Source organism: Numenius arquata, chromosome Z, assembly GCF_964106895.1.
Source record: "Numenius arquata chromosome Z, bNumArq3.hap1.1, whole genome shotgun sequence".
In the NCBI taxonomy this organism is placed as follows: Eukaryota; Metazoa; Chordata; class Aves; order Charadriiformes; family Scolopacidae; genus Numenius; species Numenius arquata.
The window spans coordinates 42,500,117-42,572,205 of record NC_133616.1 but is presented as its reverse complement, the minus strand read 5'-3'; positions in this window follow the sequence as shown (position 1 = coordinate 42,572,205).

Sequence of the window (72,089 nt, the reverse complement as noted above, 5' to 3'; positions counted from 1 at the left end):
GCCATCTAATTATAGCCTGTAATACTCGAGAATGCTGACAGTGCTGAGCTATTGACTCTTGACACTCTCTAAAGCACTTAATTATCTTTTCACACAAGCCCCTTTCAGACCTGTCAACTTCTTTGTATTGTTTATGAAAAAAGTTGCATATTAAGATTTCAGCGTTACGTACCTGAAGTCAAACTTGCGTATACACATGGACCATTAAAAAGAGAACTTAATAAATGACAGGAGTAAAGATGAAAGAATTTGACCTAATAAGACTTCTCAAATAAGTAAAGGAAGAAAGAATTGGCCCTTTTCAAAGATTCTTGGGATAAATGGAAAGAATATGAGGCTTTTGATCAATTTTACTAAATAATGAAAGTAAAACCACCAACAGGTAAGTGCTTTGTATTATTTATTCTTATTCCATGAGATTTTAGACTTGGAACTTTGTCTCTTTCTAATGAAAACTGTGTTTAAGCATCCCAGGTGAAAAAAAAAAAAAAAAGGAAAAAGAAGTTAATTTTTCAAGCTAAATTTTTCAAATCTCACATGTTCTCTGGAACCCTACCAACTACTACTAAAAGCTATAGAAAGATTCCTTAGTTGAATGAAATACTTGTGGGTAATATATTTTAAATTATATAAGTGATATAGGTGACTTGAAGCATTTTGGAAGCTTTTCTATCTAAATCGACATTATTTCTTAAATGTCATTGGGAAACAAGGTGTCAATCATGGTGTCTAAATTCATGTGAAACGCTAATTTTCCCCATAAATTGTGGTCACTTACACTGTATTTAAAGTAAGACAGCCTTCAGCTACAATGGCTTCATGACTGGATACATGGAAGACAGATCTTGCAACACTTGTGATTCCCTAAAAAAATCTGAAGATTTAAACTCATACATGTGATCTAGCGTGTTTCTACATGAATATGTAGAACTGGCTTTACGTGTGTGTTGCCTTTGTATAGTATGTTATCTTGAGGAGAGTTACACGCATATCACATTTAGTAAGTCATGTACCAACAAGCTGGTGAGTTAATTAATCTAGTAGAGACAAGACTCTGAGTCTGAACACCAGTTATGTCTACAACACTTCTTAACTATCATTTGTTATCTTATAGTAAAATGATTTTGAATAGTCAGCATACTTGTAAAACAGCAACTAGTTCAGGAGCATTTTCCAAATGACAAAACCAAAAATATTCCTAAACAATCACATTTCTAGATACAGGGAGTTCTTTTGGAACATAAACACTAATAAGGAATACAAAAACATAATTTTGTGTTTAAAAAGAAGAAAAATCTGTGCCAGTGATTCTGTAAGACATATTAATATTTTCTTAGGTGTAAATGAACAACCTATCTATTGGAAATATAACATCCCTGGAGAAGCTTTGGCCTATCATACCATGCACATATCAGCTTCCTTTCTTTATCACAAGACTTACTAATCATGCTAATTATGTATGTGTGAAATATTGTCTTATGACTGAATGTGGGGCACTTAGAAGTTGGCATTGAGAAGATTAACAGAAATAGCAGCTGCATACCTCACATGTAGGAGGTGTCAGGGCAGCAAGGTTATCCTGTGGTAGTGAAGTGACTAAATGTGGGTGCAGACAATCAGGGGGTTAAGCAAATTAGGATTAAAAGGATTTGTTTGGGTTTTTTTACACTGGCTTAAATTCTGTATGTGTCAAGTGACCCCTTCTTTTAAGTACATTTGGAAAGCAAGGCACATAAAAATAAGTAAAGTTTTACTTTCAAATACTGATCCCCAGAAAGGCAGAAACCAATGAACTTGAAACTTCAGTGTAACTATTTCTAAGCCAAATGTTTCTCCATATGCTTCATGCTCCTCAATTTATTTGCACTAAACATGAGGCAAAAAGTCAGATAAGGATATAGGACGTAATTTTATTAGCAGTTCTAATTATACAACAAAATAGAATACGATGTCTACAGCACCATCAGTAATTACAGTTTCTGCCTTTATAGGTATGTTAATTATGTTTTGATGTCATGATTTAATGGAGTCATATGTGCTCCATAAAACTTATTCCATCTCTACATCTCACAGCTGCCTCATTCTTGAGCATGAACTCTAACAGAAGCTTTCTGCCTTTCCAGTCTACTTTTCGCTCACATTTTCTGCAATCACTTCTTAAACTGCTTTGGTGACTTGGAAGGCTACTCCTCTTACTGCTCTAATGATTGCTCTTTTACACTGTTTCAGAGGTTTACTGTGCTGCTTCAGTGACTTTTTTTCCACTTTAGCCTCACTACTGTGGCTTTACCTTTTGCTCTAGCATCAGTGATTGCTTGAAACGTGTGCAGTAGCACACCACTGAACTATAAGATTTGCTTTACCTGGCTTGTCAGGCAGTGAGTGATATTTTGTCAATCAGAGGACTTGAATTTCTAGATGTTCCAGGTTATAACAAGGACCAGCCTGTACAGGGCATGGATATGTGTATTATATGGAATGGACATGCTCATTGCTTTCTTCAAACCTTTATCTTGTCCAGCTGAAACTTGTTTACCTGCCCAAGTAAATAGAGAAATTAAGAGGGAGAGAAGGGGTTGGGAAGACTTCATCCAGTGTACCGGGAGAGGTTTTCTCTGCAAAAATTTCATTGTAGTGTAATTATATGGTTCCCAGAGTTCCTTATAATTAAATTATAAGATGTCTTTTATTTGTAGTCAAGTTGGGGGGGTTGGGAGGTGGGGGGGATGGGAAGTTCAGCTTTGTTTTATGGTTTGCTAGCCATTCACTAGGGCTTATATATCATAATTCAATTATAAGCAAGAACCACAGAATTACATATCACAAACATTTATTTTAGAGGGTTATGCATTCTCCATAAATATTTGCTGTGGGTCAAACTTAGAATGTTCTATTTAATTATTTTTCTTCAGTAATTGCCACGTAAATTCATCTTGAATGTGAGCCTTAGGGAAAAAAGAAAATGGTTACCTCTTTTCCTGTATTTTGAAAAGACATTTAAGATAGCTTTCCTCTATAATTAAATTATCCCCTTTTTACTTTTCCATACTCTGTAAGTCCCTCTAATCCTATTCGTAGAGTAAGCTGAAAAAGCAGTTAGTGACAATGTTCTTCCTCTTTGAGAGAGAAGCAGATTGCATTTGAGGCTATTCTGGTTTTTGGTAGTCCAAATTAGACTTCTCAGTCTTCCATGAAAGAACAAAAAGCTCTTTTCAACAGCATTTCACATAAAATGTGTTGATTTTCTTCTTGTGGTCATTTCAAAACAAAGACTCTGAATGCAATAAGTGTTGCCCAAGCCTGAAAGATTCGCTAATGCATTATAGTTATTTCAGTAAGAATATTACTATGCATTTAGTAAAATGAAGGCAGAAGACACAAATTCTCATCAGTATTTCTAATGTTAATTCATAAAGAGAAATACATTCTTAGGGACAAAAATCTTATCCTGTGCTGTGTAGCAGAAACGAGACAAAGGAGAAAGAATACGGAATGAAAATTGTCTGCACATCTGTATAAATATTACATAAGTTTAAGGGCAGAATTATATTAGAACAGCAACAACAAATCATCAGCTTTACCAATTTTTCCTAAAATTTGAAAGACTCTCACTTACTTCGAAGTGATTTCTGTCATTATAGACAAAGTAAATAGATAGAAAAAGGACCACCTTGCCCTTACACCCAGCTGAGATTTAACCAAAGCATTCACAAGGAGGCACTTGTGTTCCCTATGGTTGTCTACAAGCAGCACTTTATCCTACAGCATGCTTACTCTCACTTTTCTGCTTTCTGATACTTTTTCTCCACAGCTGCAACCCATCTGGTGTAAAATAAGAAACACCGCACTCTCGTCAATCTTAAAGCCTCAATGTGATCTGTATGTTACGAGATGTCCAGCTTTTTCATGGATTAACACACTGTCTTGTTGTCTTCTGGTAGCCTGTTGAGATGCTCATACTTAAAAAAAACAACCCAACAACAACAAAAAGCAAACAAAAAAACAAACAAAAACAAACCCAAAAAGCACCCAAAGAAAAAACAAACATAACCAAACGTGTTGCCAAACTGGAAAGAATTAAAAGAAGTACATGATAGGAATGAATTTAGGAACATCTGCCTCACAGTAAAAGACTAGAGTAGCTCAATCATTTTAAGCTCATTAGAAGCAGAAGTGACAATTCAGCTTTAAAGAATCAATGAGAAAAAATATTAATTTTTTTAAAAAACATAACTGTCAAAGGCATCGCATGGAACCTAAACCTACTATAAAGATAGCATTTCTATAGCGGAGGTAATTGAACTGCAGAATGTTTTACATTCTCTGTCAGCTGAGATCTTTATACTAAGCCTCGATGTCTCTTCTAAAAGTCATGCTCTGGTCCAATAGAAAATTATAAATTTGAAACAGAAAGCCCTTAAGAAAATCTGCAATTTGTCACTGTAGCATCTTCTGGCCTTGAAATCTATTACTTTACTTCCCATCTACTTTCATTAACTATATTATGTTGCTATGCTTGGGACAGTTGAACAATACCTTTCATGAAAACATAATATTAGCAATGTATTAGATGCATTACACATAGTTTGATATAACCATGGGGAAAAGGAAAGGACTTAGCACAGTTTGAACAAATACCTCATGGAGCATAAACAGGATACCTTCAGGTATTATAATAGTTCACATGAAGTGAGTATAACAGTGTAGTGGAGTTTAGGAGAAATGACACAGGATATACATAGAGATGCTCAAGATCTGTATTTAGACCATCTAATATTCATGATTAATACACAGAGGCATGTGGCCCTCAGGAGTTTCAGCAGTACATTTATCTCACAAATAGAAGACAAACGTCATGAGAAACTTTAGGTTTCCCAAATTAGATTTCGTTTGACCACTGACAATGAGGATCTATTTTCACATAAATTTAAAAAAAAAGAAATGATAAATCCCTTCATATTCTTGCATGAACAATAACTCCGTATTTGTATTTGTATTTCTCTTCCTGGTATAACGTTCTTCCTTTGATTCCCTTAAGCATTCAAAGCAGCCCAAGAAAAACAAACAAAAATGAATACTAAAAGAAAGAAGACAAAGACCAGACTCCAAGCATGGCCTTGGTTTGTGGTTTAATGAACTTAGGAAGAGGATAATTATCTATTTCATCTGGGATCTGTTGCTTTTATGTTATATTTAAATTAATTACATATGGAAATATTGGTACTCCAAGACACAACTGTGATTTTTGTAGAGCAAGGAAACCCAAGCGTTATTAGTACAGACATGGGGACAAATATTTTGCAACTTTTCCTCATTTTTACTCCAAATATTGGCCACAGAAATAATTAATTAAATCAAATTACAATGAAGGAAAGCTAGGATTTGTAAGGGATGTTCCCATCCCAATTCCAAACAGAAAAGTTTGCATAAACCCACCTTTCCTTCTTTGAAATTGATTTTTCTTTAATAAAAGTGTGTATAAGATACTTTCCATTTTACCTATTGTTACTCTTCGAATGAGTACATTAACATTACAAGATATGGAAGTAGATTTCAAAAAATTGGGAGAGAGGCATTTCCAATAAAAATGGAATACAGATTAGGACATGCATCAGGTAGTATATTTAATACATAGTTTTGTGGCTATAGTTTTTGAAGATTAGGTTGAGGGGTGGTGTAAGCTTTAACAGGGTAGTCATGCATTCTGAGTGTAAAAAAAGAACAACCAAAAATTGTCCCTGTCTTTGAGCTGATTGCTAATTCTAGAATTGACATAATTCAAGGTGAAATACCTGGAGAGTGTTAACTGCTTTTAATACCAGTATGTGTTAATTCACTAAAACGTCATACTTCAAGTGGAATTTACAAAAGAAGGGAAAGTTAGAATTCATATAATATTTTTTTTCCTTCTCTAGAAACAGGACATTCTAGAAGTACTCCAAAAAAAGGCCAGTCCTGGCAAGAATTTCTCCTCTGTGCAAAAAGCTATCACTACACTTTAATGAAGCCTTAAAAATAGACTGCAAGCACAGAGAAGCACTGTGACCTGCTTTGTGCAAGCAAGTCAAATTCTTAAGTACGTGTGTGCACATGTATGGTTTTTTAAGGGTTTGATTTTCCTTATTTTTTTGTCTAATCAATCTCAATTTTTTGGAAGGAAAATGAACTCACCTTGTTTTCTAGAATTAACTTTTTTTCGGTCTTTTAACTAGGTAGTGACACCTCATAAGTGTGTCTTTGATCGTACTACAGAAAGACCAAAGTTTTTGGTTTAGTATGGACTAAGCAAGAATTCTTAGCATAGAGATATGAGAAAAGAATGAAATTATTGGATAGTGTTACATGCAATAGCAATTTTCAAGGGGATTAAATATATATGCTGATAACATGCGAGCAAGTGAAGACATTGTTATGTATCTTTTCTGTCAGTATATATATGTTTATGTTACTTCAGTGAAACTGGTTGAAAAACGGAGAGGAGAAGTGTATTAACTGGAGAGGATGCTTACTATTCTATGATATACTAGGATATTTTGGCATTTTCAGTTAGGTTAATTCTTTATAGCAAATACTCATATGTTATTTCTCTCTTTGCCCTAAATTTGATATTTGATTATTTGATAATTTGATAAAAATTTGAAAGATTCTGTGCTTTTCCATCAAAATAAGGTCTTCAAAGGGTTGAGAACAAACAAAGCAAGATATTCCTAAAATCTCACCATTTGTTTAAGACATAAAAAGCCTCATTTTCCAAAAATTACCTCACATTTTGAGGTCTATTCTTAATAAAATATTCTCAACAGAGTAAGTGCAATAAATTGGAAGGTAGAATGTTATGGATACCATTGTAGTCGCTATTAATAATTACAACTCATATAGTCTTTTTAATACCATGACCCATCAAAAATAAATGAAAACCTCTATACATAAATAATTTTGTTACAAATCACCACAAATATGTCAATTTAGGACCGTCTGCTATTGCAACCATTTTACATTAAATGTAAAATATGTATTGCCTAAAAATGCTGTATTTAAGTTCAAACAATTCAGAAATATAAATCTATAGATTGTAAAGCCATCTTGTATGGTCACTTTCTACACAAAAACTAAGAACTACATTCACAGGCAACATTTTTCTCATAATATATATAGCGCAATATGATGGAATATATGCCATACAAAATAAGATGATTTTTTAAATAGTGTTCTTTTACTTACATTTATTGCTGTAGTATATATTAATATACAATGCTATAAGAATCGGTTTCACTTTATTCTAGCTGGAATAAAAAGGAAGAACATTTTTTAATCAGAAATTTTGCAACACTGGTGAAAACTGCTGCAGCAAATTAGTATTACCTTTAAGAAGGCCTGATTCTTATTTATGGCATTAGTAATTAACTAGTATTTCATAATTTCAAATTAAAACGTATACATAGAAACCCAATGTAAGTAAACCTCTTCAGCAACTTTGAGATGAATTGCTATAACTTCACTGACCTGAAGCAGTTACATCATCTTGCACTTGAGGAGCTGTCCATTTCCTTTTTCAAAATATGAAACTGCAATGTTTTGCATGTTTCACTTTGCCATCTTGCACACTCAGATGACAAAGACTTTCTTTCTCTTCATCACACAATGACAATCCACAGCTAATATTAATCTTGGCTTATGCATTTGAAAGTATGTAATTGCTGTGTGAGCATTTGATTATAACTACTGTCGACTGAAAAACATTTTTCTAAAATATTTGCCATAGAATATCATGAATTATTTGCTCAACTATGCCTTCCACCCTATTGTTCCCAAAAGCCATGTTGTTTCCAGTTTTTATGGCCTTGTTACATTTAAAGCACAAAGAAAGAGGCACAAAATACTCCTACTTCTCCATCTATGTTCAGTGGATATATACTGCTACTATGAGAAATATGCTGCTTTATTTCAAAGTGCAAGCCATGTAGTATGAATTAAATAGTTCCTGAAAATGGTGATCCATAAGCAGAACATATAATAGGCTGGCTTTTGATATGTAATTTATGCTCACTTGTTCCAAATGACCTTCGTAACTCAATCATTTTGCCACTCATGAATTATGGAGTCATTAAAGCTTATGTAAATAAGATATTTTACATGCTACAGTTATATATGGATTCAAATGGCAACATTGGATTTAAATAGCAAGGTCTGGATTCAAATTTCAACACTTCAATTGCTCATGAATTTTCTTGACCATGATTTTTGCAAGGGAAACTTTTGAATTTCAGATCACAGTCTGTAACTTAACCAACACTCCTTCACACCTTGCCTGATCACTCAAGATTTTAGAAATTAGGATCTATCAACATGTACATGCTTAGATGTGTGGAAAGATGCATTCATATGAGTGTAAATTTACTTAATTCAGAAAAAAAAAAGCTTTCAAGCCTTTGGACTGCATCATTTTTGTCTCCCCAGAATGTGCAATCCTGACACTAGGAGTTCCATGAGACCTCTGTAAGGCATAGAGAGATGTTTCTTTCTTGATCTCTCCTTAGAGCTTTTGACTTTCAAGATTATGGTGCTCAAGACCTAATACATCACATTTCAGCTACTAGAAACATATCTATATTGTTTAATTTCTGGGTTTGGTTTTTTTTGTTTTGGTGTGGGTTTTTTTGTTTTTTAATCTTAAAGAAACAGTAGGCTTGGTGTTTTTTCCTTTGACTTCTAGCTTGTATGTGTTCATGGAAATAATCACAGAATCACTGAATCACAGAATCTTCTTGGTTGGAAGGGACCTTTGAGATCACCGAGTCCAAACAACAAAAAAACAAACAAAAACAAAACAAAACAAACAAACAAAACAACAACAACAAAAAAAACCACACAACACCAAACACCAAAACCAAAACAAAACAAACACCCACAACCACACACCACACCCACCCACAAACAGACAGAAACCAACAATCTCGGGCACTAGAGCATGCCCTGAAGTGCCATGTCTACACATTTCTTAAATACCTCCAGGGTTGGTGACTCCACCACCTTCCTGGGCAGGCTGTTCCAGGGCCTGACCACTCTCTCAGTAAAGTAATTCTTCCTAATATCTAATCTAAACCTCCCCTGCCGCAACTTCAGACCATTTCCTCTGGTCCTGTCATTATTCACTTGGGAGAAGAGGCCAACACCCACCTCTCTACAACCTCCTGTCAGGTAGTTGTAGAGGGCAATGAGGTCCCCCCTCAGCCTCCTCTTCTCCAAACTAAACATGCCCAGATCCCTCAGCCTCTTCTCATATGACTTGTTCTCTAGACCCCTCACCGGCTTGGTGGCTCTCCTCTGGAGACACTCCAGCAGCTCAATGTCCTTCCTGTAGTGAGGGGCCCAGAACTGAACACAGCACTCGAGGTGAGGCCTCACCAGCGCCGAGTACAGAGGCACCATCACTTCCCTACTCCTGCTGGCCACGCTATTCCTGATACAGGGCAGGATGCTGTTGGCCTTCTTGGCCACCTGGGCACACTGCTGGCTCATGTTAAGCCAGCTGTCCACCAACACCCCCAGGTCCTTTTCTGCTGGGCAGCTTTCCAGCCACTCTTCCCCAAGCCTGTAGCGTTGCCTGGGGTTGTTGTGACCGAAATGCAGGACCCGGCGTTTGGCCTTATTAAACCTCATCCCATTGGCCTTGGCCCATTGATCCAACCTGTCCAGGTCCCTCTGTAGATCCTGCCGACCCTTAAGCAGATCAACACTCCCACCTAGCTTGGTGTCATCTGCAAACTTACTGAGGGTTCACTCATTCCCCTTATCTAGATCACCAATAAAGATATTAAACAAGAGTGGCCCCAAAACTGAGCCCTGAGGGACACCACTGGTGACCGGCCGCCAACTGAATTTCACCCCATTAATTACAACTCTCTGGGCATGGCCATCCAGCCAGTTTTTTACCCAGTGAAGAGTACACTAGTCTATGCCATGATTTACCAGCTTCTCCAGGAGAACGCTGTGGGGGATCATTTATACTGCAGTGAGGTACAGCAGAAAGTAAACACTTAGAAATCCATTTGCTTAGCTGAATTACTTCCAGATTGGCTGAGAAATAGTAAAAGGACTTCTTCTTTGTATTTATGATCCCATTTCCTGTTATTGTGCACATGCATCTAGATGGTACCACGATGATTGAAGAAAAGGACCTTGAACAGTTTGTACTGATTATATTATGTGAGAGAAGCAATTTATTATAACAAGAGTCCTTCAAGAGTTCCTCTAGGTCTTGTTTTATTGATCAATATATGAATAAGCTTGATTTATATGGAGAGGGCATGTCTTTTTAAAGCTAACCCTCAAAGATCATTCCATTGCTATCCCTAAGATGATATACAAGGTCACGCAGTTGGGTACTACAAAACTAATTTACAATACAAAATACTATTTTGCTGTGCGTTTCATTTCATTTGTATTATTTTACCTCCCAGTTCTATAACAGCAGCAGACCAAAAAGTACATATGTTGTTTTTGCATATGTGTCTTTAATTTGTATGGCTTTAAGTCCATGGATCCTTTTCACTTTAAATCAAAATTTAATAAAACATGTCAGCAAGAAGCAGGTAATTATCCATTGAAACACATCTTTAGTTGTTTCTGCTTTGATTTTGGACAAAAAAACCCCAAAACCACTCTAGAAATCATGTAACTGTAAGGCTGCTGGCAAAAGTTTCTTGGTATATAGAGCCATATAACTAGACGGAAAGGTTGAAAGGCATCGAATATGGACTTCTTTGGGCATTTTTGAGGAAGGAGCCCTGGGTACATTTAATTTTAAAAAAAAAAAAAAAAGAAGAGAGAAAACAAAACCACCAAACACCAAAGGAGGAAATCTCATGCAAATTAATGCTCTGAGGAGATTTGAGACCTTATTTATAGGAGCTGGTCTTTTTGAGTGAGCACAGAAAAACAAAAATATCCTATTTTCTCTAGATATTTTCAGTATAGTTTTGAAGTATAAGGTTAGTATCTTACTATCTTTGTTTCCTTTGGCAGGTGAAAAGCAGTTTACTGCAGCTGCCAAAAGTTACATTTCTTCTGGGACTTCAAAAAAAAAACCAAAAATATGTAACACTCTTCATTAAATTCATACTGGAGTAAATTCTGTTTTAAAAATAGCTTGTCTCCAAACATATTTTTTTTTTTGCCAAATTATGGCAATATCCCATTTAAAACCTGTCTGAAGAATTATTTTCTAATGCAACTATGTCATAAAATCGTTATAAAGAAGGCAGAATTGCTGGAAGCTTCTCAGACTTAAGTATTTACATGTCACATTGAGCATGCTAGACATTTTATATCCTTTACAAAATACAGATGTGTTCAGGATGACTTCTGGATTGTTATTACTAGGTAGTTAGCAAAAGAAAACTTCACTGCTATAAACCCAATTTTATATGATAACTATGAGAAAATATTTTCAGTGGAAAAAATTTGGAAAGGCTCTCTAAGCCAAATTTATTTATACAGAGAATGTGTCTCCTTTGTTTAAAGCATGTGTCCATATTAAGCACTGGAATGGGCTGCCCAGGGAAGTGGTTGAGGCACCATCCCTGGAAGTTTTCAAAAGATGGGTTGACATAGTGCTTAAAGACATAGTTTAGTAATGGGGGGTGGGGGAGTCTTTGTATGGTTTTCTTTTGGTTTTTTATCAGTTAGGTTGATGGTTGGACTAGATGATCTTAAAGGTCCTTTCCATCCTAGACGATTCTATGATTCTATACCTGATAAATAGCATGGGATAAGCACAGTAGTCCAGTCCTGTACACTCAAAGGCACGTTCCTTTGATTCAACTCTTGTTTTTGGTAGAAAGAAAAGCGTATCTGAAAAATCAAATGCAAAAGCCAGCCTCATTTCTAACCTTCTCAAATCCATGAAGTTTTCTTATTTGACCAGAAGAAAACAAGTGATCACTATTGATTCATTGCAATTGAAATGGATTTTGAGAATGCCACCTGAGAAGTGAAATTGCTGGTACATATTGTTGTCCAACATAGAAGTTGAGTACATATAATTTATGCAACTACTGCTACAGTGAGATTAGCTTCAAAAGGGTAAAATTCCCTGATCGTTTCTTTCCTAGATGAGAATAGTTCGAGGAATTGTAAGAGCTATCTTAGTAAGAAGAAAGGTGGAGTAACATTGATTACACAAAACTGCTATATAGAAACAGTGTTATGTGACCTATCCCTTATGAAAAGCAAATCTTGCTTTAAAGAGAAAGCAATAAAACTGCATTGGTTCAAACTACAGAATGCAATTCTTTACAGAAAAAAATATGCAGGTGTGATAACTTTCAGCTCAGTATAGTTGACATATCTTACTCTTTCTGCCAGGACCTCATGGTCAACTTCCTGATTTATCATCAAGTGCTCTGATTTGAAGAGCCAAGCAGAAGTAGTTAGCTGGGACTGCTATGAAGTGGTCACTCAAGATTGTCATGTATAAAGAGCAAGTAGCTCATAAGAAACAGTGGGACAGTATGGACGTTATATGTATGTGATTATGAACGGACTTTTGCTAAATGCAGGGATCTAGGTTGTGATTTTACAGATGAGAGGAAAATAGAGCTTTTAAAATGTTTATTCAATGAGAATTTTTAAATTTTTAAGTGTGAGAGCCTCTCAAAGACCATTGATGAATGCTGGCAACAGACACAATGGAAAGAAATCGCAACGAGTAACCTTAATTAAGCCTTCTATCAGCTTGAAACAGTGGCATGCTTAGAGACCTTCTTCCTGCTTTAATATTTTATTATTGCTCAAGCAGATAAATAATATTATATCATAAATACATATAATACAAATTACATAATAAACAATGTGTGAGAGCTTGCTTACCAAGATTTTCCCATCTCTCACAACTTTTTTTGTTAGGCTTCATACTGACATGTTGGATAAGCCAATTAATTTCAGCACAATGTTTGCAAATCCCCTTCCTGCAATCATAGTCTTGAGATGTCTTTTAAAAACAAGCAGGAATAGACATTTCTGTCTTACAATTTTTCACTAAGATTCTTCTTTAACAAACCTTCAGTAATTTTTCATAATGTAGTTGAATCCTCTCTTTCAGTATTCATGTATAGCAGTGGGACCTCCAGCCCACCAAAGAGCACTTGTGACTGTAAATGGCACCTTGTTTAGGAGGCTCAATTAACAATCAGGAATCCAGACACCTGCAGCCATACTCACTAGATTTCTAAGAACCACCCAGCACAGTCAGCATGCAGTCCTATCCCTCCACCCTTCTGCTACCATGTCCAAGATTTTGAATCAATTACAAATAACTCTGAAACAGATACAAGAGGTAATAAATTTCAAAGAGTAAAAGAGGTGCAGAAGAAAAGCAGTCCTCCTATGTCATGAAAGTGAAACAAAGCTATGTGGTTCCCCCCTTTTCTGAATAGATTGCATGGAGAAGTGAGCAACTAGGACCCTTTTGTCCAGGGAAAAATTATTGAGCAATTTCAGGTCTAACTAGAACTTCTATTTCAGATAACAAGTAACATTTTTGTAAGTTACTTGAGAAAAATTACACCCTTCTCTTGATTTCTATTAAACATCTATCTCTATTCTCTCATTGATATGTCTGTGTATGGAGAATAGATGTCTGCACATCTCTGTGAGGAAAACTTGTTTAACAGCTTCCTAAAAATGTTGTGTGTATGCCAAATTGCCATTAAATGAGTTAACAGATTGTTATGAATTAACGACCTTGTTCTTAATCCATTACCTTTGCTTTGTTGTTTTACACAGTAAAGAATAAAACTCCAAAGAAAGTAGTATCAATGATGGAAAGTGGTAAACCAGAGTTACTGTAAGTGCCTAAACTCCTTCCTTAACATGAATCAAGGGATTTTCACTGGGCTAGCTCTTCAGCTAAGACTCCATGTGCAGAATGCTTGTGTAAGTCCTACAGACACATATGCTTCACCTAGTTGGGTCAGCACACTGGATTGCCAAGCATACTGATTGAGTTTTTAACTTTCTTGTCAATTTAAGATTCAAAATCCCCCATAATGAGTGTTAATACAAATCTGTGCGAAATAATCTCAACTTCACAGCATGATGAGTTAATTTCAATTTGCTTATTTAACTACTTTGAATGTTTTGATTTACTGATTCAATTTTTAATTGTGGCTTTTCATTCTATAGATTAATCATATGTATGTTTAATCGTCTATGTGCTCTTTAATAAATTCCTGGAAAACACACACACTGGCTTATTCCACCAAACTGCAACACGGGTTAGGAACTCTGAAGGCCCAAGTTCAATTAGATATTCGTATTCTTTCAAGTCCTGTTTCCAAATCAATACCAAAGCACAACTCTAACTAATTTAAGGCAAACTCAGGGAAAAGCACTGCTGAATGAACTGGAAAGCCATCATCACTTTTTCCTTCCTTTACTAGTTTAAGAGCTGCTAATTTTTTAGATACTCATATCAACTCTGGGCAACCTGAGATGACTTCTCTTCCTAGAGAAAGACATGTGAGACTAGATTTACACTTAGAGACCTTAAATCTACTTTTATAACACTGAGAGTGTTATAATGACTCTTTCCAGGGGTCTGACTGTTGAACTTGGCATAGTCCTAAGAAAAAGTACTAGGTCAGATTTGTTTTGAGGTATAGTTATCTCTGCTTGTCACTATGATTTCAGGTGGACGGTGGAAGAAATAGTCATGGGTCCACTCAGTTTCTCATCTCAGAGCACCAGCTGACTTTGATGCCAGAAAAGAATGAATAATTTGCAAATTTTTAGAGATATTTAGAGATTTTTATGTCAAACAAGACAGTCCCAGTACTCCTCAATCCTACACTTCTCTTCCCAAAGCTGCCCAGCTATTTGTGTTTAAGGAGGAAAGTAGCAATTCTGAATCCCATCGGCAGCTGCTGCCTGTGACAAGTGCCAGCCTGGGGTGGCAAGAACCTCTGCCACCTTCACAGAGCCAGCCCAGCATCAGCCTTTGTCTCTGGCCAACACTGCTAGAGAGAGGGCTCTTTGATTTTAAATCCTGTCACCAAATGTTGCCTCTGGCATGTTTTGACTCTGAGCAATTGGATTACAGAGCAAGGACCAGCTCCATCCTTTGCTCCCATGCCATTTATTTAAACAGATTGAACCTGAGATAGAAAGGTAGGAGAGAACCTTATAAAATCTCATGACCTTGGAAATGATTTCTTCTCTCCCTCCTTCCTCTTACTTATAAAGTCAAGAAGGCACACCAAAAAAAACCAAACCAAACCAAACCAAAACAAAACAAAACAAAAAACCCAAACCAAACCAAAACAAAAAACCACCAAAGAAAAAAAGAAGATTTAAACAAGTCAGGCTCTGTTCTTAAAAGATAAAAAGGAGCAGCAGAATTTCTGAGCACTACAGTAAGTTCTGGGACCGGAGGAGAGCAAAGGGCTTGAATGCGATCAAAGGTATTACAGAATTGCTGGTTGTAGCCGCAGGTAGCAAAAGCTTTGTCTTTTTCCCTTTGCCATCTGTTCCTGGTCCAGGGGAGGGCTGGCTGCTCTTCAGCTATGCCAGGGAGGAAGGCTATGTTGCAAAGTGCTGCCTGTGGCGTATTCTGCGATATGGCAGTCATTTCTGCTAAGCTAAGTCCATCAATATCATGGCTGATGGCAAGTCCGAGGCAGGCTATGCCAAACATCTTTGGCCACAGTGGAGCTTTGGACAAGATGCCTTTTGGCTCAAGTTCCCTCTTTTTAATGTTTCTTTGTCCATTTTGAGAGCTGATAGAAAACTGTGTAAAAACAGACAAGTCTATGAAGAAAGGTTGATCTGCAACCTGGTGACACTAAACTCAAAATGGCACTGAAAGGGAGATAGTCTGTGTCTTGGTTATATAAAGCCACTAGAAGGAACCAAAATCCGGCACAATTATTGACAATACCAACAACTGCTGCCTTCCTAAATGATCTGTAAGAAAATTTTATTCAAATTTAAAGCTGAATAAGGTTAGCAAAATGGGAAAGTAAGAAGGAAAGTAAGAACTAAAGAAGTACAATATTTATTGTAAGTTTGTGTTTTACCATATCTGGAAGTTAAAGTTGGATTTTTGAAGTAGAGTGTGTCTTCAGGATTCCCTTCAGAGCAGAGGAGACTAGACATTGAGGACCTCTTAATTTTATTTAAGTATTTATGTGTAAAGTATGGGAAATCCTGCCTGATTTTTAATAGACTCCAACTACCCTCCATTTGCAACAAGTGCAAAATTTCTCAGCAAGTTTTCAGGTTGGAAACATATTGAAGGGTTGGGAGATGACATTTCTGAGACTGGAAAGCTCCTATGAACCTAAGTATTAAGACTCATTATGTTAGGTATTTACAGACTGAAAGAAATACCTAAGAGATTTCGTCTTTCCACACCTACACGTATCTTTAAAAAACTTACCTGTACTCTATTGGTGCAAAAGTCTGTTTGCAGATTTTCTTATACATCTTCCTAAACTTATGCACGTTAAAAAATAAGCATTTAAATGTACTAACAACATTTACTAGGGCTTCTATTTTTCTTTTTTCCTTGAAGTGGATCTCTATCAGCTCATTAACATCCTTCAGAATACAGGAATCAAATCTTTTAATGAAGTATTTGTGTTGCTCTTAATTTTTAACTTCTCAACATGTTATTTCTGTTAGATTTCAAGATGTAAATTCATGTGACCAAGCTAAGATATGATTAAACTAGGAAGTTTTCCAACAAACAGCTATGGTACCCTTACACTCTCAGCTGTGACAATTGAGGATGACTGTATGATTTGGATCTTGTGGTAATGATGATGTTAGGTTTATTTTGCATAATTGCTTATACTCATTATTGCCCAAACAATGGTAATTCATATTTCTTGTCTAGATCTATTTATGTACTTTAATTTTCATAATTTTTCTTTGGAGAGTTTGGTCTTGAATAGAAAAACTCTATATTCTATTAATTCGTTTCCACTTTGTGTTCTTCTTTTCAAAATTCTCTTTTGGCATTAAATGGCTATTGCATTCTTTAGTATGTAATTAACTAGATTGTTAACACAAAAATTGGGATGTGCTAATAACTCAAAGCAATGGAATAATCAAAGTGTTTAAAAGTGCTTTATTTTTAGAGAGAAATTAAAAGGCCAGTCCATTCGTTCTTGCACAACAATTACAGCAAAAGTGTTTAAAGTGAACTGTTGAGTCAAATAAATTCTGAAGACTAATGACACATTAGGATCTGAATTTGCAGTAAATCTCTGTGGTCCTCTTTCCAAACTACATAAAAAATCATTCTTCTTTACTCTCATTTTTCCACATTTGTTTGTGCATATGTTTACACACCGAGACCAGTCTCTCTGCAACAATGAAAATCTAAAACAGAGAAGGCACACAAAAGAAGTTATAGGGTCAAGAGTTTCCAGATCAGAGCTGCCATCTGTTGGATCAAAGCTCCACCTAGCCTAGCATCCTTTCTCTGTTGGTAACCAGGAGCAGACATAGAGGGGAAAATAAAACAAAGAAAATATGTGTAATGTGATCCTTTTCCCTGGCACATCTTCAAGACATCGGGTGACTATGGTTTACAGATTTGCTGGTTCCTGAGTTTGATAGCTGTGTTGGACTTATCCTCCATGAATTTCTCTAATCTTTTTTGATAAGCATATATGTTCGTAGCCTCGATCATAATCTGGTGTTGAATTCCACAGAATATTCCTTATCTCCATGATTTTAATCATTATTTAGTTAAAGCCTTCCAATTCATATTTTTCAGAAGTTCTATTTGCTAACCAGAGTGGATTAAAATGTTTTACATGTGTTCTTGTATGTCATTACTTTGTCATAAAATTATTCCTCTAACACCACCCACAAACTCATTATTTTATTGTATAGATTTCTGGGACAAAGTTAAAACCAGAGACAATATTTAGACTCAGAGACAAGTAGACCCAACAATTTTCATTTTCGGCAATGTCAGGACTTTCACTTAGACCCATCTTTGCTTAGTGCATTACTGTATTATTTACTTAGTGTATTATACGTGCAATCATTGCTTAGTGTATTACTGAGCAATGATGTCATCCGAAGTACTGGACTAATATCTCATTCTAAAATAAGCTGGTATCTCCCATCACACAGAGACACAGGAACTTCCTAAAGTGTTGCCCTTGCTTTGATTTCTTTGTACCAAGAAGTAGTGTCATCACAGTGTCTTAAGAAGAAATGATGACTCAGCACCTAGAGTTATAGTATCTACTGCTTCAACTAAGATTGAAGTAAGAATAGCTAAGGGTTAAACCATGAGACAATCAGCGTTGCTGGCCTAATTTGGAACCTTCTGAAGCATCAAATATATACTTAGCAATGCAATATGAGTCATAATTAAGATTTTCTGAAGGGACAAAAGAGAAAGAATACTCCAAACCATGTATTTAACAAATTGGTTCCGGTAACTTTTTCTTTTATGAATTACGAACAACTACCAAAACTAACAGTTTTAGAGACATTATTTTGTCTGTAAACTTAGCAGGAAATGTGAAAAGAAAACCCACACCTTTAGAACCACAGAAATAAGAATATGTACAAAAATATGTTATTTACTTATTACTTCTGAGCAGTATCTTCAGAGACCTTTCAGACTATTGAATTATTAATTGCACAGGCACTGCAAAGAATCCGTTTTATTATTCTTTCAAAAGTCCATAACAACTCTTACTAAGACATTTCAGCTCACTGGGTCAAGGCTTGTACTGAGAATCTTTAGCTTATGGATCACTGATTTGGCAGACTGTAATAGCTTCAGCCTGACAGGTTAAAGTCAATGTATCATGCCTCTTTATATCGACCTCTAGGAAAAAAAACCCAAACATACCACTATGCCCAGGAACAGAAACACTGAGTTTAGCTGGCTATGTCCTTCAAGCATTTAAGACTTATTTCAGCCTGGAGTTGTATTATCTCAGTTCATTAGGTGACGGTTCACCAGTAAGATGTTTTATAAAAGGAAAAGTCAAATATGGCATTACAGTGTCATTATACTAATACTAATACAAGGACCACAATTTTTTTATAGAGGCAAAGCCGAACAAGTATGTTGCCTTTAAAAGAAAAGATACAAGGCTCTGCTTACTTGAAGTCATACAAAGTTGTCCTGTTTATTTTGGTACTTACTGATACAAGTAACAAAATATGATTTGGCCTTATAAATTACATGGTGATAGTAGTCAAGGAATGCATTTCCCACTCTCCACTATAGACATACTTGGTGTTCCCATTTGCTAAAAGCAACAGTAATACAGCCCTTCCTCTAGGGTCAAGGCAAAGATTTGCCCACATGGACACTTTGTAGTGCTGTACCAGGACAGTTAACTAATGCAGTTAGCAGCTATGACGCCTTTGCATAGCTTTCTCCTCCCTCTCTCTTGGGATGTCACAAATTACTGGGGGCAAAACATGGTTTTTAGAAGAACCTCTTATCCTTTTTGCCAGCTAAATCTGACTAGAAGAGAATCATCTTTGCAGAGCGCAGCTTGCTCTTCAGTCCTACAAATATCAGGACAGCTTTCAGCCCCTTGTTAAACATTTTACAAATGAACTGGCCTAGAAAACACACATGCATACCCATTATATATTTGCCCTCTAAGCACAAATATATACATAGATGCATCTTCTGTGGATTCCATTGCTTTGTATTTAAGAAATGATGCCTGTATTTCTTTCTGATTTCCCTACTTGCATGAGATCATTTCTCAATACCAGTATGTATTTAAAGAAAAAAAAAATAAAATTAAACAGCATCATAAATCATTCAGCAAACACCCCAAGTCTATTCATAGCCATACATATGTTGCCAGTAATACAGATAAATATAGTCATAGCAATATACACACAGACTTTGAGAAAATATGCCTCTAGACAGAAACATATTGTGCATATGCAAATAACTGTCTGGCACTGAAGCTTTGCCCTTTAGTATTCACTTATCTGTATCTCTTTCCTACGCCTGCTCCCTCCCGTTTTTCCATCTGCTTATTTTTTCAAACCTTCACTTAAGAATACGATACAACCTCTCAAAAATCAAGAAATATGGTCCTGCAAATATAACTGCCAGGTATAACATACAATAGTGCTTGCGGGAGGGAAAAAAAGATATAGAGGAGGCTACATTGAAATTTTCCTACAAAGGTTACAGGAAATGGGTTTTATCCATTTCATCCAAAGAATGTTCATTCCTGGTTAGATTTCAGGTCTGGTTGCTATACTTTAAAGAAATTGTATAATCCAGGCCTTGCGATCAGCTTTCTTAATTTATTTCCCTGAAATGACAGGCCTGGAAAAGGCAGGCTGGCCTCTCAGATGTCTGGATTACACTGTAGCTATGGAAACAGGTGTTAAAGTGCTATGAATTTCAAGTTACACTGATATTCTGCACATCACGTTCTGTACTGATGACAGGTTATTTTACATGCGGACCAATACAACGGCATCAATCTTTCTGATTTATAGGACACCATCAGGGAAGAGAGTCTCCATGATGAACTTGGGGAGTTTTCCCCAGGTTTTATGCTTGGTGTGTTCCTGTCCACAGACTAACACATGCAGTTGCTGGAACAGTACCGGCTACTATGCTGTTTCCAAAGTCTTCAGGCCAAAAGGTACAGGTGTCTGAAGTTGATTTGCAACAGCCCTTCCAGCTTAATAAGTATTTACGTTTTTTTTTCTTTCTCAAAGGAAACCAGCCTGTAGCCCATCTTCACATGGAGCACTAACTCAGGGCTGGAGCTCTGCAGTCCCTTCCATGGGAACATAATCAAATAAATACCTTTTGCTTTGGTACAAAATTTCCTGTGCTAACAGCGATCACCCTCCTTACCTCCCTCTGTGACTTCTACAGCAGCAGCAGCATGAGGGAACAGGCAAGAGCCCACTGCCACTTCCCACTGCCCTGCAGAAAATTCAACTAAAAAAAGCAGGATATTGCATTTCTACCCTTCCTCAGCACAAGTGGTGAAGTCAATAAATAGTTTCTGTATAATTTTGCATCCAGACAAATAGCCATAGAAGTCACAAGTTTTCAAAGAAACATGCCTGGTCTCCCCCAGGCCTGATCTCACTGTCTTTTATTTTGATACACCCTGTGCTGTCATTTAGCTTCTCCCTCACAGTCATGTTGCTTTGGTGAGAGATTTATGCTGTTCATGTGTATGGACATTCCCCAAGCAGCTCAACTCTTGCTTCCTCCTTTGTGCCACACAGTCAGTCCAATCCCTCCTGAACCTGCCTTCACTGTCAGCAGGGTCTTTTTTCTTTCCTAGTATTTATCATCTTTTTGATATCTGTTATTCATAGCAACGCAAACAGTGATGAAGTCAGATTTGGTGTCAGACTGTATCTTTCCTCCTTGAGGTTTTGTAAACTGAAAAGCTTTTTCTTCTTGTAAGAGCCGGAAAACCTCTTTAAAACTAAGATTAGGTACATTGAAAACGTACACTGTATTTTGCATATAAAGTGATCTTGTCAAACTTTAGTCTTAGATTATTTTCTAAAGCATGATGAAGCAATAAACACCCTGAATAATTTAAGAAATGTGAAGAGTTTGCTATACAGTTATAAAATTCCTATATAAAAATATAAGTGAAATTGGTTCAAAAGAAATAAAGCATATCAGAAATAAAGTAGCAAAACACGTAAACTACATTACCTATAATGAGATGAGCTGCTGTCTGAAATCCTCTGTCCAAAAAGCCAAACAAAATACATGGCCTGTAGAACTGTGAATGGCCATACCACTTCATATCAGTTCCAAGACTTCATACTACTTTTGAGCAACATCCCCCTAGAACAGCTCAGTTGTCTAATTTACATAAACACAAATGAAATAGCACTGAGGTAGTTTTTTGTAAAGTGCATGCCTCTTCACAGAGAATTGAAATAAGACCAAAGACTTTTGTATATGGCATAACTTGACTATTATATGAAAACCTTTCCAGGTATTACTGGTCTTGAATTGATTTCAGGGTAAAGGAAAAAGTTTCTGCACACCAAAAGAGAACTTCAGACTTATTTAGTTCTCTGAATGAAATATTTTATAAATGAAAAGTAGAAATAACAGTTTCCAAAATTTTGAAATATTTGTGCTGAGAAGTCAAAGTAAAGGTAAAGAGAGTCATCATATTTCCCCCTCTAATTTCAAGAAGGACAATGTATCAGGTAGAAGCAGAATGAGAGAAAAGGAACCTGGTCTCTTTTGCTCACATAGGCAACATTATGCAAGAAAATTGAAGGTATAATTATTGAATTTCACCACTGTTTATATTCACATTTGCATTATTAGATGAAAGGTGTTTAAAGGCCTCTCTTCTTTTGCCTTCCTCTTAAAACCAGTCTGGTTTTACACCAACTGGGTCACCCACTTTAGTATAACAGAAATAGTATGCAAGTCTTCCTTAATGCATTAACTAAAAATGAGATAGTGAAATACAAGTTTTCAGTAGTCACAGCCTTGTCTGGTGACATCTGTGAACTCTCTAAGCTAATGATATTGTTTTTTCTCAGCTATTCAGATTTTAAAAAGCGTTACCCACATCACACAGCAGGATCTGCTTTGACTGATCACAGCAGGAACAAACATTTAAAGGCCAGTTCAGTTTTCAGATTCTTTTCCCCATCCAAGGTCTTAAGAGCTGATGTTTCAAAAGATTTCTGTGTGCAGACAAAAGATCTTAGATCCACTGCCTCTATGGCAACTGAAGTCTTAAAAAGCACTCATTTCTTCTAGACATAATCCACCTGAATGGCACTTTTTGCATTACTATATCAAATCAAGCCCTTCCCTAAGGAAAACCTGATTCTGTTACATCCAGTCAAAATAACTACAACACAGGACACATGGTTTGCTCCAATAATTTCCCATTAATCAGCCTGCATTGGTGTTAGCCGCAGGTCCCAGAGGTTAATGAATGGATCATTAAATCTACCGTGCAATCAGTCTCCCAGAGTATGCCCATTCTTTGCCACATCACTTGTTTAAGGAAGCATTCTGCTTAATGTCAAAGGCGGAAACGATAAATTCAGATGATGCAAACAGATAGTCTGCTTTTGTTTTTAAAATCCTCTCAGCAAGTGTTTGGCAACCAGATGAGGAGGGTGAGGAAAAAAAGTCAGGGAAGAACAATTTTGAAAGCTGTATTATAAACAAGTTTAACTTCTTTTTTTTTTTTTTTTTTTTTGAAAAGCAGTTATTTGATCTCCCTCAAACACTCATACTCATTCCCTGTAGGAAACTAGAGATGCCAGTCTGGGTTGTGAGAGATCTAACACACACACGAAGTGTTAAGTATCACTGGCTCCTGAACAGAAAATGTCATCGTTCCCACCTCCCAGTTGGCATCTTTAAATAGCTCACTTTATTTATGGTGTACATAGTGTTAATGTCCTTCAGTTGCTCTATTTTCAAGGATGGAAAAGCAGTTGCTAAGCATTTCTAAATGACAGCCCCAGGGTTCATTAAAAATATGGCAAACATTTGCTAAGCTCATTAAGTGCAATTTTTGTGTGTGTGTGTATCAGATTCCTCCTCTGCATGTTATGCGTGACCAAACATCTATTAACCCTAATCCCATTGATGAGTCTGATACATTCAAACCAGCAATTAGACAAAACAAAAGGGATATTTATTGAGAGACTCATAAATGGGCTTTCATATTGGTCTAAGCTGTTGCAAAATGACAGTTTAATTCCCTTCTGTTAATCCCCACCTACTAGAGTACTCCCTTTGTTTGATTATAGGTTGTCAGATTTAGGGATTCTGATTGAATCAAAATTTGAAGTAAACTAGAAATACACAATAATTACACTTGCTAGGCGCTGCTGCCTACTGTATAAGCAGAGTAAATGCACACAAGTTTAAAAACATCAAAGAAAAAGAGATTTCAAGAATCAGCTACTTACAGAAATAAAGGCTTATATTGCTTCCATTTAAATACAGAATGAAAAAAAAATCACTTTTATTTTCCTGTAGTATAACACCTTTTGATACTATTACCTGCTAAGCACAATTTTTCTTGAACTAAGAGCCACAGAGGAGGCATCTCACCTTTCTTAAACAGAATGACCTTTCTAGCCCACAGGCATGCCCTTCTCACACATCTTTTCAACCACTGTGAAGCACAGACGTTATTATGAATTCTGCAAAATATTTGCAGTATAAACTGTGAGGCAGAGAGTCCTGTACAGAAAAACTCAGAAACATTTCTTAAAAAAACATCTGCCTATTCATTAAGGAGCACTTGCAACACTATTGCAAGACTTGTCAGTAACATTTAAGGGTGCAGGGACTGGTGCTGATCTATAAAGCACAAACTGGGCTGTTGAGAGTTAGTAAGGAGGGAACATCATTTAGTTTCTGACAAACTAATATTATCAAGCTTTCACAGCACAATGACAGTGCTTTGCAAGTGAAAATTTCTGAACTTTATATTGTATTTATAAAAAAAAAAAAAAGCAAGAAAACTCATTCAATAGCTTTTTCTTAAACTTTTTTGTCAAGATAAAGCTTGTTTTCTACTGAAGGGATTTTTCTTGAAGGCAAAAATATTATGGCTGAATTTTATGCCTACAAAAAAGAAAGATCATTAATAATGTGAAGTCATTCTCAAATAATATCCTCTGGTTTTCCAGGAATCCCACTTCTTACTAATCAAAGGCTTCTAAAAAAGTGATTGTACAGACAGCCTTCAGGGGGAAACTCTCACAGTCAGCAAAGATTTTTAATGAATTATTCTAGGTTCTATTAAATCAAGAGAAAAGCAGAACTCATCTCAGAAGAGCTGTAATAATTATCTATAGAGAAAATATTTGTGTATGTATATAAATAAACACAGAGATGGCATCAATCAAGCATTTTCAATTGTGTTTTAAAATAACCTGTTTCCCCAAAAAGCTTCAATGAAAAGAAAAATAATTTGCTTTCCTCTAGAAGATGATGCTTCCACAAGGTTTAATGCTATAGAAGTATAAAACTTTCAAACTACTAGTATGTACTGCTAACCTAAATCTTCTGTTTAGTTGTTCAAAAGATGTCTTACAGAAAAACACTGCCTGATATTTCTGTTATCCACTCTGTATTGTCAAATCCATAGATTTATCCCCTCTCTGATGCTGTTAGTTCTGTAATTCAAAAAATCACCTGTGCAGGAACGCTTGCCACGTAAGTTGCTAGCTTTTCTTTCCCCCAAAACAAATAGTATTTCCCCATTTCATCAGCATACTTTCAGTAAATATGATAAAACTTTACTACATAGCAAAGACAGCAGAAAGGTCCATCGGGCAAAGGGACTCCCTGGTGCTGAGGTGTGCGTATGCTTGGATATATTTCAGCTTTAAAAAAATTCTAGCTTCTGGTTGCCCCACTTCATAACTCAACAGGAAGGAAAACAAATAATCATGGATTTTTTAATAACCTAAAATCAATAAAATGCAATGAACATTAACGTCTTAACATTTACTACATTAAGTAGTAGATCTTGTGGCAGAAGAGCACACGTGCATTTATAGAGCCTTATGATAAAACAAGGATAAGCAAACACCTCATAAAACCAAAAGCAACAAACTTTTAAATCTCAGATTTTTAAAACTCAAAATTATATCTTTTTTTCATTAATTGTTTTTATTAATAACTTGCTCGCTATTGCTTGCCTAAGGGTTTAAAAATTATCTGAGTGTGTGTTGCCTTAACAGATTCTAAGCTATACATGAATGCAAACACTTTGTGCTTCTTAGGGCTGAAGAGTAAATCTGAAGACATTTGGGTTTGAAGATGATGAAACTGATGCCATTTTCTATTCTTGCAATGGTATGTGCTACTGCTCCAAATCCACTGCTCAGAAAAGTTTGTCTTAGGCATAATTCCCAGCACAGAAGAAGAGACTCCGACCACTCCTGAGGAAAAGAGGTGCCAGGGGTGATCAAGATCTCAAAGGCCATGAAATTATTTTTTCTGGTACTTTTTGTTTTTATCCTTCTTGAGTTTTAAAACAAAACTAGAACTAGAAAATGCACTGGATATTCTTTACCAATTCTTTATGTTGTAGTTTACCTTATATAGAAGTTTCAAGCAAAGGTAAGTTGTTTACTAAGTGGATTATTGTAAGGTAATAGAGGCATGTACAAGTAAGGTCATGTCAGTAGCACTGAGAACAGGATGTAAAATTGTTATTAAGAGTTCAGATTACAGTTTAAATGTCTTCTGTTTTCAAGCTTAACTTGTCTTACCCACAACTTTTTTACATATTTTTCTTTTTAGTTTTGTCTTTTTATGACTTGAAGGAACCGGGCAAAACCAAAAAAGCCCTCAGTCATACACAATTACCTAAGTGCAATGTTCAAACGACATAACAGCATCTGCATTTGTTTAAGCCAGCAATGTTTCAAATTGGATACCTGTACAACTAAATGTTGTACGCCAAGGGGCAAGCATAGCTTCCAAATGCTACACACTTCAGCAGACAGAATGTTGTGATGATGAGATTTTAAAAGCAGAAACAAGAGAATGCAGACAATTTTGGTGTACAGGACTTTCCTTTCAACTTACTCTTTAGCCATGAGCAAAATGTTCTAGTAAGAAAAATGAAAAGCAGATTCTGTGTCTGTCTTTACCTTGAGACACCTTACAACCTCAGTTGTCTCTTCTGCCAAAAGCATACAGAGCAAAGAACTGCACAGAGCCAATGTAGTAATTAACTAACTGGCTTTCTGGATGTAGTCAATGATGAATTGGCCTAAATTAACTTACGATGAGATTGTCCCACAAGGAGATAACATATATAATCAAATGCAACAGAAAAAAATGGATAAACTGCTCTCCCTAATTTTCACTTCCTCTTCCTAGTATTAATCTTTTAAAAAAAAATTGTAGGGATAGATTGGGTCATAAGATTGTTGTCTCTTGGATTCCAGAAAGCTATTTCTGAAGAATATTTAAGAATCTTGAGAATACTTATTTACAGCCACACTTTCTTTCAGTTATGATGTTTTAACAGTTAGAAAAAACATTTTTTGGTTGTTCCTAATGTCAGTGCTGGTTGGGAGTCTCTCATGTGTCACTGTTCCATTTTTTTTGGAGGGTAGGGGTGGGGATGGGAATTGTTTGTGGGTTTTTTTTCTTTTTTTTTGCTTACAGCATTCCCTTGAAGTGTTTGCCATGGGCATGACTCACAGTACTGCCATGTTAGACATTCTTTTCCACTGAGACTGTCCTTGGACTGCTATCAAATTGTCAAACTGTCAACATATATCTTTATGGGCATTGTCAAAATCCAAATAATAAGGTATATCACTGCAGATAGCTTCTCAGAATTTAAGATTTAAAAAGGTCCAGGTTAATGTCTTAGATGTCCCTTCCTTTTCTACTGAAGATTCTATTTATTTCCAAAAATTTTGTGAACTTGCTTTCAAATATTTTTAAAGTGCTTGAGACACTATTTCTAAACTTCTAACAGAAACAGAATTCAAAAAATGAGGAAGAATCTATTCTAATGGTTTTCACACATATGGAGGTGTAAGAAGCACCACTGAAGACAAATAATAACTGTTCCTAAATTTTGCAATTTATTTGAACACCAGTATTTATGCCTTTCTTGGCAAAGAGAATAGTGTTCACTAGGCCATCTCAAGAAAATCTTCCCATTTCATGTAATGTTATGTTTGATACTTTAACTCAGTTACTATTCAGTAACAGAAGCTGTTAAGCAGGATTTTTAAACACAGAAGAGGTGATCTAGTACCAGCTGGGACTTTTGTACAGAAAGCCTGGTTTGGGAATACTGCAAGGGTAGGAGGAGTATACACATACATAACTCACCTGTTCAGCAAGCAGTGAACTTTGAGCTCTCACTCCTACTGCCTTCTATTTCCCTTCTTTCCGGATATATCTGGGAATATTACCTGAAAGTGAGGTCTTTTATTATATTAATGAAAGAGTGCCTCATATTTAATGGAGAAACTTCAAGCCTTCCCATGCATATCTCTGCATTAGAAGTGAAGTTGTATTAGGAGTGTTTGCGTAGCAGATATTTTGAGGGGCAATTTCATCTCCTACTGGAATGACTTTTCAATACATAAAATTGACAAAGGATAAATGTTATGAAAAAAAGAGCAGAAAAAGATCCAGAAAAAGAACAGTTGTCTCAAAAGAGCAACTCACTCTGCTGTTGGAAAGCCCTGCTTTGTATCGCCCTAACTGTGTCCATAAACCACCATGTGAAGTGTGAAGTTTAGCTATTAGGAATAAAGAATAACCTTTTTTTTTTTTTGTCTTTTGCTGTGGATATAGTTCACTTTCCCACCAAAATCCAGCCAAATTCTTTTTTTCTAACAACAAAAAAAAAAGACAACAAAGGATTGCCAAACCAATATTTGCATGCATGTATCAAAATAATGAAACAGAATTATACTTTCTGCAATATCTTACATTAAGATGCACATAAGTTTTCCTTCTAAGAATCGTTTCTGCAATTGTTCCTCAATGACATAGTCTGTACAGAGATCTTTGAAATTATCCTTTATATTAATATCATACAAGCTGCTCTTTCACAGCACCTCTCATGCACTGCTACTTGTCCTGAGGCACTGTACAATCTCACAGTAAAAAAAAAAAATAAAAAAATCTATTTTACTAGTTTACTATGATTCATGAAGCATTCTAAGCATGTCTGGCTTTAATTACATGACAGAGTTCAGAGATTTACTTTTCTTCCTCCTTTCCAAAGAAAATACATTTTATAGAGGAATAAAAAAAATGGATAAAAAGCCCCTTGAAAAATACAGATTTAGAAATTTCTAAATTTCTAAATTTAGAAAATTTAGATTTTCTAAATCTACAGAAATAGACAGATTTATCTTTGCACTCAATGCAAAGATAAAACAAGTAGTATTTTGAGAGCTAAGCTGCAAGTGGAAATCCGCCTTTTTATATATGATGAAGCATTAACAAAAAAAAAAAAAAAATCAAAACCAAAAAAACCCCAAACAAACAAAAAAAGCACTAAGACAGGTCTCATGCAAGAAATGTTAAACTTTAAACCCAAACTTTGGAAATAACATGTTTCTGAAATCGTAAGTATGGAAATAATACGTTAGAAAGGAAGGAAAAAAAAAGATTTATTTGCAATGTTTTACTGCTAGTGGTGTGGCAGAAACAAAATATATACATTAAATACATGGTGATCTTTGCCAGCCTACACCCAGCCCCTAAACTCTTCAGGCCCAGCCATTCAGGCAGGTCTTGCAGATTTTCCACTGGATTACTGAAAATGATGCTAACGGGTATCCTTCAGCTCACAGAGCTCTAATTTAAATGCATATCCTATTACAATGGAACAGCAAGTTTCTAGATCTTGACCATGTTGGCATTTGCTCCAGAGAAAGACAGAACAAAATGGTCCACAAAGGTCCCATTCATGTTAAACTGGCTTCTGCTAAAGCCACAAGTGGCTTGTTAGTCACCGAGTTACGCAGCAGGAAGCACACAGGCAATGAGCTTAGGCTGCACCAGTGTGTGTCAGGACCACACCATTAAACCTTCAGCTAAATGCTCTAGAAGCCTCAGCTAAGTCAACTTAATGAAAAAATAAAAAAATAAAAAAAAAAAGGATAAAATTAGATACAACAGCAAAGCTGTAACATTTCAGAGGTACATATCTCAGGTTAAATTTTTCTCAAAAGTACGCACATGGAGGGTTACACATACCAACCAGTCCCAGTTACTCCTGTTGTTGGTTACACAACCAGTCCCAGTTACTCCTAATGGGATTTGTGCACCCTGCTTTGAAAATGTAGCCCTTTAGGCTGTTATACAGTTAGCATACCAAGTAGTTGCTGCAAACGGCCAGGAAGACTGAATATGCAATTAAATAGCTGCGTTTTCTGAATCAATAAGAATTGATTGAAAAATAAACACTTGAGCTTAATCTATTACTGTCATATAAAACTGGCCTTATTCCTAAGTGGCATTATGAAATTGGCCTGACCTCTTATGTCTATGTGGATAAGCATCTTTCAAAGAAAGGAAAATCTGCAAACTCTGTATCCTCCAGAGTAGAACAATAACAAAAATTGCATCATATTACTGATTCAGGTCTGTATGACTAAGCATATTGCATCCATTTGTGGACTTCGATTAACTGTGAGCCACAACACTGTTTCACCAGGAACAGCATATTAAGTCTCAAGCTGATCGGGCCAAAAATGCCCTATGGTTGAAATTTATATGGCCAATGGGCTATTCATATGAGGTTCAAAGCCATTCTACATAACCAATGGACATGAAACCATTAGCAAACAAAATCACTATAATTTTGCTTGAAACAACAACAAATGCACACAGCAAGGGAAAAAGACCTCCTAGATTCACTTAAATAGACAGCAGTTTCTTTATGAGATTGAGAAGGGAGTAGTTTTATGCTCTGAACTAAATTAAAACATCTGAAGCACATCCAAAATGAGCTTGGTATCTTTGAGGATGTAACACAGGCACAGACTCAAACGTCTTTCCATTCCTCAAGACTTACCAAAAAATACTCTAATTGCAGTATATGTCCAAGTAGCTTTCTCTTATCTGTGTATGTAGAATACAAGGAGAAATTATAGTGAATTAAATAATGTCTGGCTTAGGGGCAATAGTCATGTCAGCATCCAGAAAAAAGTCCTGCAATGAAAACATTTTGAGGAGAATAAAATTATACTCACAAAACTAAAAATTGAGTGAAAGCAAATGAAGACACACTAGCCTTTGGAATAGCTCTAAGACCCATGAGCCAGATCGGAAATAAGTAGGAATTCCTGTAGTTGTAGTTGGAGGGGGGTTTGACAGTTATTGGGTTAAGATACAAAGTACACATAGCCTAGGGAAAGAAAGCTTTTCAGGCAGTGACTGATGAGGCCAAGCTCAGACCATAGTCCTCATGATGGCTCATAAAAAAAAGTATTCCGCCTCCTAAAGGGGGCTTTTCCCCCTTTCTCACATGTCAGCCCCAACAAGAAAGACTGCATCCCAGCCTGGACAGTATTCAACTACTTAACATACCTGTGAGCCAAAAGATTTGTTTAGTGGCATATGTTGCATGGAGCTCTCCCACTGGGTCAATAGGATTTCACAGGCACTGTAATACAATTGCTGAATTGAAGCCATAAAGTTAATTAAAGTAAAAATTATACTGTGGCTGTTGCCTTTTTTTTTTTCTGGATAATGGTGGAAGATTAGGTTCAGGAGGCAAATCATATTTTTTTATATTTCTATAAAAGCATTCCAGTATTTCAAGTCTTTCCTGATTTAGGTGCCAGAGACTTAGGATTTCACTGCTTGATGTTTAGTAGCACAGATTTCCATCCTTATTTACACTTTACAGAAAAGAGATCCTACAGAGAGAAATTAATGCTTGATTTAATTTTTAGAACAAAAGAGAACTCTTGCTCATCCAAACAAGCGGTCCAGTTTAAATGGAAACAAAAAGATTGCCAGACTCAAACCTTCATCTAATACCAGATCTCAAATTATTGAAAGCCTGTCTAACAGTTTGGGTTGTTTGTTTTGCAACTGAATAGGAGATTCCAAAGCAAAGTAGTGATCTAGGATGTTTATTTTGCTTACATTTTTCAAATTGGCTGACAGGCCTTAGTGTCTTCATTACTTCCTGAACTTCATAGACTTGTATGTGCAAAGCGAGTTTTAAAAAACATAATTAATGTTTATTAACATACATACAGTTTTAAGATAACACCTGACTTTGGATGAATGGCTAAAAATAGAGAAATAAGAAATAAAAGTATGGATAAGAAGTAGCTGTTTTTCAGGTCACATAGTGAGATTTTCATATATTTCTGTTATTTATAAAGGGAGTCAACCCTTTAAAAGGTATTTTCTTTTAAATTGTCAGAGAGATACCGAGAAAGAAAAAAAAAAAAAGTGCAAGTAAACTTAAATGTGGAATCAATCAAATTTCAATTTTTATTTTTTCTTTTTTTCCACTGCCATCCTAGGAAACATAGTGCAATTTGTAAAAGCCCATGAAGCATGAAGTTACTGCTCCCAAAGAAAACTGCCCCTCTCTTCTCTGTTGCAGAGTAGCCTTATATCATACAGGAAGACACATATGTAAGTATAAACTCTTACTTTATAAACACTAGGCTTGCGTACAATTTCCTCTTAATTATTCCCCCACAACTATTGCTTCAGAACCATTGACAAGCTTTCCCCGTGGATTGCAAGGAAGTGAGTAGGGACAAGTACCAGCATGTATGCAATAAAATACAATGGATGAAATGCCTGCAAACCCTCACACTTCTCCATAAGAAAAGCTCTTGTAGTTCTTATTCAGACAAATTCTCATTGAATCCAATTTGCATTTTGAAATTCAGAGACATTGTTATACTTGGGGTTAAAACAGAGAAGAAGCAGCTTGTGTCTCCACTCTCAGACAGGAACTTCACCTTTAATACAATCTCCTACACTGGTTTGTGTGATACCAGAAAGAGGGTGTGGAAGGAGTTTTTGTGCCAGCTCTCTACATGGTGTCTCAGTCTAACTGGGGATTTGAGCTTCAGGAATTTGTGACTATTTGCTTTTTTTTTTTAGTAGTTAAAAACAAGTTGGTTTGGCAATTTTTTTAAGTTCAATTAAACTTGAGGCATGCCAGGATCAGACGTGATTTACTACTTCACTGACAGTACCGATGAAATGCCAATCTGAAAGAATAGAACAATTATTTGTTAATTAATAGAAAACACAGAGCAGCAGCATTGTAAATACTGGGCAGAAGTGCGAGGAAACATCTATGTTGCCGCCCGCATGTGTGTGAATGAAAAGGAATACTTATGATGGGCAGGAAACGGCATGGTCAGACCAGAACTGCTCTGGTGTAATCACACAAAGCCCAATAACTGCAAGGGACAGTAGGGCTGACTAGTTTTTGGCAGGTGAGAGAAGGCTTCAGAACTAGTCCTAGGGGAGTACTGGGGCAAGGTCAGGACCTGGGACTCTAAGAAGCAATTTGGTGGTTCTTATATAAACGTGATCTTTCACAGTCAGCTGGTCTCTTTCCCTGGCTTGCACTAGGTGTAGCGCTCTTGCCAGGTGCTCTCTTCCCCTTCCAAAACTCTGGGGATTTTGCCTTTTTTTGGCTTTTCTCTTATACAGAGTGCTCCTCTGCACCTGCTTCCAAAGGCCTGCGTGACAGGGTCCTCTCAGTGTTAGTAACTCAACCATATTTACCCCATAAGGCGTTATTTTGAAACAGATTTTACTAGCTAAAACATGAGTACAATAAGAATTTATGCCATTTTATTACATAACTAGATACTAAGATTTATGAACACATGGACAAATGTGGTGCACACCAGCATTCCTTGAACAAAGAACATTCCCAGGAATATTAAGATGTCTTTGGGGTATTTGGAATATGTAAACTTAAAACAGAGAAACGCTCACGGAAGACAAGTTTCAAGGATTAAGCAACTCACTGGTGAAAAAGAAACACGTGGAAAGACCACACACAAAAAAATGGATTACCGGCATCATCAAAATATCAAACACAACATAATTAATGCAAATACGGAGGAAACGTATGTGATCACCTAAGGAATCTAAAGATATACAAGTCCATGGGACCTGATGAAATCCATCCCAGAGTCCTGAAGGAACTGGCTGATGAAGTTGCAAAGCCACTTTCCATGATATTCGAAAAGTCATGGCAGTCAGGTGAAGTCCCTGCAGACTGGAAGAAAGGAAACATCACACCCATTTTTAAAAAGGGTAGAAAGGAGGACCCTGGGAACTACCGACCTGTCAGCCTCACCTCTGTGCCTGGGAAGATCATGGAGCAGATCCTTCTGGACACCATGCTTGGGCACATGGAGGACAGGGGGATGATTCAGGACAGCCAACATGGCTTTACTAGGGGCAAGTCCTGCCTGACTAACCTAGTGGCCTTCTAGAGTGCACCCTCAGCAAGTTTGCTGATGACACCAAGCTCGGTGGCGCAGTTGACACGCTGGAGGGAAGGGATGCCATCCAGAGGGACCTAGACAGGCTGGAGAGGTGGGCTCGTGCAAATTGCATGAAGTTCAACCAAGCCAAGTGCAGGGTCCTGCACCTGGGACGTGGCAACCCCAGGCACAAATACAAGTTGGGTGGAGAATGGCTGGAGAGCAGCCCTGAGGAGAAGGACTTGGGAGTGCTTATGGATGAGAAGCTCAACATGAGCAGGCAGTGTGCACTGGCAGCCCAGAGAGCCAACCGTGTCCTGGGCTGCATCAGGAGAAGTGTGGCCAGCAGGTCTCGCGAGGTGATTCTGCCCCTCTACTCTGCGCTCGTGAGACCCCTCCTGGAGTACTGTGTCCAGCTTTGGAGTCCTCAACACAGAAAGGACATGGACCTGTTGGAGCGGGTCCAGCGGAGGGCCACGAGGATGATCAGAGGGATGGAGCACCTCTCCTATGAAGACAGACTGAGAGAGCTGGGGTTGTTCAGCCTGGAGAAGAGAAGGCTCCGGGGAGACCTTATAACAGCCTATCAATACCTGAAGGGAGCCTACAGAAGAGCTGAAGAGGGACTCTTTGTCAGGAAGAGTGGTGACAGGATAAGGGGCAGTGGTTTTAAATTGGAAGAGAAGAGATTTAGATTAGATATAAGGAAGAAATTCTTTACAGTGAGGGTGGTGAGGCACTGGAACAGGTTGCCCAGGGAAACTGTGGATGCCCCATCCCTGGAAGTGTTCAAGGCCAGGCTGGATGGGGCTTTAAGCAACCTGCTCTAGTGAGAGGTGTCCCTGCCCATGGCAGGGGGGTTGGAACTAGATGATCTTTAAGGTCCTTTCCAACTCTAGCCATTCTATGATTCTATGATTCTATGATGAAGTGACTAGGTCAGTAGACAAGGGGCGACCTATGGATGTGATCTATCTGGACTTCTGTAAGGCCTTTGACACGGTTCCTCACAACATCCTGCTTGCCAAATTGGAGGGATACGGATTTGATGGGTGGACGGTTCGGTGGATAAGGAATTGGCTGAATGGTCGCACCCAGAGGGTGGTACTCAATGGCTTTAAGTCCAGATGGAGAGCAGTGACAAGTGGTGTCCCTCAAGGGTCCGTGCTGGGACCAGTACTGTTTAACATTTTTATCAAAGACATAGACAGAGGGATTGAGAGCACCATCAGCAAGCTTGCAGATGACACCAAGCCGTGTGGTGTTGTCGATACACCAGAGGGATGGGATGTCATTCAGAGGGATCTGGACAGGCTGGAGAGGTGGGCCCAGTTGAACCTCATGAGTTTCAACAAAAGCAAGTGCAGGATTCTGCACTTGGGAAGAAACAACCCTCAGTATAAATACAGACTGGGGGATGAGGTGTTAGAAAGCAGCCCTGAGGAAAGGGACTTGGGGGTGCTGATGGACGAGAAGCTGGACATGAGCAGGCAATGTGCTCTCGCAGCCCAGAAGGCCAATCACATCCTGGGCTGCATCAAAAGAAGTGTTGCCAGCAGATCCAGAGAGGTGATTCTGCCACTTTAGTCTGCTCTGGTGAGATCTCCCCTGGAGTACTGTGTGCAGGTCTAGAGCCCTCAATATAGAAAGGACATGGACCTGATGGAGCAGGTCCAGAGGAGGGCCACCAAAATGATCAGGGGGCTGGAGCACCTCTCCTATGAGGACAGACTGAGGGAGCTGGGGTTGTTCAGCTTGGAGAAAAGGAGGCTCCAGGGAGACCTCATAGTGGCCTTCCAGTACCTGAGGGGGGCCTACAGGAAGGCTGGGGAGGGTCTGTTTGCAAAGGCCTGCAGTGACAGGACGAGGGGCAATGGTTTTAAGTTGGAGAAGGGGAGATTTAGATTGGACATTAGGAAAAAGTTCTTTACCATGAGGGTGGTGGAACACTGGAACAGGTTGCCCAGGGAGGTGGTTGAGGCCCCTTCCCTTGAGATATTCAAGGTGAAGCTCGACGAGGCCCTGGGCAACCTGGTCTAGCTGGGGGTGTCCCTGCTGACTGCAGGGAGGTTGGACTAGATGACCTTTGGAGGTCCCTTCCGGCCTGGACCAATCTATGAATCTATGAAAATATATATACAATGCTAAAATAGTTGCCATACCAGGTAGATATTAGCATTGTAGTTTTCAATGATAGCTGTATGCTGAGAAGAAATTCTTTAAGCAAATGTGTAGGTCTGCACATTCTGTTTCTCTTGACAGTCATCGTGGGTACACATAGAAATTAAAATCATGTATAACGATGACAGCTTTTTGCCCTGACTGATATATCCAAGCACTGCTAATCCTTTGTGACATAGGATATTGTCTGATTCCTACAAAACAAAGAATGATAGAGTGGTTTGGTTTGGAAGGGACCTTCAAAGATCACCTAGTCCAAGCCCCCCTGCCATGGGAAGGGACATCTTTCATCAGATCAGGTTGCTCAAACCCACCTAACCTGAATTTGAACAGTTCCAATGATGGGGCACCACAACTTCTCTGGGTAACCTGTTGCATTGTCTCACCAGCCACATCTTAAAGCATTTCTTCCTTATGTCCAATCTAAGCCTATCCTCTTTCAGCTTAAAACCCTTGCCCTGTCACTACAAGGCCTGATAAAAAGGCTCTCTCCACCTTTCTTATAAGCCTCCTTTGTATACTGAAAGGCTGCAATAATGTGTCCCCAGAGCCTTCTCTTCTCCAGGCTAAACAACCCCACCTCTCTCGCCCTTTCTTTATAGAAGAGGTGCCCTAGCCCTCTGATCATTTTCTTGGCTCTCCTCTGGACTCAGTCTAACAGGTCCATGCATTTCTTGTGCTGGGACCCCAGAACTGGAAGCAGTGCTGCAGGTGGGGTCTTATGAGAGCAGAAGGAGAATTACCTCTCTTGACTTGCTGGCCAGGCTTCTTTTGGTGCAGCTCAGGATGGGATTGACTGGCTTTCTGGGCTGCAAATATATATTTCTGGCTTGTGTCCAATTTTTAATCCATCAGTACTGCCAAGTCCTTCTCCTCAGGGTTGCTGTCAATCCATTCATCACTCAGCCTATATTGATAATGGAGGCTGCTCTGGCCCAGGCACAGGACCTTGCACTTGGCCTTATTGGACCTCATGAGGTTCACATGTGCCCACTCCTCAAGCTTGCCAAGGTCCCTCTGAATGACATCCCTTCCCTCAAGCCCTCAAGCAAATCAACTGCATCACTCAGTTTAGTGTCATCTGCAAGCTTGCTGAGGGTGCACTCAATCCCACTTGCTATGTCATTGATGAAGATATTAAATTGATTTTGGTATGGACCCTTGAGGAACACCAGTTACTGGTTTCCACAGAGACAATGAGCCATTGATTGCAACCTTTGGACACGGCCATCCAGCCAATTCCTTACCCACCTAATACTTCATCCAACAAACCCTTATCTCTCCAATTTACAGGCAACAATGTCGTGGGGGACAGTATCACAGGCTTTACGGAATTCCAAATAGGTGACATCAGTTGCTCTTTCCTTGTTCACTGATGCAGCCACTCCATCATAGAAGGCCTGACCTACCTTTCATGAAGCTGTGCTGGCTGTCTCTCTATTCGCTATCCTGTCTTACATATGTTTTGACATGCCTTCCAGGAGGATCTCTTCCATGATCTTACTAGGCACAGAGGTGAGGCTGATGGATTGGTAGTTCCCAGGGTCCTCCTTTTCATCCTTTTTAAAAATGGATGTGATGTTTCCTTTTTCCAGTCACTGAGTACTTTGCCTGACTGGCATGACTTTTCAACTGCAGTGGAGAGTGGCTTGACAACTACATCAGCCAATTCCCTCAGGACCTTGGGATGTATCTTGTTAGGTCCCATGACTTGTTTATGTTCAGGTTCCTCAGGTGGTCTCAAACCTGTTCTTCTCCTGTGATGGGAGGGACTTCATGTACTCCAGTCTCTGTCCTGAGTTTCAGGGGCCTGAGAGATGTGGGAAGAGAGATTATAATTAAAAATGGAGGCAAAAGAAATACCTCAGTTTTCTCCATGTCAGTTATCACCAGCTCTCCTGTCTTATTTATCAGGGAGCTGTACATTTTCTTTAATCTTCCTTTTCTGGCCAACATATCTGTACAAACCCATGTTATTATTATTCTCATCCTTCACCAAAGTCAGCTCCAACTGTGCCTAGCTTTCCTTTACCCACTCTTACACATCCAGGCATGTTCTTCTCAGGTTACACATCCCTGGTTCCACTGCCTGTGCATTTCTATCTTACACTTTAGTTCGACCAGGATATCATTACTGACCCATGCCATTCTCATGCTTTCCTTGCCCAATTTCTTACATGTAGGAAACCAAGAGGTCTTGTGCTCTAACAAAAATGTCCTTAAAGAGCTGGCAGCTCTGTTAATTTCCTATGTTCCTAAAGGCAGTTTCCCAGGGAGTCCTATCCACTAATTGCTTAAAAAAATGAGTTTGCTCCCCTAAAATTTAGTACCCTGACCCCACTCTTCAACTGGCCCACTTCCCTCAAGATTGTGAATTCCACCAGTGCATGATCACAGCAGTCTAGGCTACCACTGGTCTTGTAATCCCTTGTTCTTACATGTTGGTGAGCAAAAGGCTCAGTAACACTTCTCCTCTGGTCAGACTGCGGTGAGGTCTTCAAATTTGAGGTCTTCACTGCCAAAAATGAGAAGAAGCACTTAAAGGTATGATTTTAGACAGAATTCAAAGGAGCTGTGTTTTTTAATGGAGAGTTTGTAACATGGGGTAGATAAGGGCAAATTTGAGCATTTTTTTGGTAAAAATCTACATATAAAATTACTTGCAAAAGGTTATATTGAATTAACTATATGCACTTTAAGTAAACAAATTAATATTTTAATTTCCATTTTCAAGTAAATGGAAAACATATATCTAAATTTTTGGATTGTGGGTTTCCCTGACTTTATATCAGCTATTATTCACCGAAATTGTAGGCCTTTTGTGCTGACATCTGATTTGCCAGGTTACAGGGCCTTTTCCAAGAGCCTTGCTGCTACAGAGAGCCCTCCTGGAAAGTATGGCCTCAGGGCATGTACCCTAGATGCTTCACTACTGTAAAAGACGGAAGTGCTACCACCTTCAAATTAACAACCTTCTGGCTACAGAATCAAGATGAAGGCGAACATTTTGTTTCAATGGGATTTTTTTCTGGTGGCAATGCAACTGCTTTCATGAACAATAAAGGCACACAGCCAAAGTGAAGTTCAGTCAGCTTACAAGAATATTTTTAGTTCCACAATGACTTTTCTTATTTTTCAATGCCTGCAAGACCTACTTGCTGCACAGCTACACTTCACGAGGTCTCCTACACGTGCGAATTGCTGTTGCACAGACAGGAAGACAGAACTGGGACTGCAGGAAGAGTACAGAGGCAATAGCTATAAAACAGGCTCTTGAGACAACTCCTTCTAGAAGGAAAGCCTTTCACTGATGTTTGAAGACCACCTGTAGGACTTCACAGAGCCATTGAACAAGAGTAGTAGTGCCTACTTATGTCCACTCAATTCCTGGGTGAAAAAGAGTGGCAAGAGAGATCAAGGTTTAGCTAGAGGAATTAAGAATTTGCTCTCTTTTACACTGTTTATCTTTTCCCTTGTCTTGAAAATATTCTTGATTTCATTCAGCTTGTTTATTTCTGTCCAGGCATATACATTTTGAAAATTATGAACATATGTGTTTGGATTGAAATTAGAACAAGAGAATAAAGCAAAAATATATAAAATAGCAGTTATTGTAAGATCTACCTCATTATGCTCGCCAGCTCCTAAAGTCTGGGAGAGCTTCCCATTTCTGTGCCCAATGGATATTCTCCAAATAGGCAATTTCAGCGCATATACATTTAAGAGTAGCAAGTCATCCAAAAATGGGAGGATGGTATTAAGTCTCAGAATCACATGCATGATGATCCCATTTTAAAAAAAAAGCATTTCCAGTCACTTAGTTTCCAAATGTGTTCCCCACTTTAAATCATTTCTAGGAAAATCAACAGGAGAAAACATTGCAATGAATCAGGCCTCATTCCTCTCCTCTGTCTTTCCTAGTGCCACTTGGAGGCTCACTTACAGCTCTGTGCAGAGGGATGGGAGCAGCTGCAGTTGTGGAGCAGAGGGTCTTCTGCGTTGCCTGGATGATGGCAAAACACTTTGGGGGAGGATCAGGCAGGGTATGACTCCTGCCGCCACTGTCTCTCTCTTCAGAAGGTACACAGAAGTTGTCAGTTGTTAGGAGACAAGCAGAGGGGCCTGATCATGTGGCTAGAGGTCAGGAGCCGCCATGCAAGTCCAAGAGGGCTTTACTTTCCAAGGCATCTGGAAAGTGTAATGTCTGCTGATGCTCAGTAGTGCAAGAGGTGAGGGGTAGGCAAGAGAGTCATTCTGGGAGCTCTGCATATTCCCTTCTTGGTCATGTCACACACAAGTTTTCTTGGGTGTACCTTTTTGCATATATCCAATTATTCTTTTTTTCAGTAGGAGAAATTAAGTGTAATTTGAATTGATCATTTAGAAAAACAGAATTTATATTGAATTTTGCTCTAAGCTTAAATAGCTTCAGGATAAAAAAAAAAAAAAAGTAGAAAAAAAAAGAAAAAACAAAGAAGAGACTGTGTGTTAGATAACTATTATTAAATTTTCTAAGCAAAACATTTCCACTTCTTAAATTTGAAACCAGTTTTCAAAGTCAGAGTAGATTTATTTTTAAGAAGTGTTAACATTGCAGAAATACAATGCTTTATTTTATTTCAGATTAAATAAAACATTCCTATTGGGTGATTCAATTTCTCCTTGGCTTCATTTGTTTGTTTGAATACATTTGTTTGTTTGATATTTGGTTTTGTCAACATCACAAATAAATAAATAACTGACTTTGCATGGATCTGGAATTCAGCATGACTAATCTGGTTAAGAAAATAAGTCTTTGGCATCTTTCTTGGAGAGTAGGCATGCTAAATGCCACAAATTCACAGACATGGCTTGTGTCTGATTTTAATAAGAAAAAATCCGTAACATTTAATAATAAAAGAACTTGCCATAGCAAGTCTAAGTATATAAGTATATGGTCTAAGTATAAAAATAAGGAAGAGTTTATAGTGTCAGTGGCAGAGGTAGTGGAGGAGAGGGCACAACCCTCTTCCCTGCCAGCTCCCTCCACAGCCCAAGAAGCCCGCAGCACCACGGTCCCATCCCAAGGACCACGGCATCCCAGGTATCTTTGTGAGCAGTCACCAGGGCTGGGGGCCATGACAACTTTTGAGCAGGTGAAATGCGGGTGCCCAGCTGAGGTGACAGCCTGGCCAAACCTCGTCTGGGTAATAGGCTGTAGCACGCAGCCACATCAGCACACCTTCAGTTTGGGAGCCCCCAGTACTACTAGTCCCCTACCAAGATTCTCTCATTGCAATTTTAAGTTCAGCAATAAATCTGTTTTTCATTAATGAGAGAATTAACAAGAGAGACAATCTCATTTCAGACCTATTAAAAACAAAATTAGGTATATTAAACAAGGTATATAAAGTGCTGTGGGAAACTTTTTTCACCAATAACCAAGACTGCACCCAGAGTAATCCAATCTAAATTGCTATTGAAAAATTGCATCCCACAGTTTTCCTATTTCTGAAGGTCACCAGCTTCCCCAGACTAGCCTTACCTTAATTTCAGTTGCATTAGCTTTACAGCAGAGTAAGTGAATGGCCTTCAAGAGAGTTACTTCTTTCGTAAACTCATTTTAATAAAATCACGGTCTGGTTAAGTGGGTTTAATCACACAGATGTAGTTCTTGTCTCATTGACTCTAGTAGAAGTTCATGGTGTAAAGCAACCCAAGAAAAATCAGAATTAGCACCTTTGCTTGCACTGTAGCGCAAAGCATGTCTGATTATGCTGAAAGGGCTTGTAGCTTAGGTATGAAATGCTAGATTGCGAGTGAAACATTATGTCTAAACATGATATGTAATTCATTGCACTTTCCCATATCTCACCTACGTCTATTGTCAGCTCTTTTTTTTTTTTTTTTCCTAGTTACAATAAGGAATAAAGATGTGGTAAAAGTCAAAAGGTTAAATTTTAAAGTTACAGTTCTTATGCAGATGTGCTCATTTGTTAAAGCTTAGCATTTAACCACAGACCATAACTGGAATTTATTAACTCGCTAAAAAATGATAGTATTAGGTCCTCAGCCATTGTGTAGTGACTGCTTGCTTAATTATCCATATCTAAAGAGTTAAAATGGTGGCTTTTGCTGATTTGATATTCTTCCAGCTTTCTGCTAGTGTGAGGTGTATTGTGTATTAACAACACAGATCATTGAGTACCCACTGAAAGCTCACTCTCGAAATACCTGAAGGACACGTTGGACTCTTCAGAAATCTGTGTCATAATACTTCATGTGTTAACAGAATATGTGGCACAGTGATGCATAGCAAAGGATCAGCCCCAGGTTGGGCATCTAAAGTGCTCTGTCTTGCCGCTGAATGCTAGAGTGAAGCATTGTAATTTTATTCCAATTATACTTTTAGTGCCATGATGTCACAGCATAAATTTGTACTTTTGCATGCAGCTCATGCTGGTGTGATGACAGCTCTTAAAATATTGAGTGATTGTGGGCCCGTCAGCATAAAATTATTCTAACATGGTGCCTTTATTAGTGCTTCAATAAATGCCTTTCTTCTTATGTTCCAAGGTGGCATTTGCAAATGAGCTAATTTCTCGGCAGTAAAATAATTGTGTTGCATTTATTTTGCAAGGTGGGGGTGGAGGAGAGAGAAGAAAAATGCTGTTACATAAAAGCGGTTCTTTTGCCATCAAAACCACATTCACCGTAGTTAGGCAAGTTTAAAAAAGAACACATTAACTAAATGACTGTACAATTATTCAAATGAGCTTGGTGTTTTATAAGGCCATAGAGGGGTATAAACACTTTTTCAAGCCATATAACAAAAGATGTGACAGCTCTCTCACAAGAAACATTTCTTGAAAGTCAAGCACAAACTATGTTTGCTGACTGATGACAGATATTTTGGGGTTCAGAACACATCTCTTTCAACAAACTAAATCCAAACCAGATGTCAGCTAAACTAATTCACAGGGCAAAACAGATAAGAACTTAAGATAAGAGGAAAAACAAGTTTTAAATTTTACCTGTTGTCTCTTACTATTTGTGTCATCTAGAAAATAGACAAAATGATGCAAAGAAAATGATTCATAAGTGGAACCATGCAATCATAGTGCTAACTTAACAGGAAAGCCTCATATACACTGTCTCCTTGATGCACACATCCAACAATTTATTTGAGAAGATTTTGTGACATGGTATGCTTCTCACTTCTTGTTTAATTATTTAGCCTTAAAGAAAAGAACTGACTTCCCAAAGTGGTGCTCAGTATGCATCACTCAGTGTTCACAAATCTGAAATCTGTTCAATAACTAAAGGTACTTAATTTTAGGCATATTGCTTAAAAAGATCTCAGCATATGTATTTTAAAATCAATTATTCCCTGAGCTAAGCTAAAACTGTTTTCAATTCCGTAAGTTACCCTTCCTTTCCTTCATCCATGCCCAACTAAAAATAAAATGCTTACTAAACTTAGACTTTATTAAAGCTTAGAATTTATTCAAAGTAACAAAGTCTCCCACTAAATAAAAATTGAAAGGTTTTGAATATCCTTTACTGGAAAGAGACTGTTATCCAGCATTTGAACATGAAATATTTAATAATATATGCTCAACTGTCCTGTGAGTCTGAATTTCAAGGATCTCAGTGTTTTTAAGCCACAGCTACTCAGAACATATGTGCAGTAAATGTACAGCAAGTGCTTCAAATGACATACATCTTAAACAAAGAATTTAAAGCACATTAAAGAAAAAAAGTGGAAGTTCAACAAGTGCGAAAATCTGTTTTTCTTTTAATGATGCTTAAGATGTGTGTCTTTACTTAAAACATCACATGCTGAATAAGGTTGGATTTAATCAATGCATACAACATTTTTTGCTTTCTCAAAGTCAATTATGTTTAGGCACAAGCAAGCACAGACAGAGAAAAAAAAGCAAAGAAATAGAAAGAAAACTAGCATAGTATATCTACTGCATAACCCCAAAATTGCAGGAGACATTTTGTGAAGGAAAAAAAAAACGACAAAAAACACACAACCAAAAAACAAAAAAACCCAGAAATCAGCTTCCACATTTTAAGTGCATTTCTTTAGCCACCTGGCATATTTAGATACAGCTCGGTATCAGAATGATTTGCAGCCTGTAAATGTCTTGGTACTATAAATATAAAAACAAACTAATCAGGAACTTACTTTAATGTTTAATTAAATTGCAAGGCTTTTGCTACTAAAGCTGTAATAACATGATATTAATGACATCTTTTATAAAGAATTTAGCTTTCAAATGAGTGTATCTGTTTCATAAATAGCTGAATTATTCTGGTTGCTGGTAACAGTAATCCAAATGCCTCAGAAGGGTACAACAACTGGCCATGAAACAGTTTCCCAGAACTGTTGATTTGTGACTGATTTGCCTCTAAACGTCGTGAAAGACTTTTAGTCACAGCTACCAGTAACAGAAATATCAATGAAGAGTGACTTTTTCTATTAAATATAATGAGACAAAATACATAGGTAACCATCATTCAGTCCAAATAAATCTGTCAGAGTTGCTACAACATTGATAATATTCCTTACACAAAAAGGGTAAATCTTACTGATTAAAATGTAAGCAACCACACTACATAAAAATGCAAAGTCACTCAGGAATTTTGTCTTGACAAACTAATGAAATAACAGATCGTCTTGCCTCCAAGATCTCAGTTTAGATGCCTCTTAAATTATTATTATTATTGATTTCCCTCTACATTTAACAATATTATAGAGCTGAGATTGTGTACGGCTGTTTTAGTATCCACACTGATAGGTTATCTGAATAGCAAGTAAATTGTCCTTTTATTACCCAGTGAAAAGATCATGATAGGTCTTCCGTAGCCGAGGAAGACTTGGAGATGGTGGAAACTGGGACACAGAGAGGAACAAAGCAAAGACAGAACAGCTCTCAGGGGCACTAGATTTATATTAGAGATATTTCTGATCGTATTATTCATACCCTCTACACTACAAAATACTTAAAAACAGGCAAGGGAGTATTAAGGGAGCATTAAGGTCGTCAAAGAGACATAGATAGGGAGAGCTTCAGTCAGTGGCTTATTGCAAATAGGGAACAAGGGAGAGGGAAGAAAACAAATGCATAGCATACATGATTGTCAAGGCAGAAGTATAGAAGATTTAACAAAGTCACATGTCCTGGCAATGCAGTAATCCAAAACTTAAGTACAGTGCATAATGATGGTGTATATAGAAGTGATGAATAAATGAGATTTTTTTAAATAAAAGAAAATTAATTAAAATTAACATTCTTCTTGGAGTTGGAAGGAAAATATGGGAAATACGAAAAAATATTATTCAGACGAAACTCCATATTTTAATGAACCCATAAAGAAATGTCTCATTTAGCTTTCCTTTTTTAAACTTCTTATTCACAATTAATTTATTCTCAAATTTCATTTGAATAGCTGTGACTTGTTTGATTTTGTAAATGCTAAAGTGAGACCTTCTGACCTTTTCAAAAGAAAGTCAAAGCAATTAAAACTATTTGCATTGATTAATATACTTCTGTGAACATCTTTTTACTGGACTTTAATCCATGTGTTTTGGTAAATAAGTTGTCCTGCTGAAAATATTAAGTGATTTTTGGTTCATAGAAAAATAAATCTGTAGCAGGACAAGCACAAGACTCAGAGAAATGTTCAGCCTGGAGAAGAAAGGGGAGGGGAACTTACCAATGTGCACAAATATCTGACTTTCAAATGTTAAGGCTGAAGCATGAAGGTTCCTGCAATTACAGACTAAGTCTTTTAGCCCCAGAGTTAACAATATTCTTAAGATGTTAGAGGCAACTATAGAATCCATCCATGTACATCTTACAGAAATCTCATGCTTTGAAAATTTCTCTTGCTTTGAAAGAATGACGTTTGCAGAGATGTCCTAATATAAGAGAAGTAAGATGACCACAAAAACCCTAGTGATGAAATGGTGGCCCTTTGAGGGCAGGGCAGGCCATTTGCAAGCTTCTTGAAGTGAGGGAGGGCTGGAGCTGTGCCAAAAACGATCAGTGGAAATTTGCACATGGAGGAAGTTAGAAGGCCAACCTACTGATCCTCAGAAATTTGGGATGCCTTGCTGGTCACTGCCAGCTGAAACACAGTTCAGCGTGGGACTCACCTGTGGTGAATTAAGGGTATTTTTAGGTAACTGAAAAATATCTGATGGAGAAGGTTGCTGGAAGAAAGAATTTAGACAGACCAGTGGTTAAGGAAGGAGAATGGTGTGAGCCCTGAACAAGAATGGATATCTACAGTCCAAGCAAAGAGTGTTGTGAAATCGTGAATTTGTAAGGATCGAAGCGTCTTAGGTTATAAGAGATTGGAAATATTGGTTTTAAAAGCTAAGATTAAAAAAAAACAAAACCACACACACACACACAAAAAAAAAAAAAAAAAAAAAAAACATCCCAACAAATAAAAGCAAAACCACAAAACGGCTGCAGCTCAGGCATGAAACATAATCCCAAACTAGGAGGGAGAGTCTAGAATAGACCTCATCTGTAAACCACAGCCACCTGCAAATATACTTATATCTCTGTGTTTGCAACTGACTTGGTACATACAAGTAACAGAGTGACTTAGCAATGTCTCTTAGTAAAAGGAATAAAAACTTCCACTTCACAGCTGTCAGGGTAAAGGTGAGTTAGAGGAGACGTCTTAGAGCACACAGCCCCAGTCTCCTTGCTGTTAGTACAAGAGCCACAGAGACATTGTCAATTTTAAAGACAATAGGATAACTTCAAGCTACATTTTGCTCTATGCCTACTTTTTCTAGCAAAGTATAAATTAAAATAGCTCAGTATTGCAAATGGTAGGAAGACAGCAGGAAGCTGATTCTCAATCAAATTCTTAGCCTCATCTTCCCACTGGAACATTTTAGGAATCCATAAGTCTCTATTTTCCTGACCTAGTGTATTTAATCCTTAAGTGATTTTTCATTTAAATGGCAACTACTCCCCTCTAGTACAGCTATGAATTATTGTCTTCACAGCAGAGTTGTACATTTCTAACTTTTTCTCCCATCCAACATGCAGAACTTGCACAGCCATTTTACAGGTAGAATACAAGAATGTCCGCCACTTTCCTTCATGCTACTAAACTACCCTCCATTCCCTGAGCACATAAACTGAACCACCTAAATGCTGACATCTCAGAGTCCTTTCCCAGAGTTTTCTCTCTCCTTTGCTCCCCAGAAAAACAAAGCCATTCTCTCAAGATTCACAGGGAAGGAAATATTCATAGAAGCCACTGAAGCAGGTCAGATCAAAGGCTCTTCTAGCCTAGAAACCTCTCTGGCAACAACCAATACTGGATGTACAAAAAGTGTAAGAATGGGGCAAATATACTTCACCACAATAATCCCCTAGTTCCCACTGATTTGCACTCTCACAACTTCATGAACCAATGGTGTTGTCTTACTCTTTAATAACCCACATTGGACTTTTTTTTTTTTTATGGGCTAATGCTGCAAAAGTATTCATGGAGCTACTCAGCTCACCACACCAGCGAGATTAATGAGGTATGGCCCTCAAAATAAATAATTAAAAACAAAAAAACAAAACCCAGGAGCATGGAGTCACTGAGAAAAATATAATTGAGATATGGTTTCTTATATCCAGCCTAGGTTGTTTTGATAGCTGGCTGCTCGTGTTAACCATGCAAGGTAGATGCACTCTTTTGGCAGCTACTGTTTACCAAACAAATAATTGTGACATTTGAAATATACTGCACCTATTTAAGGCTTGATTTTCAAAATGTAGAACATTCATAAATACCATCTAAAGCAGTATGATTTACAGTTGTCAATAATTTACAGAATGAAAGTGTCCCTACTCCTTCAGTCTTTAAGATCAGAGTTTAAAAAACAAGGAGACAAAATGCAGACAGCAGTATGCAGAAGCACAGTTGAAGAACTGAGGATCAACAACAGGCACAGAAGAATCTATTAATTTGCTAATGAAAGCCTTTGATATGCTATCTTAGAATCCATTCCAGTCTATATCTGGAGCAGTTTTCCTTTTCCTAACTACCAAGTGCCCTCTGTCTTCTTTTTCAAATTTCTCCTAACACGTACCTCTTTGTGCAGTTCTTCCTCCTTAATTTAAATCATGAATAATAATCCTTACATGCTGCCTTTCCTGAACTGTTGTCCTGTGTTTTGCTGTGAATTTCTCATATCTCATTTAGACCATAAGCTTTTCAGATAGGGCATGCATCTTGTAAATTTATGGTGCTGCATGTGTGTTTAATGCTAATAATGTTCAGTGACAGGGCAGGGCAGATTCATAAGCAATGCCCTGAAAAAGAGGCAGCTATTGAATTTATAATCTGGCACTTCATATTCACAAGAGAGGAAAAAGCTGTCATCTCAGAATAGGGGATCTGCTATAAAAGGAATGTTTTTTTGCACTAATGGTTATCAAGAATTCATACACTCCACTTCATTATCACTTCCATATAGTAGTGACTATTTCTTAATGTTCCTCATACCATAAAGCTGTTGTTTAAGTCCATTTGATCACTCCTATTTGTTAAAAGAAAGGTTTCCCAAATAAAAAGTAAATTAGGCCCAAGGCATATGAACATATCACCCACACACTCCTGCCCATCAAATTTCATAGTGCAGGAAACAAAACAGCTTCATATGTAAAATAAGGTAGACAAGTACCTCAGTGACACTTAAGAAACAGCATCTGAATCATACTAGGAGGGAGAAAGGAAGCAGAGTGCTGGGTGGGCTAAACAAGAGAAATGCTTGGGAGCTGTAGTTTTGGAAATAACATGAAAGACTTCATCAAACAGAAGGAGGACTTATAGGAAAAAGAATCTCTTTACAAAATTGTTGAGGGCCAAAATACAATTTTTTAAGAGCCCATTTAATTACAGCTCTGATCTTACAGTAAGCTGAGTGGTCCTGGCAAAACACTCACTTTTTTGCTCATTTTTCAGCAGGGTTGGCAGCACAAGAGAACTGCCGCTGCTAAGGGCAAGCTAAGAATTCACTTCAGGGTACTGGGATGCCTTGCTAAGTGTGCTCAGGTGCTTCTTAAAAGCAGTAACTAAAGGTAGTATTAAAACGAATGACTCCCAGAAACAACAACAACAACAACAACAAAGAAGAATACAGCCCTGCATTCATCCAGGATAACATAACCCACAGACAGAATTTATGTGGGGACTTCATGGCAAAGAACATGAAATTTGACGTGAAAAATATCCCTAGTTACTCTGTGTTTCTTGCTTCTGCAGGAGCACTTGCAGGCTTGCTTGCTGGGCTCCAGAGGCAGCAGATACAGTGATACCCTCATCTGCCAGCTGGATCACCTGCTTACAGACCCACAGGAAAACTTCCTCCACGCTCCTCACTCGCACCACCCTCCCAAGTTGCCTTTCAAAGGAGAAGAACTTGTAGGAGGGCCCCACAAACCATACTTCCCTCAGCCCTCTTCCCTAGTCATGCCATATCAGGGATCCTGAGACTGACTTAACCAGTAGACAAAGCTACAAAGCTGTGGTAGTTGTATTGGACATCACATCTGAGGCCTTAACACTATTTTTTTTTTCTGTTTCTTTGCATTCTTTTCCAGTCCACTAAAATCTAGTGCTCTGTAGTAAACAAGTTACAGCCAACTGAATTTTTTGTGCTATGGGATAGTGCAAGCTTAGAGAAATATGGAATCAAGTACAGCTCTTTTGTTGTTTGTTTGTCATTTGGGATTTTTTTTGACGAGGGGGAGCTCTTAAATATAAATCTGAAACCAAGTACAGTAATTCCAACATGTGATCAGTTGATTGGCATCACTAACCAGTCTAGTTCATACTGTACCTCATAGGTACAGTTTTTATTTCCATTGCATACCATATGTCTTCTAAGGAAAAAAATTGTACAAGGCTAACAACAACAGCAGGGGAAAAGGGTATAAAAATAAGAAACAGTAACAAAATATGAATAAAAGTAGTGGATTGCAGAGGTAGAAGAATTAATTTTCATATTTTCCCAACATTTTCACAGTTGCTAAGATATCTTTCAGTATTTCTGTAGTGATTGTAATAGTCAAATACCCATAGTTAAATACAGAAACTATCTATTCTTCCCTATCTGTACCTGTGTTTGGCTCTTGCTTCAGTGTCACAGCAATAAACGTAACAAATATTTGTCATAGGTGAGTAGTTTGTCAAATCTCCACCATTAACAATATCTTCTTCATGCAATCCAGAAAGCACATCACTTAGTCCCAGTGGTATAACAGGACGTGAGTAGAATTTAGTTTCAAAATATGTCTTCAGGAAGTATATGTATTACCAAAAAAAAGCACCACAATTAAACTTCAAATAATATACTTGCCCTGTCTCTCCTTTATGCGTCAGATCCGACATCATGCAATGACTCTCCAAAAGTGTTTTTCTATATCCCATGAAAATATGTCCATAAATAACCCTGATTGTAGATGTTGACTAGGTTAAAAAAAATGAAAAAAATTAATGACCTGTTTTTCCCTGAAATAGGGAATATATAAAAATATTCACATCAAAAGTAAATAATTTTAATTTACAACAAAGTTTATGAGAAGGCAAAGAATGAATTTTTTGAAAATACTGTCCCTAACCCAAATTAACAAAGTATCAAACAATATTTTATGCTGAAGAATAGATCGCATACAACAGGATAAAACCATTTTTACAAGATTTTTAAAAGTAATATTTTTTCACCAGCTATGTTAATAAGCTTATATCTACACTTCTGAAGGAAACTGTAAGTAAGTACAGTTAAGTAAGTATTCTCCAAAAGAAGGAATAACTCTGGCATCATCAATTTTTTCCTCCTTCCTGAGAATAAATCATGCTACACCTTAATATTTCACCTGCAACAGTCTACCACCTCTGTGTCAGTTAAGATGGAAACTTAATTTCCCAGAGACATTATCTAAGTGAGAATACTCAAAGTTTCTTATCTGCAGAGGTCTGCTGATGCTATGGTTGTGCCCACGTAGGACACAATCTTTTGCTGATCTAACTCCGACACAACCAAAGTTGTGTTAACACCTAGCTTGGGCTTGGTGCTGCACTAGGAACAGTTCCTGTCTTCCAGTTCAGCATAACCAGCCTCCTGGTACTCCTGAGCGTAACAAGAGTAAATTTAAAATGTAGCATAAGCATAGCTAAAGAATGAGGTAAAAAAAAAGGGAATCTGTTCAAGAGAAGTCATAAAAGATACTTATTTCAAAAAGAGCCATCAATCTTTCCTTAGCTGGGAGTTTAGAGCAGGCCAATGAAATGCTTTGTGAGCAGGAAAAATACAGCAGGCAGTGGAAGGGGCCTTGGACAAATCCCAGCTTATGACACAGGTATCTTTAAAAGGAGAAAAGCTTAAGGGTATGTTTTAGAGCGTGTTTAGGAACTGCACTAGGGTAAGTCTGTAGTACTGGCCAAGAGTCTTGTAGTCTGAAATATAAATCAAGCAGAAGGCTCTTGACATCCTAACTATCTTCTTTTGAAGAATAAATGGAGATAAAATGGCTGAGGTTTAGTATATGTGTCAACAACCATAGGCATTTTTACTGCCGAAAATTCCATATGAAACTTTTATGACACCATTGACACTAGAGGGCTTTTTTCCAAGGCTGTGGGTACAAAATTAACCACACAGTTTCAGTTAACATCAGTGACAGCTGAGCAGCTGCTAGTAGTTTCCAGTTAGCTCTCAATCAGAGTTCCTTCTGTGGGAACCACTTCCATTTGCAGGAGATCAGAGAATAAACCAGTTCCTTTTAAACTGCAATGGCGCAGGAAACACTGATTTGTTTTCCTCTTTTCATGGAAGGGAATTCTCCCAGAAAGTTAAGAAAAGAGTGAAGTCTCCTTGGTAGTGTATTTTCCCTTTCTGTTAAGATTCACCATGTTACATAACCTCGAAAAAACTATTTCAGAAAGGCTTCTAAAAAGCTAAGCCAGCCCAGTGTAGATTTCAGCAACAGAAATGGAGCAGTTCTCTTATGAGAACAGGCTGAGACACCTGGGTCTGTTCAGCCTGGAGAACAGAAGACTGAGAGGGGACTTCATCAATGCTTATAAATATCTAAAGGGTGGTGTCAAGAGGATGTGGTCAGGCTCTTCTCAGTGGTGCCTGGTGACAGGACAAGGGGCAACAGACACAAACTGGAACACAGGAAGTTCCATCTGAACATGCAGAAAAACTTCTTTACTTTGAGGGTGACAGAGCACTGGAACAGGTTGCACAGAGAGGTTGTGGAGTCTCCTCTGGAGCTATTCAAACCCACCTGGATGTGTTCTGGTCCAGCCTACTCTAGGTAACCTGCTTTGGCAGGGGGGGTTGGTCTAGATGATCTCCAAAGGTCCCTTCTGACTCCTACAATTGTGTGATTCTGTGATTTAATGCAATGAGTGAGAAGATGAATTACTGAAATCATGACTTCAGTTACTGAAATCGTGCAACTCTTTTCCTCTACATGCTTAGGGATGACATCCAGAATGAGCTGTTCCATCAACTTTCCATGGATGGAGGTGAGGCTGACTGGCCTGTAGTTTTCTGGATCCTCCTTCTTGCCCTTTTTGAAGACTGGCATGACATAAGATTTTCTCCAGTCCTCAGGCACCTCTTCTGTTCTCCATGACCTTTTAAAGATGATGGAGAGTGGCTTTATAATAACATCTGCCTCAGCTCCCTCAGCACTTGTGGGTGCTTCCTATCAGGGCCCATGGATTTGTGAATGAACTAGAATTACAACATACCCTAGCATTAGGCATAGTGAAACTTTAACTGTCTTTCAGATTCAGGGGTGTTCTTTATCTGGTTGTAAGCACCACAAAAGAAATAAAACTTTTACTTAAAGCCATGGTGAAGGGTAAATATGTAGTAAGTAAATCTGAGGTAAAGTGGGATGATAGGGTGGCACTGAAGTCAACAAGATAAGGTTGTGTTCATATAAATATAAATAATCAAGTAAGAACATTTTCAAGAAGTTACTATCCCTCAGTAGAGATATGGAAAATTGTTTGAGAGTCTGTTACAAAAAAACAGTGATGATTTATGGTAAATCACTTTACTTTGCAGCCTCAGTAAATTGGAGGCATACATAGTCATATAATAGGTACCAGTATAGAGGAACAAACCTTGTAAGGCAGGTAGATGAAGAAGTCTTGTGATATGAACATTGTTGTTTGTAATTATATGACTGTTTATGTGCTCATAGGAGGATAAAAATCTCAACCATTATGGGTAGAGTAGGACTGAATACCTTGTTTGTATTATAGAATCATTGGGTTGGGTTGGAAGGAACCTTAAAGATCATCTAGTTCCAACCCTTCTGCCATGGGCAGGGACATCTCCCACTAGACCAGGTTACTCAAAGCCCCATCCAACCTGGCCTTGAACACTTCCAGGCATGGGGAATCCACAGCTTATCTGGGCAACTTGTTCCCAGTGTCTCACAACCCTCAGAGTAAAGAATTTCTTCCTAATATCTAATCTAAATCTACCTTCTTTCAGTTTAAAACCATTGTCCTATCACTACATTCCCTGATAAAGAGTTCTCCACCATCTTTCCTGTAGGTTCCCCTTAAGTACTGGAAGGCAGCTATAAGGTATCCCCACAGCCTTCTCTTCAGCAGGCTGAACAACCCCAGCTGTCTCAGCCTGTCCTCATAGGAGAGGTGCTCTAGCCCTCTGATCATCTTTGTGGCCCTCCCCTGCACTCGCTCCAACAGGTCCATGTCCTTCTTATGTTGGGGGCCCCAGAGCCAGATGCAGTACCAGACCCCTGAAGAAACATACTCGTCACTGGTTTCCATTTGGACATCAAGCCGTTGACTGCATCTCTTTGAATGCAACCATCCAGCCAATTTCTTATCCACTGAGTGGTCCGTCCATCAAATCCAATATCTCTCCAATTTAAAGACAAGGGTGCTGTGTGGGACAGTGTCACTTGCTTTGCACAAGTCCAGGTAGCTGATGCCTGTTACTTTTAGTACTTCATTTCTCTTCTCTGTAGTCCTATCTGTGTCTATTTTAACATAAGATATGCACCCATGAGCTCATCCTGGGAATAAGATTGCACTGTTGTAAATATTTGGGAATCAACATGGCTTACAAAACTCATATGAAGAGTTATTTGAAAGCAGTGTTGAACCAAGCTCTTAACTTTTCCCTGCAGCCCCGACTACAGCATTCCTGTGTGTCCCACAGGAAATAGCATTGCATTTCTCATCTCACTAATTTCACATGCAGATTCTTCAAACACCCAAAGGCTGGTTAACTAAACAGATGATAGGGATAAAAAGTATAATAAGGGCTGTAATACTGCACCAGTCTAACCCGTAAACTTTTGCCCAAAGACAAGTTTGTCATTCATAAGGTCTGTGCTACCAATGAAGCTGCCCCAGTGATGCTCTGCTGTCATGGCACAGCAAAGCCTGAGCCACAGATTCTGGGTATAATCTTCAATTTATCCCCACTGAAGATCCTATTTGTTCTTGGTATGGTAAAGGTGATGATTGCTATGAGAGCACCTTGTGCTGCCTGGCTGCCACTAAAAAGGAGCTGCCTTCTTCTCTCCTGTTCAATCTTCTCCCAAACAGTAAAAAAAAAAAAAGAAAAATTAAAAATCCACATATAACTCCCTGGAAAGAAAGCATGTTTCCAGTGTGGCAGAGTGGATTGCACCTGGGATTATATTTGGACTGAAATACTGGGAGTCAAGCCTTGATGAAGAATCTATTCTGTCATTTGCCACCCGCCTCTTTTTTATCTTGTTTGAGTGGAGGGTTAGTATTGAAATCCGTCATCTTCCTCTATTATCAGCTTGCTGCTGGAGTATTTCACTAAACTATCTTAATTGCTAAAAACTTGCATTTCAATCCCTCATAAATACTGCCTAAAATCAATTCGCTGTCAGGCAACAGCTGCAACAGTCACTGTAACAGGTTCCCAGAAAAAATAGTTAATTCTGAAAAATGTTAATAGCTTTAGCCTTCAATTGAAAGATTTAATAATCAAAATATGAATTTACTCCCCCTTCCTCCCCCAAAAAAACTTTTAAGACAGGTTAAACTGTCAAGAGAGCATCACTACTGATCCATCTGAGGCAGAGAAGGAGGTTGTATATCCTCATCATTACCATAATTGGCATCTGGAATCTGTTCAAAAATTCTGATTTACTTTGTAACAGAGGATTATGGCTGAATTTGGAGTTCTTTATGGTCTGCGGAGGCTTGTGAAATTCAAATATAAAAACTGTCAGTTAAACATTTCATGAAAAGCCCTACCTTATACTAATCCAAAGAAACATGAACAAGTGCTTGAGGGGATGAAAATCCACAATATGTTTTGGTAGCTAACCACTTACAGAAACATTAACATTCTCAGGCAGGGTCACTCTGTGAGCTTCTGAAGTAACTTAGGAGCCAGCAGGATTCAGTTCTTTGCAGACTTCTAACACCCTAAAAAAAAATAGTCAGTCAGAAGCCTCTAGTATTTATGAATTATTAATGCTGCCTTTCTTGGGTTTTTTTCGTTAGTTTCGCTTTTGTGTGCGTGTTCAGCTGAGTAATTCAATAGACTGATAGAGACATGAATAGATATGCTAACTAGCACCAAGGCTAACCTTTAAAGTTCGTTAAAGCTGTCAGCTTTCAATGAAATATTTTCATTTTTCTTTTTCTGAACTGGAATACAAACATTATTTGTACACTTGGTGCCAGCAGGGGTGCCCCCAGGAATCAGCTTTTAAGATATTTTTTTTCAAAGTAGAAAACACGTTCAAGAAAGGTGTCAGTTTTACAATCCTCATTTACAGTCCCTGTCATGGGAATGTGTTCATGTTGTGCCAGTAGCTTCTCTCAGTTCTCATTACAACCATTGTCATCTAAACGAGGTATAGAGATTTGAATATCTCCCACATCATCTTCCCGAAATAGCAAGATCTGAGGGCAAAAAAAAGGAGATAGAAAGGGGAGGGTTAGGGACCTGAGCTGCTACACTAGTATGTGTGTTGGAAGTGGAAGGAAAACGCCTTACATTTAAACAACAGTTCAAAAACATTTTTGACCAACTGAAGAAAAGGCAAATTTGCTTTACAGTCCCCACTTTACTCTTCTGATAAAATGTTCCTTTCAAAGATTTTAATACATGAGAAAATGAAAAAGACCTTGACAATCCAGCAGTTAATGTGTTGCACCCTTACTGATCATTGCTAAACTATAAATATAGATAGCCATGAAACCCAAGTATCTGAACCTAGAATCTAAAGAAATTCCAGTATTGTTCCATTTGGCTGAGTCAGACACTGAAATACAGGGAGTGGAAGAAGGGAGCAAATTTACAAAGACCAAATTTCAGCTTCTAGTAAAATATAACTGATCTCTTTTCTTTTTTTTTCTATTTTTTTTCCTTCCTCCTTTTTCATTACATTTGAGTAAGAAGTGTAACCAAACCTCTCCAAAGTTTAACACTGTGATTTCTGCATTCCTGTTCAAATGAATGGGTACTGTGAAGATAAATTCATAGCCTCCTTTAGGATTTGAAGTTGCTCAGTTCTGTGAGGGACTCAGACCCAGCTTTTTTGATAATACCTACACTTGAGGCCCATCTCAAATTGCAATTGCAACACTTTAAAGGAAGTTTTAATTTTTGTTACAAACTCCACTTCTGGTCATGTTCACAAATATAATGTCTAAGGCAGCTACATCTTGGACCTGGTTTACTTCATTTTGGCATAACAATTCGATCTTTGTAAGATGGAGAGTTTGTACTCAATCATGATGATAAAAATTGTGGGGTTTTTTTCTTTTTTCAATAGAAATTAATATTAGCCCAGCAGTGTAACTACACCAGAAAATTGATTTACTACTTCAAATGTCATATTCAGATTTCCAAAATATAACTTACTCAATTGTGAGCATAGTTAAACATAGCAATCAGACCTCCTAGTTCCAGGTACTGTAAAGACCTCAGACGCCATCACATCAGGCAAGGACTAAAGTCAAGATCTGAAGCAACAAGTAAATATAACAGACAGACCAGCAAAGTGTGGTGTAACAGTAAGCCTTCACTGACACCATTATAACCTCTGTGCAGTTTTCCTGTTGCAAATATTTTTATGGTGGTTTCTGAGAAAACAGTTCAAAATCGAATGCCAGTCCTGGCTATCTTGCAATTTGATAACCAACCAGCGTATTTTGCAGAAATAAAAAAAACCTGTCATTACAGACTGTGTGTGACACAACATTCTCACTCTGAAAAAAGTCTTTCAATCCAAGAACTGTGCTATAATATGGAAATGCAAAATGTACATACTATATACCATAGAAAAGAGAATCTCAGGAAAAAAAAAATGCCTGTGATACCAAGCATATTGAAGATATCCTCCAAGTCTGAATTCTTTTGTATGTAAGAAGAGTGGGACAGACCCCAAAGAAATGAAGGCTCTTCTCATGGGCAGGTAACAAACTGATGTTACTCCCACTACTATTCATAACAAACTTACTACTGCAGTGAAATGAAGGTTTATAAATTAAAGTTATGCAATACTCAGCTAGCTTCTTTCCCAGTGTAATTTGTATCACAAAGGCTCCCCTTTCTCAGCACAGTTTGCACTTTATCTATCTGCTGCTCAGGTTAAGTTTGCCCAGCAATTTGTTCTTGACCTTTCCTCCAAAAGAATGAAGAAATGTTCTTTCCTGGTTGAATATGTCATTTTGCTGGATGCACGGCAATTTCTTCCAATGACTTGTTTGTAAAGGACTTCCTGACCTTCAGTTTGCTCATGTTTACTGTGGTTAATTGAACAAAGCTGAAAAATCCGGAAAAGATACCTGTCTTTTCATAAGTGATGTCTAGTGAACATTACATCTGTCTGTCTGTATGTATGAACAGTCAGCCATTTCAGCAGACAACTGAACGTTTCTTGTTTTCTTCCCACATATTTCTTCTACATCACTACGAACGATTCAGTCCTAAACAGTAAACTCCAACCTATTTTGACTGCAGTTGACACAGGCACTTTTTAGGAACTAAGCCTGGGTAGCACCATCCAAGCTTTCTAGAGATATTTAGCTACTGTATGAGTCTATGCTGTTTTGTTTTAGTGAATATGATTTAATCCACACTCTCTGACACCATAAGAAATATCTAAAAATATTGTATGTTATTGGATCAGCTAACCAATTTAAAATGGCTTCTAGGTAATTGTCTCTTATTGCCCCTTAATTTAAATTTTTTCTTTTACATACAGAAGAAAACCCAAAACCTCAAAAATCAACAGTATTTTTCAGTAACTTCAACTTAAAGGTTGCTATTTTTATAATAATCTTCTGAGTATCTCAGGATTGTGGCCAATTTTGTCTCTCAACTTTATTTATTATTAATATTCCCAACAAACAAATGACATTTTGCATTATGCTCTTTCATCCAAACAGTCACACCAGGCTGGAAAATAATACTAGTCTTTGAAAGATGAGAGAATCTTCTACAAATCCCACACCGTGCAGAAGATCCATCAAGGTCTTTAAAACTCTTCCATGCCCCTGGTAAGAGAAAAGGATGAGGATGGAACTGGAGATACTGGCTAAGAGCTATCACAGTGCAAATTACATTTGTGCACAGGTAGAATATAACCACATTTGAAACTAAATGCTACCAATCTTTTTATGCTTATTAATTCACAACTTTAGAAGAGACTGAGAAAACTTGCACAAAGACAGAAAAACAATTTGACCAAGACCACACACTAGCCAATTTCAAAGCCAGGAACACACTGAAAAAGCTTGAAATCAAACTTCCCCATTGCAACCATTTCAAACTACCATCAGTCAGACATGGAATATACACTGCTTTTCACAATGAAAAGTCTAAAAGACTATGTACTTCCTTTACAAAATGTAAATGTAACCTCTTTGTGTAAAATGATAAAGTTCCAAAGTTAGAAAGTACACATTGCTATTTTTCTAAGTTAAGTAAGATGAAACACTGCATTATGTCCTCATTTATTTCTTTCAGTGTAGTTAACTACGTTTTTTACTATGAATTTACACCAATAACAAGTATTTCTGTTTTGGAGCAAGGAATAACTCAAGTTTCATATATCTGTGTGTTACACTTATATGCAAATCGTATGATTTTTTATGGTAATAACCACATGTGCTCATACTTTATGTTGGAGAAAGGGTCCCATACCTACAGTCAGATACCTAAAGTCATTGCTGACTTTGTAACATGACTTGAGCTCTTTGGCCTCCAGAAGCCATCCAAAGGTATATGAGTTAGGAAGTGGGTAATAGTGAGATGACTAAGAACCATGACGTCATAAAAGGTAATACCATTGTGGAGTGTCACAAAATAACACAGATATACATAGGGTTCAAGTATTCTGTCTTCTGTCCTGCTGCTCCTCAAAGTCTCTAGACCATGTTGGTCACCAAAGACGTAATTTTTAAGGACTGCAGTCCCTCTATAGGTCTGAGCAATTTGTTCCTTCTCTAGCACAGCATGAAATAATTTCCTCTGTTCTCTAGAACGTACAAAAGACATTATCTCAACAAAGAATCAGTTGAGGATGGGTTTGTAGAGACTGAATAATCCTTTACAACTTTACTTTTCTCAACTCTTGCATATCTGCTCTTATTTCTGAGGGTGCACCAGTTGTTTTGGATTTTGGTTTCTCAGCTCCAGGGGAAGCACTGGGCTTTGGGAGTTTATTGTTCCTGCCAGAAATGTTACTGAATGGAAATTAAAGAGTTCACCTCTGTCATTTGTGACCAGTAACTTGTGTTCATGCAGAATCATTTGAAATAGAAATTGCTAGTTGTCTATGCATAGTTATGAGCAATAATTTTCAGATCCCACGGTAATCTTCTCCTACAAGTTCCAGATGGGCACAAAATATTGGCACACTATGGCTGTAATACAGAATTTGCCAGGTTTGTAAATCATCATAAAACCCTACACATATTTAGTTCTATGAAAATATACTGCATTAGAGGGGAGGCAATGTATAAATAAATATATTACACTTAAACTCCATCGCAGCTGTGAGACTTCACATAACAGCTCACAAGAATAAGCAAAAATGTTTGATCACTAGAATGCTGCTAGCATTTGAGTTACTTAAGAAATTGCCTATTCGTTCATCTCCGTTGCTAACTCTGACCATCCAGACATCCATTTCAAATCAAATCCGATCATGCTACCAACATCAAAGTTGCTACTAAAAACAAAAGTCATTAGTTTGAGAAAATCTCAGCATTAAGATCTCCAATCACACATGCTTTGTACCCCTCTAGTGTGTTAAAGGATATGATATAGTTATCATTCACATCATATGTAACAATTATACTTTGCAACTGATATGGCCATGGCTGCAACAGACAAGATGGACGAGATTAAAGGATGAAAGTGTTCTAGTGTCAGTAACTGAGCATGTCACATTAGCAAAAATTATACTTTTTTTTTTCTCTTCCCAAAACCTACAGGCTCATAATCCTTTCTTTCCTTAGTGAAACCTTCTGCTGCCTGTGGTGGACAGTCTTGGAACAGAGTGGAGAAAGAGTAGGAACAGACTCGCAATTAAGAAAATGTATGGATTATTTGTCCAAGAAGTGCTGTTTTGGCAAGAAGAGAGATTTAGTACTTGGTTCTTAAATGAAAAACCTTAAGAAAAGTTTCACAGATGGACCATGAGGAAGCGAGGTGTTGTCCTGAGGAAAAAAAAAAAAAAAAAAAAAAAAAGGCAAAAAAAAAGGTAAATCAGTAAGTTAGAGGAAGACATCATGAGAAAAGCAACATCTCATTTCATGAGAATCGGTGTCACAGATTAGCCTCTGTAATGAAAGAGGTAACCTCTGCTAGTCAAGTTAAGTAGGCTTTCTCCCTGAAAACTCTATAGTAGCTGGGCTGAGGTCACCTTACATCAACAAAACTGTATTTTGGTCTTCACGTATCCTCTGGTGATGTTTGCATTGGGAGGTAGACAAATTTAAGTTAATTAAGTAAGAAATTACTTTGTCTTTCTAAAACCTTCAAACTGTAGTTTCAATTAAATATGGTAGTAATCTTCCTGCCTTGCCTCCAGGAGCAGAGTATGCTGGTGAACAAGCTACCCTGTTCCACCCCAGCTGTGGTTGCATTTCACTGATCAGTAAAGTGAATTGCTTAATGTTCCTTATATTTTCCAGAAGAATTTTTATAACGTTTAGGTTGGTCTTGTAAACCACTTAAAAAACCCACCTACAAAAAATACCGCTTTAATGCACAGTAATACATAAATGTACTAGATATATACATCTAAGAACAAAAATATAGTAGACTGTACAGATCCCTTTACATAGGTTATTACATACTGTATACAATAATGCATATTATTCAGTTTCAAACTCCTAGATGTAAAGAAAAAATAAACAACTTAATAAATTAAAATTACATATAAACAATTTAATTAATTAAAGTTACATATCTAATGACCCTAGTGGATTTATCCATAAAAATCTCTCAGCAAACAAGTAAATTGTAACAAAATGCCCCAAAAGAACAGCATAGTTTATCCATATTTCAATTCTTATATTATCTTTTTCACAATCCTTTTGCATAGGGCAACAAGAAACTGAATGTACAGAGATTAATTTAGGTAACAATTACTACAATTCACAATTGCATTAGCACCTATTAAGATTCATTGTTCTGTGGAAATTTTAATGATACATTCCTGAGTGAATAAAAGCAGAAGATGATTAGGAATAAAATTGTTTCTATGTATGCTGACAGGACTGCTGAGCATAATTATACATTTCTAGGGCGACCTGTTTGGAGTTTACTCCATAATTTTATGTAAATTTTGAATAACTTCATTTTTTCAGGTTAAATGCTAATATGTTATTTCATTGCACAGTTGAGTTGTATGAGTACTAATGGACACGTATTGCAATTGATGGAATTGGCATCAGATAAAACTCTAGAGCGTTTCAGAATGATGGACTTTTAATTCATTGTTTTCTTCTGCCACATTCTTATTCCTGAATGAGCTGCCAACACTTTCAATCAGTTACTGGATATTACCTACATTATCTATATTCAGAGCAAAAATCCATTCCAAGGAAAATACTTTTAGAGTTGGTTTGTGGTTTTTTTTAATTTCTCCCCTTCTGTTCCTTATTTATTCATTGCATGATGCAACCTTAAATCAGCTTATACAGCTTCATGTAATACACTTGCAGGAAGCTGGACTACATAAAAAAGCAAGCAGAAAAAAAAAAAAAAAAGAAAAATCAAATACACCAAAGACAAATGTCTGGAATCAGGACTTTGCAAAATCTCCCTGTTTAGATTTGCCCAGGTTTCAATGAACCATACAGCAGAAATCCTGAGAGAACTGTTTGATTCTCTTTTAGGTTCACACTGGAAGCCAAAACTAAAGCAAACTTCAAGAAGCTTGCCGGTTATAGATATGAAACCAAAAAGAGAAGAAGAAGAAGGAAGGAAGGAAGGAAGAAGGAAGGAAGGAAGGAAGGAAGGAAGGAAGGAAGGAAGGAAGGAAGGAAGGAAGGAAGGAAGAAAGAAAGAAAGAAAGAAAGAAAGAAAGAAAGAAAGAAAGAAAGAAAGAAAGAAAGAAAGAAAGAAAGAAAGAAACAGAGAAAATGCCCTACTTTGGACCTATTTTCTCCAGTACTCCTGACCTTATCTTCACATTTTTCTTCACTCTTCTCCTTACTGGGCTTAAATCTGCATGGATGCCCACTATCCACAGCCAGACAGGAAAATAACACTCTCACGTCCCACCAGAAGAGATGTGTAAATTATTTTAATGATTAGGTGGCGTGGTTTAGACCCTGCTGGCAACAAAGAACCACGCGGCCGCTCTCACCTCCCCCAAGCTGGGATGGGAGGAGATCAGCAGAAAAAAGGCAAAACTCGTGGGTTAGGTTAAAGGCAGCTTAACAGAACAGCAAAGGACAAGCAAAACAGCAACAATAGTACTGATAAAAGAATATACAGAAATTATGAATATGCAATTTAACCACCCACCAACTGGAACCCAAAATGCACAGCTGCTCCCCAGCAGTGATTCCTACCCACCCTGGACAGCTCTCCCAGCTATATAATGAGCATGATGTCATATGGTATCAAATACCCCTTTGGTTAGTTTGGGTCAGCTCCAGACCCAGCTTCTTGTGAAAATTAACCCTACCCCCACCAGAACCAAGACATTATCCACCCCTTATTCTATACCATCTATATCATGCTTAGATCTTACATTTCCAATCAATCGCCACTTCTCTTCCCTGTCTTAGTCTATGGGTCATCCTGCTAAAATATCCATTGAGTTCATTTCATCTATGACTTTGGCCTCCATCTGTCATAACAGTCTTTCAGGACAAGAGAGATGTTGTGTGATGTTGGATCGTGCATGCTGTATCTGGAGTTCAGAGCTGGTGTAACTGGTGTGACCCATGCCCACAGTCTGTGGGTTGAAAATGTCAATCTTGAGGAAGTTGCAGGGTGCCAGCTGGGGAAGCCAGATCTAATTCCATCACTACTGCATTTTACTCGGTTTCATCAAGGTTAATGTTTCATTAGTTTAGGTGATTCTTACTATAATACCATTGAAATAGCCTATAGCAATTGCAGTAGTGATGACATACAGTCAGGGTTATTTAGCAACTAACATCATACAATTTGATTTGTTGGCTATTCTCACCCAAAATCAAATCCCCATGAGGTACACATCAGAATCCCCCATCCTTCTGCATCACCTACCAAGTGCACCCAGGTTCTTGAGCAAAAGCATTCCTGCAGATGGGTTTGCCTTTCCCTGAGGCAGGACTAACCCACACTGTCTTCTCTAATGTATTCTTCTTATGTACTATGGGGACTTTATCCTCTTCTACAGCATATGGAAGTCTTGATTGGGCAGGGCCAGGTTGATTTGTAGATCCCCAGGTAGCTTTTGCTAAATATGCATCCCAATGTTTTAAGGTCCCACCACCCATTGCTCTCAGTGTAGTTTTTAGCAGTCCATGGTACCGTTCAATCTTCCAGGAGGCTGGCAAATGATACGGGAAGTAACATATCCACTCAATGCCATGCTCTTTCTCCAGGTGTCTATGAGGTTGTTTTGGAAATTAGTCCTGTTGTCCAACTCAATTCTCTCTGGGGTGCCATAAGTCTTGCTTTTCAAGGCCCAGTGTAGTGTTCCTGGAGGTGGCATGGGGAACAGAATATGTTTCTCGCCACCCAGTGGTTGGTTCCCACATCGTGAGCATGTGCGACTTGCCTTGATGTGTCTGTGGGAGTGTGATATAATCAATCTGCCAGGCCTCCCCATATTTATATTTCAGCCATCATTCCCCATATCAGAGAGGCTCTAAGAGCTTGGCTTGGATAACCTGTGCAGTAGTGTCCATGGTAAATCCCACCCCTCAATCACAAGCCCATCTATATATTGCATCCCTTCCTTGATGGCCTGAGGTGTCATGGGCCCACCAAGCTATGAATAATTGACCCTTATGTTGCCAGTACAGATCCACCTGAGCCACTTCAATCTTAGCAGCAGGATCCACCTGCTGGTTATTTTGATGTTCCTCAGTGGCCCAACTCTTGGGCACATGGGCATCTACATAACGTACTTTCACAACCATATTCTCTAGCTGGGCAGAAATATCTTGCCACAATGGGGCAGCCCAGATGGGTTTGCCTCTGCACTGCCAGTTGCTCTACTTCCATTAGTGTAACCACCACCACAGAGCATTTGCCACCTTCCGTGAGTCAGTATAGAGATAAAGTACTGTCCATTTTTCTTGTTCAGCAATGTCTAAAGCCAGCTGGATGGCTTTCATCTCTACAAATTGGCTTGATTTAACTTCTCCTTCAGTGGCTTCTGCACCTTATCGTGTAGGACTCCATAGCGCAACCTTCCACCTTCAATGTTTTCCTACAATATGACAGGACCCATCAGGGAACAGGGCATATTTCTACTCATTTTCTGGTAGTTGATTAGACAGTGAAGCTTCTTCAGTGCATGTCACCTCGTCCTCTGGTGATATTCCAATACCTTTGACTTCTGGCCAGTCCACGATCACTTCCAGAATTCCTGGACAACTGGGGTTTCCCCTTTGAGTTCACTGTGTGACCAGTGCAATCCACTTAGCATCACTACTCCACACAGCATCTGCTGCATGACGTGTAGATGCGACCCTCTCTTTGAACATTCAGCCCAGCACTGGCAGTCGTGGTGTTAAGAGGGGCTGTGCTTCTGTACCGACCACTTCTGAAGCAGCTCAAAATCCTTCATAAGCTGCCAGTATCTCCTTTTCTGTCGGAGTATAGCAGACTTCGGATCCTCTGTATCCCCAGCTCCAAAACCCTAGGGGTCAATTTCAGGTCTCCCCTGCTGCTATTTTATTGATCACATCCATTGGGATCTGAGAGCATCCACCTTGCTGTTTTATTCCTAAAAACTGGATCTCCCGTGCAGGACCCTTGACCTTACTTCATTTTATGGCAAATCCAGCTTTCAGAAGGATTTGAACGATTTTATTCCCTTTCTCAAAAACAACGTCTGCTGTGTTGCCCCATACCATGATGTCATTAATATACTGCATGTGTTCCAGAGCTTCGCCCTATTCCATTGCAGTCCAGATCAGTCCATGGCAAATGGTGGGCCTGTGTTTCCACCCCTTGGGCAGTCAATTCTAGGTATGCTTATGCCCCTCCAAGTAAAAGCAAACTGTGGCTTGGACTCTGCTGCCAAAGGGATTGAGAAAAACACGTTAGCTATATCAGTTGTGGCATACCACTTGACTGCTTTTGACTCCAGTTCATATTGAAATTCTTACATGTTTGGCACAGCAGCTCTCAGCAGTGGGGTGACTTCATTTAGGCCATGACAGTTTACTGTTAGTTTCCCCTCTCCATTACATTTTCACACTGGCCATAAGGAACAATGGGTGAGCAAATCTTGCTGATCAATCTTTGGCTCTCCAGTTGACAAATCAGTTTATGGACGGGAATCAAGGAGCCTTGGTTGGTGCGATACCCAAACTGACCAATAGGGTATTCCATCCCATCTGCCATGCTCGGTACAAAAAACGAGAGCACTTCTTCAATTGCTCCTCTTCTTTGATGTCTCTGCTTCAATGACTCTTTCTTTGATGAATGATGCCTGAGGAAGACCTTGTCAGTTCACCTACCTTCAATCCGCATTGGTGAGTTCTGGAATCTAGTTCCCATTTATCACTGAGACCAGTCTGGAATTTTCCCAGTGCTGCCTGCCAGTGACATCTCCCTAGGAACTTGATGTGGTTTTGCATATATTTATCTATACTGTATCTATTTCATTGTTTTCTATTTCTATTATTATTTGGTATTAAGATGTTCCAGACTGAATGCAACAACATTGCTCAGATCCATGTAACATGAATTCTCTGTTGGGCATTATGAATTAACACACAAGCCTTTCAGCAACATAAATTTGACTACCATGAACAAATATAAGAGAACTGAGTTATACCTTGACAAAAAGCTACTGTCAGGAAAATAAGATTTTAAAAACTATAAAATGTTAGACTGCAAAAGGACACCATGTGAAGTTTCCTCAGCAGATGCTGGAGAAGAAAGATCAGTCAGCTCTTCTTTAAGCTTTCATGAAAAAAGGCTTGATCAAAGTCACTGGACAAGGAGGCTGTTGGGAAATGGCCTTGTGGTGAAACTCAGTTATTTCTTTGCACAATTTTGCCTTACATGCAGGCTTCTGATGTCTCCCAATTATGTGCTTGTCTTTCTTTCCACTTTTGCTACAAATGAATCCAAGAATCTTATCTGTCCCAGTAGCAAACAGGCAAAGTTTGTGTTTTTTTCAGACTCTCTGGGTTGGGTTATCTATTTTATTGGAAGAGATATGAAGATGTGAAACTAGTTTGGTAAATTATAAGTGTGAATGAATAAGCAGGTGTACAAGTATAAATATGATGTCTACTGCAGAAATAATCTGTTTCCTCTTAACAAAGAAAAAAAAGAGCGGCTTAGTCATCGATGGCTGAAACTACTGAAACTGCTCAGTAAAGTGGTTTTGCTTCCCTAAACCATCGTTTTTGCCTTGTGACATAGAGTAGATTTGCAGCTAAAGTTCAAAATTGAAATCTAGCTTTCTCCAGTAACTAGTTTCAACCCATTTGCCATTCACATCATCCTAGACTTTATCATCATGAGTGCTTAACCTCGCAAAGAGGTCACCTGAAAAAGGAAAAAAAAAAAGAGGAAAATTGTCTGTGCTTGCTCCAATTATTGTTCAAATAATCTTCAGTAATAAGATATTGTACTAGGTAGAGGAGAATATTATTCATATATGAAGCCTCTTTCAAGGAAATTAATTTTAGTTCAATCATTAAATGTTGAATCATTTCTCATTCTAAAAATTGTGTTTATTGATATCACAACAGACCCATGACAGGAATTTCTAGCTAAACTACCTACCTCTAACCCTCGCTGGTATTCACACATAGCTATCCTATGCCCATTCTTTAACTCCATCTGTACTGTACTCCATAGAGTACTTTATTCTAAGTAGTATAGCATAGTTATTAGCTCTGAGAACTTTTAGAGATAATTTTATTTCACATTTAGTCACAAACAGAACAGCTTTATTGGTATGGCAGTTATCATGGACCTTAAAGAAAATCAGTTGTTGGTGATACTGTTGGAATTGTTCAAATGTATAAGCTTCTTTGTGGACCAGTAGGCAGATGATTCATTGGTTTGAATGGAAAAATGAGGACACATATCAGAAGAAGCTAATGTTCCTAGGACTTCAAAAATCACAAATAACATTTTGAATTATTTCACAAATACTCCATCACAGTAAGAAAAAGAAAAAAAGAATCCAAATACAATAGCCTGAATTGCTCATCACAAGCCTGCTAAGCAGTGACTTTTATTTTGGTTTTGGTGTGGACACTAGTTTAAAGTAAGTTGAGAAAAATTTATGTCAATCATTTGATTTCTGCATAATATCTTTATCTTCTTTTTTCCCTTTCCCTTCTCATTCCTGAACTCTCATGACAATACAAATTAAAATACTGTTGTTAGTTCCATTTCAATTCCATAAACCATTTCCCTGTATTTTCTGCTTTGATCATTCCCTCTTTGCACCTTGTTTGGCCTCCAGGAGTGGAGTCATCAAACAATCCCAGGGTGCAGACCCTGAATATTTTCTACCCTGAAAATCTAGTCCTAGATTTTCTGTAACCTAGGGACTGATTACAGCTCTAGTCCCTCTTCCTGGTCATAGAATCAACTATATCAGTGCTATTGCTGAGATATTCTTTAATCTATTTAACAATAGTCAGCAAAACTTCCCAGCTTCTCTAGTACGTAGTTTGTTGCTTTCTGACATCCAATCTGAATCTTCCTTACTCCAATGCTAGTGTACTGTTTCCTAGTCTGTCCTTCACACACATGTAGAATAGATTATTCAGCCATAGGAATATGAAGACTATTATTACATCTTTCCTCAGCCGCCTCTTCTGTGGGCTAAACAGACAATATCTCTGGGCAACCTGTTCAGTGTCTGATCAACCTCACAGTAGAAAAAAAAAAATAAATTTGTGTTTAAATGGAATTTCTTCTATTCAATTTGTACCTTGTCTTGTGTCTGCTACTAGGCAACACTGAGAAGACGCTTGATCAATCTTCTTTAAACCCTCCCATCAGGTATTTATACACTCTGTTAAGATCCCCCTGAGCCTTTTTGTCTCCAGGCTGAAGAGTCCCAGCTCTCTTGATTTCTCAATATGTCAAAGACTCCAAGCCCTTCATCTTCATGACCCTTTGTTGAACTCGCTTCAGGATGTCCACATCTTTCTTCTACTGGGAAGCCAAGACCTGGACACAGCACTCAGATGTATCTTAACAGTGCTGAGCAGAGAGGAGGGATCGTCTCCCTCAATCTGCTGGTGAGGCTTGTCCTAATGGAGCCAAGGAGGCTGTTGGCCTTTTTTGCCATAAGGGTGCATAGCTGGCTCATGGTCCACTTCTTGTCCACCAAGATCACAAGCTCTTTCTCCATGAGGTCCTTGCCATCCAATTGACCCCAAGCTTGTATTGGTGCATGGGCTTATTTCTCTGTGAGGGCAGGACTTTGCATTTTCCTTTGCTGAATTCCATGAGGTTCCTGTCAGTCAATTTTTCCAGTCTGTTGAGAACCCTCTGGATAGTAGCACAACATATGGTGTATCAGCCACTCCTCTTAGTTTTGTATCATCTGCAGACTTTCTGAGGGTGCACTCTGCATCAGCATTCAGCTAATTAATGAAAATAAACAGTACTGGACGTCTGGGGCACACCGCTATTGCCTGGCCTCCAGCTGGACTTTGGGCCACTGATTACAGCTCTTTGAGCCCCACAGTTCATCCAGTTTTCTAGTCAATACTTCATCAGTTTGTTACGGAGACAGTGCTGAAAGTCTTCATTTCGACTTCTGATCAATTATAACCCCTAACCCTTCTTCTGTTTAATAATTGCACTCTCTAACTTTTCCCATCTTGTATGTGTACAGTCGATCATTCCTGCCCATTGATTTGCACCTTATATTTTCTAGCTGTTCTTCCACACTGATAGAGGTGTATTGGTCTTAAGTCATGGTTTCCCAGCAAAATTTACATCTCCTTTCACTAGTGTCATCTAAGCCATGTGTACCTAACCTTTTTATTAAAATGTGATGTAATATGTCCCAAGTCTCACCATCTCATTTTCTATCTGGATTTAAGAGCAAATCTTTGTAAATTTGATCACTACTCTCTCCAGATAGACAGAATCAAAGGCTAGCAGCTCTGTTTCTCTGTAGGATGATCTAAAAAGGGGAGTCATAGTCAATTTGGTAAGACAGTTAAATTACATCTTTAAAGACAAGCGAAAAGTAGGTCAGGCAGAAGGAAAGTGGGTACAATACTACACAATAGAAGTGAATACTAATTATGGGATGATGGTGTGGTTTTTTCCATAGAGAATAGATAATGTGGATAGTTAGAAACTCTGCTTTCTTTTCGTAAAACTTTATCTCATGATAAATTTCTTAAGACACCTTGGTGGGATGACATGTTGACAAGATGCAACATAAACAGGACTTAACTGAGGCAGAAAAATCATAGGACAGCTTGCCCTTCAGCTGCAATATTGAAAAAAACAAAACAAAACAAAACATTTTAGAACCCTCAGAAATATTCAGATGCACTATAATAAAACCACTACTGCTAAGTGCTGTAAATCAAATGAGTACAGCTGCACACATTGTCACTGCTGTTGTTCTGAGCCTGTCAGCATTTCTGCATCCTCTGCACAGTTTGGATATGTCACATCCCCAGAGCTGAGACGTGGCACGCAGATTGCCAGCCAGGACACTGTTTTCATTAAAAATGTCCAGTGGGTTTGTTACAATGGACTTACCCAGGAGAAAGCTCTGTTCACAGTGCGGTACAATGAAAGAGTTAAAAAGTGTTCACCTGAGGGTACATGTTAGGAATAAACCTGCTACCAGGTAAAACACTGTGAAGGAACACACAATGACAGGATTTCAGTGATAGAAAGTTGCATGTAGAACCTCAGCATCTCCTGTGAACACTTGTCTCTGAACCACTTTTGCCTAGGCTATATACAAGAGATGAGGTGCTAGAGACAGGGTAAAGGACCATCTGTGATCATCGCACAGGTTCAGCTACTACATAGCTAAACTTAGCAGAGTCACAAATCAGACTAAGTTCAATACTTGCCAAGCAATAAGAGAGGACAGTTTCCCTTGTGTATTTTTTCAGTTTCTTGACACAAAAAAAAAAAAAAAAGAAAAAGAAAAAAGAAAACAAAACAAAAAAAGCCCCTTTAAAAAAAAAACCTAAACTTTTTGGTTTAGTCAGTGTGATGCTTCAGGCAAAGAGGGAAGGTGTGATATTTTTTCTGTAATATTTACAACAATACAGCTCTGAACACAGATTCATGAAAAGGACTGAGGAATTGTTTATAGTGATGCCACATATTGCAGAGGAACAATGTTGTAAATGTATTTCAGTGGATTCAGACCCAGATATCTGCAGCACATCTGTGCTGTGACACTTTGTGGAAATTTCACCAAAACTGAACCCCCAGTGATTTAAGGTGTTTCTGTTACTGAGCTTCCTCTCTTGTCTAAATGGACTATTTAAGCCTGCACACTTCTGCATACAGACCATCACACCTGTGATGCAGGGACAGGCATTTGTTGTTTTTTGCAAAAAAGCCTCATAATATCCTTGTGTTTTGTAACAGTTTTTCAGACTGTCTCTGGACCAAAACTGTTGATTCTGACAAATAACACTTCACAGGCGGTTAGGTTGCAAAGTAAAGCAAACACCTTCTAGTATTACAGTACATATTTAAACAGCCAATTCATCTGAAATGCAATTATACATAGAAACTAATGTTTTCCAAATGTAATGCACATAAATCTGAGAGGGCATGCAGGAATAATAAGGAGAGGAGATCAAGGCAGATCACTCCTATCTTCTGTAAACTCCACTTGCATTAGAAGGTGGGAGGTGCCTCCAGTCATTATGGAAAGAAGACCTTCCAACCAGTAAGTACAAGCCATCCAGGATTGTCCAACCTAATTCTTGGCGAAGTGGTTGCTTCAGTAGCCCTCAAACACAAACTATCAAGTTTGTTTCACCAAGCCTTAACACAAATATCATTACTTAACTTCATCAGTGCTAACTGCTCAGCTGTTTAAAGCATGATGGTGAAAAAGGCAGTTTTGTATTGTCACTTGTGGAAAAACTGCAACAGACAAATTGTAAAAGAAGAGTGGGGAGATATAAATTACGCTGACTAGAGCCTGAATGACATACAGCATAATAGCAGG